Consider the following 72089-nt stretch of genomic DNA (forward strand, 5'->3'; position numbering starts at 1 on the left):
ATAAGGTCACACCTAAGCTTTTGGCCCATATAAGGCATGTCCATTGAGTCTAGAAAGGTGTCCCTGGTTTGCCAATTCTTCATAGGGAATTGACTACCCTAGTCGCGGTTTTTTCCAAAACCATGTGTTTCCCTTCAGAGCATGTGTTTTGTCCAGGATTTGTAATTACGACTCATATTATCAACTTCCTTGGTAAACAATTATGAACCCTAGGGGAGAGTAGAGCTAATCTTATCAACCTACCATTATTGGCTATTATTCAAATTCAAAAGATCTATGGTTGGATTGTGGCCATATGGACGGCTAAGATTGATCATGCACGGATCCTCCTTGGGTTCGTATCATACCACCCCCATTGAAGGAACCCGGTCCTCCAGGTTCATCTTTGAAGTTATCATCATCCCTACCTTCATCTGCCTCATCCGACCAGTTCCCTTTGATGAGAAATAATTGTTGTGCTTTACAACGATGCCTTGGACCAAACTTCTCATCGTAATTGTAGCATAATCCCTTGTCAGAACGTTCTTTAGCCTTGGTTGGTGTTAAGCGTTTGATAGATGGAGGAGGATGATTACTTGATCCCGTTGAAGTTTGCACATCAATTACATTATTCCATGTTGTCGTGGCCTTAGCATGATGGTGCTGTGCAGCCAGCTTCTCTTCTTGAGATCAAGCAAGGGCAATGGCATGCATCAAAGTACTCGGACGTAGTACTTGAACTTCATAACGAATGTCCTCTCTAAGGCCACTGATAAAGCAACTCTTAAAGAAGGATTCTATGAGCCCATAGGTGCGGTTGGCGAGCCTTTCAAACTGAAGTTGATATTCTCGAACGCTGGTCGTTTGACAAAGTCGAATCAATGACACGGTGAAATCTTCAAATTGATTCGGTCCAAAATGAACACATTGAGACTTGACGAATTCAGGCCAGGACCATGTACCTTTCATCTTCTCGTACCATTGGTACCATTGGATGGCCTCCTTCTCTAGATGAATAGATGCAATCTGTACTCGAGCCTTTTCTTCTATTTCATAAAAAGAGAAATAATTCTCAGCCCTATAGATCCATCCAGTTGGATCATCCCCATCGAACTTTGGAAGGCCAACCTTGGGTGGGCGTGGGGCTCCATGTTGGTGAAAAGTGTCTTCGTATTGTTGGGCTGGCGGTGGAGGGCGTGATTGAGGTTGGGGGCTTGACTGTCGTGATCGGTTCTTGATCGACCCAATCTCCTCTTGCATCACTTGCATTGACGATCGTTCATGAATCGTCGCTACTAACTCGGCAAAGCGATCCTTCATGTGATCGATCTCCTTCGCAAGCTCCGCGTTAGTAACCATGGTGGATCGAATTGCTCTGATACCAGATGATAAGATCCCAAATATAATAAGATGAAAATAAGATAAGCGTTCTCTTCGAGGGGAACGGTTCCTCCAAATAACCTTTCGGTCTTTACAAATTTTTCATGATGGCTCTCTTCTCTCAAACATCATTATTTATAATCTCCTATTCTAATTCTAATTCAAATTCAAATTTAAATTCAAATTAACTAACAAAAGGATTCTTCAAATTAACTACTAGAGCTAATCTTATCAACCTACCATTATTGGCTATTATTCAAATTCAAAAGATCTACGGTTGGATTGTGGCCATATGGATAGCTAAGATTCATCATGCACGGATCCTCCTTGGGTTTGTATCAAAACATGCTGTGATCCGGCAATTTGTTAACCTCGTCAGAAAACCCAACTCATATCTGCAACTTCGGAGCTTCATGTTCGTCTCCACCCCACAGTTGCACCCGTTCAGATGCTTGATCAGCCTGCAATATCAATTTTTTAATAAATTTGTTCTAAAATAGTTTTAGGGACCTAATAACCTCATCACTTATTTTGATATTTAAACAACATTTTGCACGTTTTCTTATTGGCTGGAAGAATTTCTAGTAAGCTATCAATAGCCAATCAAAGAAGTTTATAATAGAGAGTGCTAATATCAAAACAAGGAAGTGCCAATATAATCTCCCTCTTTCTATTAAGAATTTCCCTTTACAAACACCCAAAGATCTTGCTTCGGATATTTTTGGGACAGTCTTTAAGAGATGACAATATATTCAATCAACTTGAGTGCAAGTAGCTCCATTCAACATTAAATTATTTTCCAAATGATCTGGTTAAGGAGCTAATACCCGCACTCACTTGTTTTGATAGTGGCACTCCCCTCTTCATTTTATAAATTTTCATTGGTTGGTACAATTCTCAACAAGTTCAATAGCTAATCAGAGAAGTTTAAAATGAAGAGATCATTCCAGAAAGAATACTTTGGTTTCTTCAAAAGTGGTTAATAAACATCATTACATTTTACCTCTTTAGACCAGTTGGTTCTCCATATGATTACCAAAAGGATCAATGTTTGCAGTGCAGTTCCACAAATCATTCCAGCCCAAATCCCCTGATAGCATAATAGCCAGCTAGTGTAAAAAGCTTGTGAAAGGGAAACAGAAGAAAAGGAATTTATGCGTAAGAAATAATCAAAGTGCAACTCGATCATTTTACTGTTGATGATCTGATCATCAATCTGGACCGTTCATTTAATACCCATATCGAGTGCTTCCTGCAGCATTGGGATCGCTTTAATTGGGTTATAGTAATCCTAACGGGCCAACTAGGTTTGTCAACTGACCCAATTTGATCAGATCCACCTATGTTTGTGTCATAATCCATTTAAATTCTGACTCGTTTGGATCCGTGGATCCTACTTCTGTATGTGTCAAGGTCCCTTCAGAATCAAAGTGTATGTCGGAGTGTCCTAGGTCCTACTACTGTTTTTCACAGTCAATTTCAATCTCCTATAAAGAGAATATATTGTGCATTTTTATTATTAGTCTTTATTATTCAATCCCCTACAAAAAGACCATAGCAAGAGAAGCCAATACATAACAAGATGACTTAATCATAAAATAAACATCAGTAGAATATGATAATAGATAGTATAAAAAAAGGTTGATTCACCACCTAATTTCAGTACAACTACCAATCCCATTGGAGACATATCGACCAATACTTTCAAATGGTTGTAACATAACATGTAAAAAAATTTGATCTGAAATAACACATGGTCAGACTATCAATTGACATGATTTCGAACAATTCAAGTGCTATATCTTTCAAAGAGAATATAGTGTGCGCTTTTACTATCAGTCTGTATTATTCAATCCCCTACAAAAAGACCACAGTAGGAGAAGCTAATACATAACAAGATGACTTAATCATAAGTTAGATAGCATTAGTATATTATAATAGATACTACCAAAAAAAAAAGTTTATTCACCACCAAATTTTCAGTAAAACTACCAATCCCAATTGGAGACATTGTACTGTTGAGAAAATCCGCAGGACAAATCCGATCCGATCGTGCAAAAATTAATAGAAAAGTAAAATAAGAAACAAGCCACAAGATGAACGCCAAGATTTTACTTTGTTCGGCCAAGCCTACATCCATGGAAACATTATCTTCCACTATGAGACAAACAATATACACGAATTACAATGGATTAAGCCCAAAACCCTCAAACTCGCAACCCTTTCATTGCCTCTCTCACACAAGATCGTACACTGAGAGAAAACCCGAGAGAAAACCCAAAGAGAAACCCAAGAGCAAACCCAAGAAGAACCCAAATCTCTCTCTCTCTCTCTCTCTCTCTCTCTCTCTCTCTCTCTCTCTCTCTCTCTCTCTCTCTCTCTCCCTTGAGGCAGCCGACACACCCCAAGCATCTCACGCCAAAGAGAGAAATGCCTCCCACTTTCTTTTATACATAGGTTTTGCTAAAACCCAAAAATAGCTTTCTATTTTTTTCCCTTCCTTCCCACCACACAATGGGAAATAAGCCAACGTTCCCAACAATGTCCACCTTGGCTTATTTCCCAACCACATGAAGATTTTTTGTTTAATATCACCACCGGCCCTTGTCACCGCAAACCACCATTGGCCTTCCGAAGTACCAGCTATACACCATCGAATCATCCTGGTTCTGACTCCTCCTGATTCGATTAACACGGCCAATACAAATATGTAGCTACCAACTCGTTGACTGATCTAGTCAACACTGGAGAGGGGTCTCGATCCATCCTCTCCAATGTAGGCATTATCACCTTCACACCATTGTCTGTAACTTGGAAACCTGTCTCCGTACCAACTGCGAAAGAGATCCTACGTGAGCGCACACCATTACCCTGTTTCCTACTAGCCATCTAGATCATAGGAATACTAGACACTGTGTCCTCGACCAGACAATATAATCCGCCACACTTCTCTCCTTTCATCAAAACCATACAATTGTGTCTGATTTTCTTGGCCCCACTTGCAACTAAATATCTACAACCCTTGGAGTCCAACCGGCCAAGTGATACTAAATTCTTTCGCATCTTTGGGGCATACGCCACACCGCCCAAAGTACAAACCACTCCATCGAACATCTTTATCTTCACCGTCCCAACTCCTGTGACATGACAAGTAGACATGTCACCCAATGACACTACACCTACCCTTGTCTCCTGAAATGTATCAAAATATTCCATCTGCATGGACATAACATCCTGAATCTAAAATTCACTCATCATGAGGAGAGGTGTGACTACCTGTGGAGACTGTGAGAATATCTCCAACCTCTTCGCTCTGCTCATTCTTTATCACCACTACAGTATTAATAGCACCATTGTCCAATTGGTCAGCTCGCTTCGGACAATCTTGCTTTATGTGACTATATTCGTAATGGTAACATTGCACGTCCTTTCTGCCGACCTTGGATCATGACCTACCTTTTCATTATCTCCTATCAGACAACCTTCCTCTTTGGTTCCCACCATGAACAACCAACCCATGCTCTTGACTCTCACCAAGAACATGTTTCTGCCGCATCTCATCCAATAAGAGTGACATCATGACTTCCTCTAACTTTATTGTGTCATTACCATAGAATAAAGTCGTCACCGGGTTGTCAGACAGATCAGAAAGTGAAGTAAGAAATAATAGGGCCTTGTCTTCTCCCTTCAACTTTTTATCAACTTGTGGAGATGACCCACAAGCCCGTGAACACTCAAATGTGCTCCAGAAGATTCCCGACGTCCTGTATCTTCAGCCCGTACAACTGCCACTTCAGATACAATTGGTTCCCCAAGCTTTTTGACATGTACAACTTTTTCAATTTCTCCCATAACTTAGGCTCATCTTCTTCTTCCATAACATTAAAGATAACGTTATCTGACAGACAGAGCCGAATCGTGCTGGCCGCCTTCGACTCAATGTCTACCAACTAGGCATCTGTCATCTTCTCTAGCTTCCCATCATTTCCCTTCAACTCCTTAGCCAATCCCTATTGAACTAGGATGTCCTTCACCCTCATCTGCCATAGGGTGAAACTGTCATTTCCGTTAAACTTGTCGATGTTGAATTGGGTAGAAGTCAATTTTACCGCCATCTCATATTGCTCCGCACTTCTCGGTTTAGCGCTCCACCTCGAACGAGAATATTTTTTAGACAATCTTTTTACTCCCAAAGATCACTCTAGCCGCGATCCTGATCACTCCACCCGACCTTGACGATCGCTCCAACCACAGCTCTGATACCACTTGTTGAGACAATCTTCCAGGCAAGTCCGATCCGATCATGCACAAATTAACAGAAAAGTAAAATAAGAAAGAAGCCTCAAGATGAACACCAAGATTTTACGTGGTTCGGCCAAGCCTATATTCACGGGCGAGAAACACGATCTTCCACTATGAGGAAAACAATATACAAGGATTACAATGGATTAAACCCAAAACCCACAATCTCGCAACCCTTTCCTTGCCTCTCTCACCCATGATCGTACACTGAGAGAGAACCTCGAGAAACCCGACAGCTAACCCAAGAAGAACCCTAGAGAAAAGCACTCAAATCTCTCTCTCTCTCTCTCTCTCTCTCTCTCTCTCTCTCTCCTTGAGGCAGCCGACACACCCCAAGCATCTCGCGCCGAAGAGAGAATGCCTCCCTCTTTCTTTTATACATAGGTTTTGCTAAAACAAAAAGGAGCTTTCTATTTTTTTTCCTTCCTTCCCACTGCACAATGGGAAATAAGGCAACTTTCCCAACATGTACCAATACTTTCCAATGTTAGTTATCTTTTTCAAACATGTAAAAAAAATTGTTCTAAAGTAATCCATGGTGAGACTATATCAATTGTCATGATTTTGAACAATTCAAGCGCTAAATCTTTCTCATATAATTAGGGATCAATAAACATATAAACAAAATAACATTTGATGATGCAGAAAATCAACTTGGGACCGGCAACAAGTATCGGTGATTGAGAAAACACAATCACAAGTAGAGATGATGACTGGCGATTTGGACAAAGACTAGCGAAAAGTTGAAGGAGCAGCAATTGAAGATCAGCGACGAACTGGCAAATGTAGTAGCGGCTAGCGAATGCGTTTTGGGGTTCAATGAGACAAGAGAGATAGGGAGAGGAGATAGATTCGTTCATTCGATATTTTTTCATTTGAATGTGATTTTTCCCTTTTGTTATGTAAATGTTTTTAGGCCGAAAATATCCCTAATGTTTAGCCTTTAAGTTAAAAAAAATGAAGTATTTTCATAAACAGTGAAATATAATCAGATATGGGACACTCCAATGGCCATTTTCAGAAATGTTTCGGTCCGATCCGATTAAAATATAGTTGTCACAATCCATCAAACCCACATCGTATGTCTATGTCCCACTCTAGCAGATACAAATCATCGAGATTCTAGATTCATCAGACTGTCCAGGCCCGTCAACCGCCAATTGTACAGTTAAGATTATCTCAGCTATTTGATCAGATTAGAGTAGTGGCCCTTTCATAGTTGGGCACTAGATAGACCGACGGTCTATATAGATGATCAAACCTTTCTAGTCTGTTAAATGGGCATTACACCATAACATGGTGAAAGTGCATTGCACCAGAAGAGTTTGTAGTTACATTATGCGAAATGAAACCAATTTGAGTAAAAAACAAACTTTTGCTCAGTAGGTCCATAAGAAGATTTGAAAGTGAAAACTCGCCCTGTTTTGGTAGGTAATCTGAGATTGAACCCAAAAAATAGTCTGTGCGTGGGTGGTCAGGGTGCACTTTGGAAGTGTTTATTTGTTACAAAAAGTGAAAAAACGCCACCAAACTCTAGAACCGCTTCTCTTTGTCAATGGGATAGACTAGTGACAGCCACCATATCCAATCATACATGTGTCATGTGTATGGTGGTTGACTTGTATCTTCATTGACAAAGATACAATTGCGTCTTCTTAGTATAAAACAGTTTTACAAATTTGTGAAACTCGAGGGACGCTATCTTTTCTTTCTATCTTCTTCTCTGTTTAGAGAAAATAACACATGGAATTATTTTACAGAGCTTGAAAGCATTTTATTTCCATGCTTACTAGTTTAGATTGTACATATGGGACCAATGATTGATCTAACTCATTCACGTGGTAGACGGTAGACCTCCTCTTTGATGGCTCGAAGCCTAAAAATTGTCATGATTGTTAAAAAACAGTACAAGATATAATCATACAAATGATCCAAATTCAACAGAACAAAGTCAGTGAGGACATGGTTAAAATTGTTGAATTGGGGACTACCATCCATCTGATGTGATACGCACCATGAGAATAATTCATATCAGAGTGTGCGCGAGTGGTGGTGGTGTGTGTGTGTGGGGTGGGGGTGTAAAATAAAGAGAAGAATGCTGGTGGGGAACAAGGGAGTGTGGATATTCTGGGAAAAAAATCCCCCACCTACATGTGTACTGATTGGTGATCTTAATGGAGCAACTACTCATCAATCCCACAAATGGGAAGTTGACAGGCACAAAACTGTTCAAAAGCTCTCCAAGTTTATCTTCAACACACACGAGTAGAGTTGGGTTTACTTGGATGGAGTTCTTGTCCAAAATTGAGTCTTGCCAAGTAAATCAAAAACTCCTTTGACCCACCCCAGACAATGAAATATAGATCGCATCGATCATTTGCTTGCCAGAGTCGACTCACATGGACCTTGGCCGAGTTCTTGTCCGCAGCCAAGCTTTAAAAGACTGTTGTACAATACATACATAGAACAATTTGTGTATGTGCACCACCTAACCAAGTGCTACCTAAAACAAGTGATGGTGATGAGAGCATTTACTGATTATTTGGTGTATGTGTATTCCCAGAATCATTTCCATAGTAGAAGTATTACCAATGAGAAAATAAAATTTACCTCCACTCCAAGGTTAAGCGTGTAGCCCATAAGGAACCCAAAAGGAAGGCCAAAAATGTAATAGCAACCCAAGTTAATATAAGCCACTACACTTTGCCAACCACCTCCAATAGCAACACCTGCAGCAACGATTCATATAATAAAAATTCCAATTACTACTCCAAGCATACTAAACAAAGGTTTGAGTCCGAATAAATAAATCCAAAAGGTGAATGATACTCTCAGTTCTAACTGTATGAGATGTTTTCTGAGACACCTTGAGATGAGGCCCACTAATGTGAGGTCACCATAATCCAAACCATTGATCCAATGGGCTCCAACATGGAGAAGTCATAGCCTAAAATCACATTCAAGGAACAACACCTACTACCTGAACCAGACAGCTGCTTGTTTTTATTTAAGCATCCATTTGTATGCAACAGATAGAATGAATGGGATCAAATGAGTCCTTAAAACAAGGGACTGTGGATATGATCTCCCTTTTGGAAGTACAGTTTAATTTGATCATTACAAATTCAGAAGTATCATAAGATACAGAGGACAGCATTTTAGTTGAGGATGAGATTATGTTGAGTTGATTGTATTGAATCAAACCCGGTTGGCCCGGATTCGGCACATTTATTGGGGTCCGGAGGAGAAGCCCTGGCCGTTTGGCCCAGCCCGTTTTTAGTGTTATTCGGCCCAATAAGAATAAGTCATGGCCTGCTTTATATAAAGGGATTTCAGGGCTTGTTTTTACAGTCTTGTCTTTGAAGACGGTTGAGAGCTCAAAGAGGGGGAAAAAGGGTGTGCTAGGGTTTCATGTGGATTTGGTGAGAGATTCTGATCTTCTCTGGTAATTGTTGGGAAAAAAACCCTTTCCCGCTTTGATCGAACCTATGAGGAAACGATTGAACACAAACAATGGAAATATACGAACCACAAATAAAGTAACAACAAACAACCACAATCAACGCAAGAGAATTTTTACGTGGAAAACTCCTTCAACGTGAAGGATAAAAACCACGAAACCTTTCTCGGAGTCTACCCAAATCTTCACTATAATACTTTAGGTACAAAACCTAATTCCCAACATCATCAATGGGATAAACATCCCCCATTCCAACAACAATGGAATCCACAAATATGAGTGAAGATAGAGCAACAAAATCAACTCCAACAAAGAAGAAAAATGAAGAAAATGGTGAAGATCTCACCCAAAATCTGCACTCCGTAAAAGACCCAGAAACCTGACTTAGGGAATTCCAAATCACAATCTAACCGTTCAGAATGTAGATCAGGAAGTCACGAACCACGGATTGTTTAGAATGTTTCTAAAACTCAGCTCAATCGAACCACGGATCGACCTCCGATCGTCGGTTTGGTCACTGCTGTGCAGAAACTCCTATTTCCTGCTAATTTCTCCTCTTTTTTCCTTTATTTTGTGTTGTTCTTCTGTTACCAAAGATTAGGGCTACACTTGGAGATATCCTTTAAGTATAGAAAGACCATAGTGCCCCTCTAGTTCAAATAAAATCCAAGTACGCCCTTATTGGGCTGGACTTAAACCCAACAAATCTCCCCCTCCAAACCAATGAGGGAGATTCCAACACTGACTCCTCAAGTGGAATCCATGCCGACCAGATGCCGGCAAAACTCAAACTTCTCTCTCGGAAGTGCCTTTGTCATCATGTCTGAACCATTGTCTTCGGTATATACTTTCTGTAGTTCCAACTCTTTGGACTCTAAGATGTCTCGTATCCAATGATACCTCACGTCGATATGTTTCGACCTTGCATGAAAAGTGGAATTCTTCACAAGGTGGATAGCACTTTGACTATCACAAAGTAGCACATACCTTTCTTGAGTGAGAGCAAGTTTCAGCGTAAGCCCCTTCATCCAAAGCAACTCCTTGCAAGCTTCAGTTGCTGCGATGAATTCTGCCTCTATTGTGGACAAGGCAACACATTTCTGCAATCTTGACTGCCAAGCCACAGCCGCCCTGTAAAATTGACCAAATAGCCTGAAGTAGATTTCCTAGTATCAACATCCCCTGCCATGTCTGAATCAGTATACCCAACAACAATCGGCTTCTCACTTCCAAATGAAAATTTCAAACTAGAAGTGCCTCAGAGATATCATAGGATCCACTTCACTGCATTCCAATGCTCTCTTCCTGGATTTGAAGTAAACCGACTAACTACTCCAACCGCATGAGCTATGTCTAGCTTTGTGCAAACCATTGCATACATCAAACTTGCCACGACGAATGTATAAGGAACTCTTTCCATGTCTTTCACCTCTTTCTCACTCGATGGACATTGTTTCCTACTAAGCTTGAAGTGTGTAGCAAGAGGCGTGCTCACCATTTTAGCTTTATCCATTTTGAACCTTTGAAGCACTTTCTCTATGTACTTCTCTTGAGACAACCATAACCCCTTGGCCTTTCTGTCACAACTGATCCTCATACCAAGAATTTGCTTAGCCGGTCCCAAATCTTTCATTGAAAATGACTTGCTGAAATCTCACTTCAACTTTTCAATCCTCGAAGCATTATGTTCAACTATAAGCATGTCATCCACATAGAGCAATAAAATAATGAAGTCCTTTTCTAAGAACTTCTTCACAAAGACACAATGATCGAAAGTGGTCTTCTTATAGGCTTGCTCACCCATAAAAGACTCAAACTTTTTGTACCATTGTCTTGGGGCTTGCTTCAACCCATATAATCACTTCTTTAGCTTGGAAACATAGTTCTCTTCGCTTTTCACTTTGAAACCTTCAGGCTGCTCCATTGTATATATCTTTCTCCAAATCACCATGAAGGAAAGCGGTCTTCTGTAGACACCCCCATCTTGACCTGACCCAAATTTTCCAAAAATTGAATAAATCCCGAATTTCGAGTCCCGAAACCGAATTCAAAGTCCCCAGAATCAAGCTTCAAATTCTTGAAACCGGTTCCAACATGTCCTGAATCAATTTTTAAATTCTCAAAACTGAGCATAGAATGCGAAAGAACCTGAGAGACCCAAGAGTGCACATTTGCAGTCCATTTCCGAAATACTCTGAAAGCCCCAGTATCCATAAACCCCATTGATATCATCCATTCCCTCGCCCCGACCTTCCCTTTTATTTTTTCCGGAATTTACAAAAATTGTAAAATACCCTGAGTTCTGGTATTGGCACCCCTCTATACAAACCTTGGTATTGGCACCCCTCTACACGAACCTCCCAAGTGCGGATGATGCTGACATAATCTCGCTTTGATATTTTCACTAACTTACCTTGTCTTTTAGTGTTTAAATCACGATTAAATGATCATTACATTTTCATGAGTTTAAATAAGAAAAGACGGGCGAGTTGGTGTCGTTATCAAAATACGAATGTGTCAATATCATTTCCCTAAGAAAAGATACAAGAAAAAAAAGTAATTCACTCTTCCCCTTTTCTTGCTTAGACCACCCCCTATAGCTAGAAAATATGCTAAAGAGGGTTGTCCAAGGAAGAAAGATGTGGCAAATATATCATTCTCTTTCATTCGCCTCCCTGTCTTTTACTTGGACTCCCCTTCTAGATTAAAAGAGTAGTCACAAATAGGGGTGTAAATGAGCCGAGCCGAGCCTGGCCAAGCTCGGCTCGGCTCATTAAGCTCAAAAGCTCGGCTCGGCTCGGTCAGACTTGGCCAGGCTCGCGAGCGACTCGCGAGCCTTACCGAGCTCGGGTTATATTATGTTCACACCCCTCATCTTCCGTGGACAGCCCTACTAGTGTAATTTGACTACTCTTTTTACACTATGGGGGCTGGTCCTAGTAACAAATGGGGTTCCAAAAATGAAGTGACATATTTTGCCCCCCCCTCCCCCCTTCACTCCCTGGACAACCCTTTTAATGTATAAATTAATATATAATATATATATTTAAATATATTAAATTCTTAACGAGCCGAGCCTGGCCTAAATTGGGCTCGGCTCGTTAAGGATTCGAGCCGAGCTCGAGCGAGCCTCCGAGCCTGAGCCAAAATTGACACCCTTAGTCACAAATGCACTATAGAGGCTGCCCATGGAATAGGAGGGGCGAAATATTTCATTTCCCATGTAAAAGGAGGGTGGTTTATCAAATCATGGGTGTGGTTATACCAATTACCATGCCCATTGAACCCAATAGAGAAAAGACAGGTTGAGAGGGTGCTTTACCAAAGCTTGGGGGTGCTAATATGAGCACACACACACCCTTTAAAAGAGCAATCGGCTAGGGTTTCAAGAGGATTTTTCTTCTTGATTTTTTGGGAAAATGACCAAATGAAAGGGCTTTCTACTGACTATGACATTTGAAGATGGGAGACTTGGAAATAACAAATCTAGAGTGATGGTGACTGGTTTGCAAGGGTTTAGGACAAAAATACCCTCATTTTTAAAATACCGTCACCTCTCTCTCTCTCTCTCATGGGATGATCCCAACCATCAATTAGAGGGCCACAATTCCTCTCTCTTTCTCTCTCATGGGATGATCCCAACAGTCCATTAGAGGGCCACAATGCCCCCCCTCTCACTCTCTCTCGTGGGATGATCCCAACCGTCCATTAGAGGGCCCCAATGCCACCCTCTCTCTCTCATTGGATGATCCCAACCGTCCATTAAAGGGCCACAATGCCCCCTCTCTCTCTCATGGGATGATCCCAACCTTCCATTAGAGGGCCACAATGCCCCTCTCTCTCTCATGGGATGATCCCAACCGTCCATTAGAGGGCCCCAATGCCCCCCTCTCTCTCTCATGGGATGATCCCAACTGTCCATTAAAGGGCCACAATGCCCCCTCTCTCTCATGGGATGATCCCAACCTTCCATTAGAGGGCCACAATGCCCCTCTCTCTCTCATGGGATGATCCCAACCGTCCATTAGAGGGCCCCAAAGGCCCCCTCTCTCTCTCATGGGATGATCCCAACCGTCCATTAAAGGGCCACAATGCCCCCTCTCTCTCATGGGATGATCCCAACCTTCCATTAGAGGGCCACAATGCCCCTCTCTCTCTCATGGGATGATCCCAACCGTCCATTAGAGGGCCACAATGCCCTCTTTCTCTCATGGGATGATCACAACCGTCCATTAGAGGGCCACAATGCCCTCTTTCTCTCATGGGATGACCCCAACCGTCCATTAGAGGGTCACAATGCCCTGCAGGTTCGTGCACCTCTCTCCAGTATCCTCTGATTCTGAGTGAACCTCCTCTCACAGGTTAGTAGTCTCTCCCTCTCAGTTGTTTAAACCATTGGTAATCGTAAATAAACAACTTATAGACACTCTAAAACCACTGCTAAGTCTATATAAACCACTTATAAACACTCTAAACCACTGATAGGCTTATATAAACCACTTATAAACACTTTAAGCCACTGATTACCCTATATTAAACGCTTGTAAACACACTAAACCACTCCTAGGCTTATATAAAACACTTATAAACACTCTAAACCACTGTTTACCCTACATAAACTACTTGTAAATACTCCAAACCACTGCTTACCCTCTATACACCACTTATAAACACTCTAATCTGCTGTTAGGCTTACATGAACCACTTATAAACACTCTAAACCACTGCTTACACTGTATAAACAACTTATAAACACTCTAAACAACTGTTTACCCTATATAAACCACTTGTAAATACTCTAAACCACTGCTTACCCCTATATAAACCAGTGCTTACACTGTATTGTGGACCCCGATCCGAGATAGGCGATGAGGGAACGAGTCCCTAACACCCTCTGGATCATCCACGTGTGAAGGAGAGCTCTACCAAGGAACTCTCAAAACGGATGCCACCCTCATAGCATAGCACGAGTGGCGTTATAAAAAGAAAGAGATATGTCTCGATCCGGAGCCAAGGCTCGAAACCAAGACATATCTGAAATAAACTCAGAGTCGCCATCCATGGATATGCCATGGAACCCTAAAATCAAATCCTCTGTGCAATGGATAACCAGAAATATATATGTGTTCGTGCCTGGTTACGAATGGGGAAGGTCTGAGAGCACCCCCAATTCGTCCGAGTGCAAGCACTTGCTCTCTTATGCCATTTTTATTAACTCCAAAGAAGTTTGGGTAAAAATCATGTGAAATGGGAACAATCCTCAGGAGTCGTCTACCTAAGCATGCATTTCCTGAGGATAAAGATAATAAGCACACATAAAATAAAATGAAAGATGTGTCACCTAAGCATAGCTAGGTTATGAGTGACATGCCTAATGGGTGTCTAAGTTCTGATGTGCAAACACATGCAAGCTATAGCTAAAGGTATAGTATCAGTACAAGAAAGTACGAAAACACATCAAAACATAAAACACAAATCAATCCTATATATATGACAGGACAGAACAAATCCTAACTCTAATGCGACCTGACTCGGACCAAGATGACCGTCCATCCCAGCTGCTCTACGTATCCCGGTCTCGGAAAGAATCGGAGTCAACGTAGTTCGATGACCTATTCTAACTACGATGCCTAACCATCTAGAACCACTAACCTAGACTCGACTGATTTTTAAAGCTTTTTGTATAATTGCTTAAATTCATGTGAATTGTAATTTTTAGGACTCTCTATATGTCCTAACTAATGCAAGTTGATTAGCCTTAAGCTAATGCAGGTGGGTCCTATAACCTATGTGTATCTAGGCTGTGCAACCTAATGAAAACCATGGGCTGACTATATGCTTCCTAGTCTAGTCATCGGTTCGACTAAATGTCTAACCTATCGACTCGGGGCCTCCTAACTCTAGGGACACTCACACGACAGGACACACCATATCAAACAAATCAGGACAGACTCTTAACTCTAAAACAAACCAAACGGCTAGGACAAACCCTTAACTCTAGGGGAAGATCTCTTTGAAAAAAAATATTTTGAAGAAGTTTTTGCATTTTTGGAAGGTTTGACAAATTTATTTTTAAAGGTTTGGCTGGACTTGGGATAAAGATCCCAAGCTGCACTACGTACCTCGTGAAAGATGATCAAGCCAACGTAGTTCGAAACGAACTCTCCTAATTACTGTTTTTAAAACACTCAACACTTTTGGCTTTTTAAATGTTTTCAAATATTTTTTATGTTTTAAATTTCTAATGTTTTTGTGCTTTATATGTTTTAACATGTTTTTGAATTTTAAGGATATTTCACCCTTTTGGTCAAAGACCTAAGGGAATATACAAAGCAAAACCCCAGAGCTAAACAGGGGAATCCCCTAACTAATAACACTAACAAAAGCAAAAGTAAATGAGTCAAGGACTCTCTAATAACAATCCTAAAAATGACAAATGAGTCAAGGACTCTCCAATAATACCACTAAAAAGGATAAATGAGCCAAAGACTCTCTAATAACTCCACCACAAAGATAAAGGAGTCAAAGACTCTAATAATACCGCTAAAGGGAACAAATGAGTCAAAGACTCTCTAATAAAGACAATTGAGTCAAAGACTCGCTAATAACATCGCTAAAAAAAACAAAATGAGTCAAAGACTCTCTAGCAAGACCAATAAAGACAACTGAGCCAAAGACTCTCTAATAACACTATCTAAAGGACGAATGAGTCAACGACTCTCTAATAAAAAAACACTAAAGAAGACAAATGAGCCAAAGGCTCTCTAATACTACAACTTAAAGGATCAATGAGTCAAGGACTCTCTAAAAGAAGCTGCTCTAATATAAGGCTAGGTAAGCCTTCTAAGAACGGAAATCCTCTAAATGAGACAAGGCTTGTCTCCAAATAAAGGCTCTAAAAATGAGGCAAGGCATGCCTCTTACGGGTATACTCCTTACCAAATTAAAGCGACTTCCCTAATGGTAGGTCCAAAATGAGGCTTGTCTCCAAAAGAGAACTACCTCAATGAGACAGAGTGTGTCTCCTAGCACGGAACTCGCTAATAAGACCACAATGGTCTCCTAAATGAGGAAGAGAAACTACCACTTAAAGGTTTCTAAAAGACTAGAGAAGTCTACTAAATAGAGAGGGGAACACTACCTGGACTAAGCAAGTCCCCTAAGGTTGGGCTTGCTCTATAGAGACACAAATTGTCTCTCTAAAGCGGAAGCTCCGACTATCGCCATCATTGCCTTTTATTTTGAGATATCAATACCTCCACTTCAGGTTTACCAGCTCCAATGGAGCATTAGGCTTTTATCAAGAATTCATCTAAACCACGACTAGCAGATATTGCTTACTCAACAAAAATATGAACATGAATCCACCATCTCAACAATTAACCTGTACATGTAATCTTAAAGCTAAAAGAAATATCCATGGCCTTGAAATCTGCATAGAGTATTTATAACAGGATTTTCACTCTTTGTAAATTGTAAAATTAGAGCAGGGCCAGCAAATGATATATATTCTATTTCATCTTTATGAGAACACCATTATCACAAAAAATGAAAAAAATAACCTTCTAAGACCCATTTCTGCTGGATGCAACAAAGATCCAGTACCCATATCATTGTATTATATATTTATTTATTTTTTTAAGCAATAGCTTATCTCAATTCTGTCTCATTATCAAGACACGGTTCAATAAATTATTATTATTATTTTTTTTTCATGCCATGTCTAGACTAGTTACAAAAGGGAACTAGCTTCTTGTACAACAGTTAGTGTTTTAAACCAAGCAAAATCATAACTGCGAGTGCATACACCTGTGAGACAAAACTATGCAGCGATGAGCATCAGCTATGTGATCCTTAACTCATCCAAAATCACAATTTCAAAGCATACCAGCTGTAGGACAGCAACTATACTATGCCAGAAAACAAACATATACTTCTATCTCAGCCCAAAAATCATAACCATAGAACATTTAAATTGCTGGGACAGTCCTTAAACAATACCAAACAGCCATATGTGCTTTCATCCAGGTCCGAAATCTTAGCAGGTAAGTGTAAAAGCTAGTGAAGTAGCAGTCATATGCTTGAATCAATCTAAAAAAAAAAACTCAAAATGAAGTGCAATGTTTAACTAGTTAGGAATGGCAGCACAATCTTTACTTCTATGAAAGCAAGAATCAAGGAAGTCAAAGCTTATAGTGACTTTTCATATTGTACTCGTCTAAAATAAAGAATTCTTGCCTGTTCAGCTACACCATAAAAAGAAAGAAGACATATTGACATGAACATCATAGCCATTACAAACTTTTGCAACTATGGAAACCTCCAGATCATAGAGCAATGAATTAAACCTTGATTTAAAGTTAAATTTTCAAGATAATTTTTCTATTGAAGCAACTTCTCATGGATTCCAAAGCTTATGCTAACAGATTTACATATATTCACATGAGATTAACGAGAGATATGAAGACATCCCTATGTACAATTACAGCATGCTCAATCTAAAGATCCAATTTAAACAACATTAAGCACACCTAAACAAGCATAGACACACACGCTCCCTGCTGCTGCCCTGTTACATGAGAGAATAGCCATATACTAGAGTGATGAATTAGGGTATAACATGGCTGACTTAGGGGGTTAAAACAGGGGCTGAATTTGTGCCAACAAGGGACTGAACCATAGGCTAAAAAATGTACACCAAACTGGGGTTAAATCATGGACAGAATTGTGCTGCCAGTGACTGAACCATGGGCTCACATTGTGCCAAAACAGGGAGCTAACCATGGGCTGAATCATGGTGCAGAAAATAGGCTAAACTTGTGCCCAAAACAGGGTAGAACTGGTGTTCTATGCAAACCATATAAAAACTATATAATGCATACCTTGAATCATTATGGCATTGTTACCATTTTCAAATGTACAGATGTACCTTTAAAATATGCATTTCCGAAATAGGACACATCAATATTTGAAATTTAAGAATTCCACCTGAATAGCAGGATTTCAAATAATCCAAATTCTGAAGCTAATCATGAAGAATAGAATATTCTGACATTTATCATTCTATTCAAATAGTTTGAATACCATCAAAAATGTATATATTAAATGTATTATTATATGAACATGTAAAATTTAGCCTCAACAAATCTAACATAAAATACACAAAGATGGCACCAAACTATCCAAAAAAAAAAAAAAAAAATTATAATTCAAACAGAATTATCATCCAAAGGTTCGAAGAGAATTAGGATCAAAACCTGAACATGCCATTTCCCAAAATAAATAACAATCATTCAAATGCATGCAGGTTTAGGTTCTAAGCAATCTTTAGAAAAAACAGATTCATGAAGAAAGCAAGATAGGGGAATCATTCCAAACCATTTTATTCAACAGACATTGGTGAACAGAGAACGAGTCCTCTTTAAACCCAAGGAGATTAGATTAGTAATAGCGAGACCCAACATAACAATGAAAAGTAAAGTCCCTGTTTAAACCATGATTTGTTAGGGAAACAATGAAGAAATTAACGCAAGAATTTATTATAAATCTCAAACTAAAACATGATCTCATGCTGTTGAATGCATGTTCAAGAGAATTACAATAACTTCACAACTGAGCCACAATCATACACCTGAAATATACATCAGTGACAGATTGCCAAAATATGAGTGACTTTTCACAGCTTTTTTCAAATGGAGCTGCAGCCTACTACTATTAAGTGAATCTCACATATCACAAAATCCTATCCACATATCCAACAGTGAATGACTACCACATGAATTCAGAACATGAATTATCATTAGAAATAAAAGTCTATCTTGAAGTCCAAGGGAGATGCAGTCCTATGATATCTAATCTAGCCTAAAAGAGAAAATTATTGATACACTTGAAAAGAGCTTCCAGAATCTCTAACAGGTACTACCGATTAACTATTAGAGAATCAAATTAAAGCTAAAACCAAACCTTCACAACACAGATCATTGAATACACAACAAGCAGACAATCCAATCAAAAGCTTAAGTCACAGCATATACACAAATTTGTCAACCAAAACGAATCAGTGAATCCATCCCTTTAAACAACTATAGTATTCAATGATCTAAAGAAATATAAAGAAAGCCATATTTACCTCTTCTTCTGCCTTTTACCAATTTTGACAAAATTCCTCTTCTCTATTCTCAGATCCGAAGTTTACAAGGTAAGAGAAAACCCGATCTTAGGTTTCTACTGCTGGATCTAGAGTTTTAGATCGTAGAAAAGATGAGGATGAACTTTCCAAACGAGTTTGCGTTGAAGATCAAAATTGCAAGAGCAACAACCGCACAAGATCTAACCGAAATTCCAACCGGAATCCGGCAAAAAAATCTGCCGGAGATGAAAAAGGAAAAAGGAATTAAGGTTTGGAGTAAGATTTATGGAGTTAGGGTTCCATGAAGCAAAAGAAGAAGATGATCAAGAAAAACAAGAACCAGAACAAAAAAAATCCGACCCAGAACTAGCCGGAATATGACCGGAATCTAACCGGAGGTAGTCGGGGAAGACGAAGCAAGATGAGATCTCCTTTCTTTCTCTCTCTCTGTTGAGAAAATGAAAATCTCCCTCTCCTCTCAGATTTGAGATCTCAGATCTGAGATCTCTCTTTCACGGCTGGAGCTTGGAGGTGGGGAAACAGTGGTGGACGTGGAGGAAATTGTAAGAAGAAGAAGAAGGAAATCGAAGCTCGGCCGGAGGCTTGCCGGAGCTAGGTCGGAGGAAAAAAAAAAAAAAAAAACCCAAATATCTCTCTCTCTCTCTCTCTCTCTCTCTAATTTTCACAAGAAAATGAACAGTTCTCCCCATTTTCTCGATTTTTTTTTATATATCAAATGAAGGTTGATAACGGCACCCCCCCATTGATGAGCGCACAATTATTGATGAGCGCACGAATTGGCTTCGTCTCAGACGAGCTAATTCACCCCCCTTTACATATAAATGATATATATTCCTCCTTTTTTCCCATGGACAGCCCCCTTTTCAGATGAATCACCCTCCTTTTGGTCTGTATTGCACCTACTATCTTGACCTGTTCACTGAGCAGACGCGCTCGGATTTCAACAAAATTTTATGGGGATCTACGGGGGACCTTAAGCTATGCCAGGGTTAAATTTGGGGCACCAGCTCACTTATTTGACGAGGCTTCGCCCAAGTAACGGGAACTTGGGTCCAGTCAAAATGGGGTGTCTACATGTATAAACAACTTATAAACACTCTAAACCACTGTTTACCCTATATGAACCACTTGTAAAAACTCTAAACCACTGCTTACCCCTATATAAACCACTTACAAACACTATAAACCATTGTTTACACTGTTTAAACAACTTATAAACACTATAAACCACTGTTAAGCCTATATAAACCACTTATTAACACTATAAACCACTGTTAGGCTTATATAAACAACTTATAAACACTCTAAACCGCTCCTAGGCTTACATGAACCACTTATAAATACTCTAACCCAATGCTTACACTGTATAAACAACTTATAAACACTTTAAACAACTGTTTACCCTATATAAACCACTTGTAAATACTCTAAACTACTGCTTACTCCTATATAAACCACTGCTTATACTGTATAAACAACTTATAAACACTCTAAACCACTGTCAAGCCTATATAAACCAGTTATAAACAATCTAAACCACTGTTAGGCTTATATAAACAACTTATAAACACTCTAAACCATTGTTTACCATATATTATACACTTATAAATCCTCTAAACCACTGCCAGGCTTATATAAAATACTTTTGAACACTCTAAACCACTGTTTACCCTGTATAAACACTATAAACCACTGATAAGCCTATATAAACCACTTATAAACACTCTAAACCACTTATAGGTTTAGATAAACCACTGTTTACCCTATATAAACCACTTGTAAACACTCTAAACCACTGATAAGCCTATATAAACCACTTATAAACACTATAAACTACTTCTTACCCTGTATAAACCCTGTATAAACACTCTAAACCACTGATAAACCTATATAAACCACTTATAAACACTCTAAACCACTGATACGCTTATATAAACCACTGTTTACCCTATATAAACCAGTTGTAAACACTCTAAATCACTGATACGCTTATATAAACCACTGTTTACCCTATATAAACCAGTTGCAAACACTCTAAACCACTGATAAGCCTATATAAACCACTTATAAACACTATAAACTACTTCTTACCCTGTATAAACCATGTATAAACACTCTAAACCACTAATAAGCCAATATAAACTACTTATAAACACTCTAAAAAACTGATAGTCTGAGATAAACCACTGTTTACCCTATATAAACGAGTTGTAAACACTCTAAACCACTGATAAGCCTATATAAACCACTTATAAACACTATAAACTACTTCTTACCCTGTATAAACCATGTATAAACACTCTAAACCACGATAAGCCTATATAAACCACTTATAAACACTCTAAATCACTGATAGGCTTATATAAACTACTGTTTACCCTATATAAACCAGTTGTAAACACTCTAAACCACTGATAAGCATGTATAAACCACTTATAAACACTATAAACTACTACTCACCCTCTATAAATCACTTATAAACACTTTAAACCATTGTTAATCCGTATAAACAAATTATAAATACTCTAAACCACTAGTAAGCCTTAATAAACCACTACTTAGGATTATAAACCACTACTGAGGATTCTTAACCAAAGAAGCTATATAAACCACTTATAAACACCCACTTCAGTAGTGGTTTATCGTAGTGAAATAGTAGTTTAACTTAAGAAATTAGTGGTTTACAGTAAAATAACAATGATTATAAAGTGGAAAACAGTAGTTTAACATGGAAAACTTTCATTCAAGTTTATAAACATGCCTTATAATTGAAAGAGAAGGGAGAGGGCTAGAAATACACACTTTTCCATTGAATGGAGGCTTTGTGCAATGGAATGATAGTTTCTAGTGAAGATTTTTGCGATTTTGGAATCTAATAACTTTTTTTGCAATAGTTGTTGTAAATGGAGGCGTTTTCCAATGCAATGAAGGGTTAGGGAGGCTTTGACATCTAAAAATAAGGTTTTCAGCAATAGAATGGAGCTTTTGGCATCTAACAATGGAGGTTTTTGGGTTTCAAAAATGGAGGTTTTTGGGTTTTTCATAACGTAGGTGGGAGGAAGAAGAAGAAGAGAGAAAAAGGTGGGTTTTGAGATTTGTATTCTAAATGTAATCATTTCAAAAAGGTGATTCGATAGGGAGAGAGAGAGAGAGAGAGAATCAAGGGCATTTTAGTCATATGCACTCTTGATTGGTGATTTACAAAACACCCCTCTTCAAATGTCATAGTCAGTAGAAACCCCTTCTATTTGGTCATTTTCCCTTATTTTTTTAAAGGGGCAGCCACACACAGCAGAGAGAGAGGTTGGTCCATTTTCTTGTCCCCAACAGGGGGCCTCACCTTGCAGCCACCAAGAGGAGAAACAGAGAGGGAGAGAGGCAGAGAGAAGAGAAAAAAATTGAAAGGAGAGGAAGAAGGAAGTTGCAGCCACCCCTCCACCTACCACCACCACCATCTGTTCATCTTCCGGCGAGAACCTTGCCGGAATCCGACCACCCTCATCATCTTCTCCTTCATAAACCCGTAAAACCCATCTCGATTCTACCAAATCTCAGATCAACACCAACCTATCATCAAACCCACCTCATTTCTAAATCCCAATTCCTCTCCTCCGGTAACCTTGCCGGAATCCGGCAAGCCTCCTCCCTTTACAGCCACCATCCATCTTCACCTCCAACCCAAAACCCCTTTCGAACGCCTACCCAAAACCCATTTCCATCTAATACCCAAACCCACTTCTACAAACCCTCTTCTCAAACCACCATCCACAAACCCCCACCGGAATCCTAGCCACCATCTCTGCAACTTTCCATCACCGGAGCTCCGGCCAACGACCCAACCGCCATCATTTTCTCCGGCCATCCAAGCCAGAATCCGGCAAAAATCCGGCCCTAGCTACTCTCTCTACCTCCGCCATCACCTTCCCCATCTCTTCACCACCAAACCCACTTCCAGTTTCCATCACAATACGGCCCTTTCTCAGCCATCATTGAACCCTTCATTTGCAATCCCCTTTTCACCATTCTCAACCTCATAAATCCAATCCGACCTTCTTCAATTCCGACAAACCTCCATGGAATCCGCCATCATCTCCGATCAACAGAGCCGCGCTCCGATCATCCGACATCGCTTGTAAGAAGGGGTCGAAGCAAGTCTTCTTCATCCGAGGGTTCTAGCGAAGGATTCCGAGATCCGAATCTGATCCATTGCTAATTGAGGAATTCGGGTAATAATTTTTTCTTTCATTTAATTCGGGGTTAGTAGATGAATCATGTCAATGAGAGAGTACTGTGGGTTCTCTCATCTTGCTTTTTTCCATTGCTAGGTGTTGAATCTGTTTTCCTTCATCTGGTCATTTGTTGTTTAATCATAGAGATTTAAGAAGTTAGATCCTGCACTTTATCCACGTTCTTAAATCTCAATTGTAAGTAATGGCAGAGATCTCCTTCTCTAATCCTTGTTTTTACTGATATCAGTCCAACCATGTCTAATGGCTGTACCTCAATTAGTTTCTTGAGAGTCTTTTGAGGTATCGTAGTTAAACTCGGTGATAAGCTCTGACAGTTTTGTAAACTAGGAGATGAGGCTAGTTTTTGTGTAGCTATTAGCAGGGTTGTGTTCATATCAGTAGCCATTCAAAAGGAAAAGACAAAGTGAATCAGTGTGATTGCCGAAGCAGGGCGATGTCAATGCCCTCGATTAAATTGTTTTCATTCTTTGCTGCTAGTGGAAATGTTATTGGCCTAACTATGTTTGCTATTTGCACCATGTTGTGATGATAGCTTTATGTTGTCTTCTTCTTTGCTGTTGATGTTTTAAGGAAAGTCTCGAGTTAAATTTCTAAAAGGAAAAGACATGATTAAATTGATCTTACCATTGTTAAAGCATAATAGTGTCTAAGAATCTTCTTCATGTCTTGATAATTGTCTCGCTATAATTTGTTAAATCGCCTAGACCCAATTCATATCTCTATGTGTATGTGGTTCATGAATAGGTTTGGGTCATTTCATAGTTCGGTTTTATGGTTATCTTGGTGTGTCTGATCCTTGAAAAAGAGCACAAGTCTTCACTTTTAGATTCTGTTTTATGTGCATTTTTATAGCTTTAACTTTCTAATGTGGGGTCCTAGAAGGACGAGAGCAAGGAGTTTTGAATTCGGCAGTGATCTCTGAGCTTGAACATTCGAGAGCCTGATCTTTCACTCTTATAAGAAGTTTTTGCCCTCGACTTGTTTTGCTTCTACTGGTCACACTAGAAAGACTAGAGAGAGGGGTTGTCACTTGTCATTTTCGCAGTAGCAGCAGGTACAAGATTAACTTTCCCTCTTATCCCGGCCAAATTGGTTTCAACAAACCGATAGACATGACCAATCTTTCATCTTTGGCCTAGTTGACTCCACTTCATATTGAACAAGTCAATCCAAATGATAAATTTCTCACCATTTATTCTTCGATTCTCTTTCCAACTCTGCCTCAATGTTTAGGATCTTCATAGGGTTCTTGTGTTCATCATATTCGCGATCTCTTGGGATTTTCAGGACCACCTTAGCTTTCTCTTTCCTTCCCTTTCGAGGCTTCTCTTAGTCTTAGGATTTTCCTTAGATCTCAGGGTTCCTATATCATCCAGTGATTTCAGAAGTTTTCTGTCGGGTCTAAGTGGCGATGACGGAATGTTTCTTGAGCCAACCCTTTGCCCTTCACATCCTCTTCCCTTCTTGGGATTCTTACAGGGAGTAGGGGTTTCCCTTCTTTCTGAGGTCATCATTTCTTATAGGATCTAGGGACTCTACCTTGATTTCTTTCGAGACTATTCTCTCCAAGTTCCTCGGGATTCTTTTCGTATTTCGGGATCCTATCGATTTTGGGAACACTTCTCTCGGGTCAAGGCGACGACGGACATAATCCTCTTGAGCCAAAACCCCCATTTCAATCAAAGGGATAAACAAAAACACATAAAAATCAAATAGTAAAAATCCAAAAACAACAAAAATCATCAAAAACATCAAAAGTATTTTTCGAAAAAGCTGTTTCGAACTACGTTGGCTTGATCCCTTTCCACAGGGTACATAGGTAGCTTGGGTCCACCCAAGTCCAGTCAAACCTTTTTAATAAATATTTTCAAACATTTTCAAACCTTTCAAAACAAAAATGGGCAAGGATGATGATCGCCAGGTCACTCGGAACCCCCTTTTCATTCCATTTCCGATTTCAATCGTGGTTTTTCGGTTTTCATCGGTTTTTCGACGTTTTATCAGGTTTTGGGACGAGCGATGACATAGCGTGGTCCCTTCACAGGGATTGTCCTCGCTGAGCCCAACGATAGGTCATGACGATCGCGAGACTAGTCCGATCTCAGCAGATTACGATCGCTGGGCTTGATTCCTTTTGAATCGCCCTCTGAGCCAATCGTGTGTTCCACTTTCTTTTTCCTGGCAGTTTTTGGTTCTCGCATACCGTTGATTTTCTGATTTCTTTCTTTTCTTGCACCTTTTAGCTTGCTGTGTGCTTATCTTAGATTCCTTATGCATTCTAGTTTGTTTGCTCTTCTAGCGTGCGATCGATTGCCATTTTCTTGGTCTTATCTCTTGCATAGGCTCGCATGCTAGTGTGTTTACTTTACTACTTTGATTGCTTAGCTATAGCGTTTATCCATTCGTCTTATCTTGATTATCTGTCTAAATTTAGATATTTGCTTTCCTTATCTCATTATATCTATCGTTATCTGCTTAGCTGTAGCTATGCATGCGATTGTTTATTGCTTTCTTAGATGTGATGAGTTAGGATTTGGATGTTCATTTTCTTTGCCCATTCCCGGGTCATGCATGCTTATATAGACGTTTTCTCGGGGATGATTGTTTCCATTTCACATGATTTTTGCCCAAGACTCTTCAAAGTTAATTAAAAATGGCATAAGAGACCATGTGCTTGCACTTGGGCGAATTGGGGGTGCTCTTCGGATCTTCCTCATTCGTCGCCAGAATGGACCTTTGCATCTCTGGTTATCCGTTGCAACAGAGTATTTCATGGAATCTAGGGCCCATTTCCTTGGATGGCGACTCTGAGTTATTTTAAGTGCGTCTTGGTTTCGAGGCTTTTGTCTCCGGATCAGGAGGTATCTCATACATATACATTCGCCACCCATGCTGTGAGTGGCATCATTTCGAGAGCTCCTTGGTAGAGCTCTCATTCACATTGTGGAGGTCTCAGAGGATTGACGGGGAATTTCTCATCCCTCGCTCACTGTCGTCTCGGGATCGGGGTCCACATCTTCACATCCATTTGCTCAACCTTAAGATCAAGACTAGCTGCCAAACCCAAGACAACCCGGATTGAAGACATTTCCACAACGGGCGAGAAGATCTCATCATAGTCAATTCTTTTTTTCTGATTGAAACCCTTAACGACCAGCATAGCTTTCTATCGAGGATGTGAAGAATTTCTATCATTCTTCAACCTATAAATCCATCGATTTTTCAAAGCTCTCTTGCCCTTAGGCAATGTCACCAACTCAAAGGTGTGATTTTCATGCAACGATTTCAACTCATCTTGCATCACATCAACCCATTCTTTCTTGTTCGCATCCTCCATTGCTTCTTCAAACCTTTCAGGCTCACCTGCATCTGTCAGTAGCACATACTCCTCTAGAGAGTATCTAATGGATGGATGGCGGTCTCTGGTAAACCTCCTCAAAGCGGTAGCTGGTGGAACTGTAGGTGCATGCTGCTGAACATCCACAACATCATTTGCCCGAGCATTACTGTCATATGTACTGTGTTGGTCATTCTGAGTCTGATCCTGAATCTGATATGGAATCTGATCCTCAACATCATACTGAGTAATGTCTTCAACCTGATCTTACAATCTCTGGATACTGTCTTCTCTTCTCTGTCTTCTCAATATCCATTATGGTGTGATTCTCAACAAAAACATCTCGACTCCTCAAAATTTTCTTCTCAACTAGATCGTAAAATCTGTAGCCGAACTCATCACAACCATAACCAAGAAAGATGCATTCTCATGTCTTGACGTCCAACTTGGACCTCTCATCCCTCGGAACATGGACAAATGCTTTGCAGCCAAATACTCTTAGATGGTTATAGGAGACATCCTTGCCAAACCAAACTCTGTTAGGGACATCACCATCAAAAGCAACAGTGGGGGATAAATTAATAACATGTGCCACTGTACTTAAAGCCTCACCCCAAAAGGTTTTTGGCAATTTGGCATCTGAAATCAGGCATCTGACTCTCTCAACCAATGTTCTGTTCATTCTTTCTGCTATACAGTTCAACTGAGGTGTTTTAGGAGGTGTCTTCTGATGTCGAATACCATGTTGTCTGTAGTACTCATCAAATGCTCCGATGTACTCACCACCATTGTCTGACCAGATGCAATTTCAACTTCTTTCCTTTCTGTCTCTCTACTGAAGTCTGAAACTACTTGAATACATCCAACACTTAGTCCTTCGTCTTTAAGGCATAAACCCAAAATTTCCTGGAATGGTCATCAACGAAGGTAACAAAGTAAGAAGCACCACCAAGTGTTACAAGTTTTATTGGATTACAAACATCTGAATGTACCCATTCTAATAAATCTATTTTTCTCGAAGGAGGGTGACTTTGACTAAATTCTTCTACGCCAATAAGCCCATACCATTCTCACTCATGTGACTCAGTCGCTTGTGCCACAACTCAGTTGCATTCCTATCTTCCACGACATTACAGCTACCCTTGGAAATCTTTGGCCTGCAACAAATATAAAGAAGACTCCTTCTTTTCTCTAGCCACAACAAATGAGCATTTGGTGAGTTTCCACTGTCCATTATCAAAGGAATTGCAAAATCCCTCATCATCGAGTTTCCCAGTTGAAATCAAATTCAAACGAATATCTTGTACATGTCTCACATCTCTGAGAACCAGCTTTGTTCCATTATTTGCCTCCTAACACACATCTCCCACACCTACAACGTTGGCCAAGCCATCATTGCCCATCTTCAATGTGCCAAAGTTTCCTGACGTGTAGGAACTAAAGAACTCCTTTGATGTGATATGAAGCGAAGCTCCACTATCAATGACCCAACTCGTCTCATTGCATGCAAAATTCACATTATTATCATAACACAATGACAAGTTCCTCAATGGCGGTGGCGACCCGATCATCATCATTATGATCCTTCTTCTCATTGTTGTCATTACCATTTTTCTTCTCTCTTTTCAGCTAGAAGCAATTTTTCTTAATATGGCCCTTCTTGCCACTCATAGCACTCTACATTCTTTTTCCATGACCGTGACTTACTTCGGCTCTTGTGTTTACCTTTTAGACCTTTACTTTGACTTCTCCTCCCACTTTCGGCAACCAAAGCTTCAGAGTGGGACGAAGAACCTTGAGTTTTTCTTCTCATTTCCTCATTCAAAATGCCACTCTTAACAAAGTCCATGGTGACAATACCATCAGGAGTAGAATTACTCAATGACATACGAAATGTCTCCCACGAGTCCGATAGAGTACCAAGCAACCAAAGCCCTTGTACCTCATCTTCAAATATAATATTCATGGCTGAGAGTTGGTCTATCAGTTCTTGAAACTCATTCAAGTGATCGGCTATAGATTGGCCATCTCTATATTTCAACCCCATAAATTGTTTTATCAAGTACCTTTTGTTGTTGCCGGTCTTTCGCACATACAACGATTCAAACTTGTTCCATAGAGTCCTGGCATGTGATTCTTTATAGATTTGATTCAAAACATTATCATCCACAAATTGTCGAATGAACCCGCACACAATTTTATGCTCAAGAGTCCAATCGGCATCGGTCATGTTGCCAGGTTTTGTATCGCCGAACACTGGCAGATGCCAACGCTTCACATATAAAAGGTCTTCTATTTTACCCCTCCAAACATGATAATTCCTTCCATTCAAGCTGATCATTCTATTCAAATTCGGTTTCATCGTTCAATCAAAGTCAATAACAACCTTGCTGTTAGAAATGGGATTAGGGTTAGAGATAGAGAGCAAGAAGAAGAGGAGTGAAGGTTGGAGAGTCTCCACTAGGGAGCTCCTCATGAATATGATGTATATATAGGCCCATCTAGGGCAACAATGGTACAATGACAATACTACCCCTAATACTCTAAGTAATGACTAAACTATCCTACAACATTATTTAACACTCCCCCTCAAACTGGAGTGTATATGCTATGGAACTCCAGCTTGGTACAAAGAAAACTACAATAAACAAATAAAAATAACAAAAAGTACAAAATCTCTTACACACGTCCAACTTAGTATAACACTCCTCAAGCTGGTGTGATGAATACATAAGGAAAACATAACAAGAGATAACGGCCACCATGAGAGTACGGTTGTCGAGATCAGCGGCCACCAAAATGGAACTCCCCTTGAAGTAGCACTACGGCGAGAGCAATCGCAACCGGGTCTCCCCCTGAATGAGAACCCGGCAATAAGTCTGGAACCACGAAGGATCGAACTGAGGCACCTCGGTAGGCGAATAACAATGATCCATCGAGCAAAAAGGGGGCACACCAAAGGTGCGCACACGAACAATGACGAAGCACCACGAGCGAGAACATCAGCTAAGTAGTCAACACCAAGAGAAGAAGATAACTTCTGATGGGAAACCATCGAAGACAAGGTCGACGGGAAAACCATCGCTTGGAGAGAAAAAGAGATAGAGAAGATAACCAAACAACGATGGGGAAACCACCGTCTGGTGACAAGGTCAACGGCATGAACGTCACCAAAAGATAAGAAGAACATATGAAGAGGATAACCAACCAACGATGGGGAAACTATCGTCTGGTGACAAGGTCGACGGCATGAACATCGTCGCCTAAAGACAAGAAGAAATGAGGGAAAAGATAAACGAACCAATGATGGGGATACCATCGTCTGGAGACTAGACCGACGACATGAACATCGTCGCCTGAAAAGAGCCGACCAACGATGGGAAACCATCGTCCGGAAAAGAGAGGTCGACAGGAAAAGACCGTCGCCTGTAAGAGAGCCGACCGACGATGGATATGTAAGCCATCGCCCGAAAAAGGGGGGGATAAGGCATAAGCCAGAAAGAAAGATGAATGCGTAAAACTATGCCAAGAGAAGACATGAAGGAGAAGACAACATGGAGGGATAAGGCATAAAGCCGGACAACACGAAGAGACATGAAAAACAAGACATGAAAATAAGACAACACTCTCAAGAAGACATGAAAACAAGAGAACACTCTCTCAAGAAGACAAGAGTAAGATAACACTAACAACCACAAAAGAAGATTTCTAAGGCACCATACCTCTCTCAAATATTTCAGCGAACACGTAGTGTGCGCCTTGGAGAAGATAAAGAAACGAAGACAACAAGGCACTACATCTCTCTTAGACATTTGAGTAAACACTTGGTGTGCGCCTTGAGGAACTACATAAAAGACATAGAAAACAATACATAGTAGACATTGTAAAGAAAGAGATGACATCAATACAACAACAAAAAATAAGAGAACCACACAAGAAACAATACAAGACAACACTCCCCCTCAAGTTGAGGCCAAAGGCCTTCAACTTGAAACAAAAAGAATACTTTCAAGGCACAAAAACCCCTTTGAGACATTTCATCAAACACTTGGGGTGCACCTTGAAGATGAGATGAGAAAGCCAAAGGCCATAGGCCAAAAAAGTAATAGAGAAGAGAAAATAAAGAGAGTTTTGGAGTGGAGGAGAACCCAAAATGGGTTTACACAAGTAACAGACATTTTTTTTATTTTGAGATAATACGATAGAGAGAAAATGGGTTAAACACGAAATGGGTTTGATGAAATGAGAGAAAGAGTGAGATTTTTGGGAGATTTAGGAAAGAGAGAGACTACGAGAGAGATATTTAAGGGATTTGAGATTTGAGGGAGAAAAACAAGGGATTTGGTTTGCACAACACACTAACTTAGAGATAGAGAGATACAAGATAGAGAGAAAACAAAAAAAATGTCGTGAAGGCGTGAATGGCGTGGAGGGAGATAGACTCTTCTTCTTTCCTTCTTGAGGATCAACCCATTGGCTCTGTTACCATGTTAGAAATGGGATTAGGGTTAGAGATAGAGAGGAAGAAGAAGATGAGTGAAGGTTGGAGAGTCTCCACTAGGGAGCTCCTCATGAATATGATGTATATATAGGCCCATCTAGGGCAACAATGGTACAATGACAATACTACCCCTAATACTCTAAGTAATCACTAAACTACCCTACAACATTATTCAACACTTGCTTTTCTCAAACAATATTACAAACACCTTGTGTGCAATAAACCTGAATGCTCTGATACCACTATGTTGGGAAAAAAACCCTTTCCCGCTCTGATTTAACCTGTGAGGAAACGATTGAACACAAACAATGGAAATATACGAACCACAAATAAAGTATCAAAAAACAACCAAAAGCAACTCAAGAGATTTTTCACTTGGAAAACTCCTTCAACATGAAGGATAAAAACCACAGGACCTTTCTCGGAGTCCACCCAAATCTTCACTATAATACTTTAGGTACAAAACCTAATTCTCAACATCATCAATGGGATAAACATCCCCCATTCCAACAGCAATGGAATCCACAAATATGAGTGAAGATAGAGCAACAAAATCAACTCCAACAAAGAAGAAAAATGAAGAAAATAGTGAAGCTCTCACCCAAAATCTGTACTCCATAAAAGACCCAGAAATCTGACTTAGAGAACTCCAAATCACAATCCAACCGTTCAGAATGTAGATTAGGAAGTCAGGAACCTGCTGTCCAAAAAGCAACTCAATCGGACCACGGATCAACCTCCGATCATCGGTTTGATCACTGCTGTGTAGAAACTCCTATTTCTGGCGAATTTCTCCTCTTTTTTCCTCTATTTTGTGTTGTTCTTCGGTTACCAAAGATTAGGGATACACTTGGAGATATGCTTTAATTATAGAAAGACCACAGTGCCTCTCTAGTTCAAACAAATTCCAAGTACGCCCTTATTAGGCTGGACTTAAACCCAACAATAATCTCATGTTTATATAGTGGATTTTCTCGTTGCCTCTGCCGTGGGCATAGGCTTTGTCGAACCACGTTAATCTTTGTGCCATTGTGCGTTGCTTGTGTTTTGGTTTCTTCGTTCTGCTTTGCCACTGAAATCGCATATTGATATTTGGGGGTTTTTCACAATAGATACCATAGCAATTCTTCCTAGAGAGCCTGTTATTATGTTTTTACCCCAAAAGACAATTTCCTTTCTATTTATCATTTACAGAAAAAGCTTAGAATTTGCAGAAATTGGTAACAACAATAATCAGCTTATGAATTAGCGCCCTCTTCATGTGGAAAGCCATATGAACAGCTTCAATGTTTCTAAATGTTCTCTTTATTGGCACACTGAATTTAATAAGTACCTGATATAACTGGCTGTATGCTATTGAGCACCATGGTAATACCAAGAAGAAATGCAAGATGAGAGACAGCTTCTTGCAGATCTTTACTGCTGGTGAAGATCACGGCAAACTTGGTTCTGAATATCAGTATCAGGGCCATGAAAAAGAGCCCAATAAAGAGTGATTGTAGGACTACAACGATGATGGCATACTTGGTGGCTCTGGGGTGCCCTGAACCAAGCTCGTTCGAGACACGAACGCTGAAAAATGAAAAGAAAAGGAAAGAAAAACAAATGAGGAAATAGAGAATATAAAGAAAAAGATAACAAAAAAATCAATCCCTACATCCATTTCTCATCATCATGACACCACTGCCTCACATAAAGCAAAACCATCACACCAAAGCCATTCACTAACTACCAACATCCCAATGCAGCCACAAACATGCAGCACACCTAGTGTTCTGAAACTCATTGACCAGCAATGAAGTCTGCTGGGTCAATCTGGCTGGTTTGGCTACGGTGACTGAATAAACTCTTTACTCACCAAGTTGAATGAATGAATGAAGAAAACTTTATAAAATCAGAAAGTTTTCTACTGCTTATCAAGTCAAATTTTAGAAAGCAGAACTGTTTCTGAGCTTGGTGCAGGTTTCTTGAAAAATCACTTACCATGCCACTACCTACTAAACCTTCCACAACAACCCCTGCCATCCTCCATCACTTTCACCACCATGAAAACACTACCACCACCATCACACCCAGATATAAACACTAGTGTGTGAAACAACCAATTACTCCAAAGGCTCAAGCTGTTAGATGTTATTTAATCATTTATACTTCAACATTCCCCCTCCCCACCCCCCCCCCCCCCCCCTCCGTTTTTTTTGGGTTGACCATACATGTGGCATGTGGCCCTCTTTTGAGTTGGCCGTACTAGTGGGTTTTTAATATCAAGGAGTTGTTGCGTTTAGAACCCAGGACCTGTCGTGAAGCAATAGCTCGTATACCATGTGAAACAACCAATTATTCCAAAAGCTTAAGTTGTTAGAGTTTGTGTTATTAAATCATTTATACTTCAACATAGTGCACCATGGGAACCGTGACTTCAGCCCTGCATAGATGGCAAGGCTATAGACAGATGCACTATGGGCATGTCTCTCCCACCGATGCTAAATATTATGACCAATTTCCTAAAGCATAGGTTGTAGTTTATAGTTTGGCAACATTACCTTATAGCAGCATTGAGCCCAATGAATACCATCACTTCCCACCCATTGATATTCATGCTGAAACAAGAATTACCAAGAAACACAAGCATCTTAGTCATGGTGAAAGCATAAACTGAAACATCTATTTTAGGGAAAGGAGATGAACTCTGAGCTTAAATCCTAATCCTTTATATTTTGGACAAAAAATGGCTCTAAAAAAAAAGGAAAAGACTGGTACTCATTGAGTTTTGAGGTGCAATAATGCCCACTAACATGGTTCTTGGAGCTTTACCAAAAAGACTAATTACCTCCTACATCTTCACATGTTGCAAATACCTGAAATTTTAAGCTATATTTTTCTGATCTCCCTTGATCACTAAGCATGGATCAAGAGTGCAAATCAGGTGAGTATCCTAAACTTATACTGATTCAAATCATGGGTGTTCTATTATACATTTGCTTGCCCAAATTTGGAAATTATAGGTTTGATCAATGGGCTTCCGATTACAAAGAGGATGCGGAAGGAGAATAAATAATTTTGAGGCAATTAACATCATCATCATGTGCCGGAGAAGTATCATACACCAACATGGTTTACAGGCAGTGAGACCCATATATACTTGACACCCACCAACAACTCTAACATGTCAGGTAAAGGTCCCGCAGCTTGATCCAATCTGATGTATGGATCCATTTGCTTGTACCAACTAATGGGGCAGAGAATGCTCCTCATCCGGAGTGAAAACTACTAGTATTGATCAATGGAAGGAAAGAAATTCGCGCATCCTTGAATGTAAAAGATCCACACTTAATAGGACGCTTTGAACATCTTGGGCTCTTCAACAACAATATTGAGAGGGTTAAAATAAAGAGGTAGTGAAATGGAAACCTCTTTCTAGAAACTTCATCAAGCATACTGTAGATGGTTGCTCTCTTGGCAACCCCGACAAGGTAGGCATTTGAGGTGTTTTAGGGATTGCTCGGATAACATCTTTTCCTTTGCGGGCCCTATCCGCGTTACAGACTGCAGAAGAAGAGGTTCGCACACTTCATCAAGGATTGATAATTTTCTACAGATGGATGGAAGGCAGATTGGAAGTGGAAAGTGACTCCTCTAACACAGTCTTGTGGGCGAAAGGAACTAGCGACGGTCCGTGGAGGCTCTCTAATCTTATGGATGAAATAAAAGATATGTGTTTGTTTGGGTTTCGCTCTTTTTCTCTTATTCCTAAAAGTGCCAATGAATTGGCTGATCGCTTAGCCAAATTAGGAGCTTCTACCGAATCATTTTATATGGGGCAATCCTTAGCCCTTGAAGCGCACATGTAATCCATTATTATTTAATAAAATTGTTATCTTCATTTTAAAAAAAACTACTAGTGTTGATCTTATGGAGGAGTAGGAGAAGGACTATGAGCTTACCAGATCGAAATTGAACCGACGGAGATCTCAGCATTACCTAAGTGGCCTGTGAGGACGACCAGAGTCATCATATACCAAATCTCCAAGCAGAGCATGACAGCAGAGGCAAGAGAGAGCCTAACAAAGGCCCATATTTCTTGGAAGGCCAACCAAGAAAATCCCTTCCACCCATCTTTACACCAACCCATGACGTAAATTACTTGAGCCAGTGCCAGCACCCAGCCACTGATGTCGAACGCAGCAGCAGCACCAACCAAACCCCACCCAAAGACATAGATGAAGATCCAAAGCAAGAATGCCTGGATTAGTAGAGAAGCGAACCCAATACATGATAATACCCAGACCTTGCTTTGGGCCTGTAGGAACTTTTGGGTGGTGAAGACAAAGGGGAGAGAAAACAACTGGGGGAGGATGTACAAAGAAAATTTCCCTGCAAGATTAGCGATCGCAGTCTCTTGCCCTATAAGCTCTAGGATAGGGGTGGCAAAGATGTAGATTGGGCTAATGATAATGCAAGAGACGAAAAGGATTATCCACGAACGCTGCATGTAGATACCGAGCATGTGGACCTGCCCGGCACCAAAAGCCTGTCCACACAGTGTCTCAAGTGCACTCCCCATGCCAAGCTACAATCAATTTGAAATGGAAAAAATATAATCAAATTTGTGAAACAACTTCAAATAATATTCTAGAAATGCATTCGTCAATTGCCCATTGCAAGCAGATGAAGATACGAACTGATATTAAAGAACTGATCAATTAATGTATCCAAGTTGCAAAATAATACTGCAATAACGAATTTAAATGAGATAAACCTTTATGGTGATTGATATCCTTACAAATAGAGTTCAACTACAGACTATCCATACATGCATACACACAAGAAAATAGCATGCTCTATTGCATCTGATTCATACCAAAAAAAATTTGCTTTCATTACTGATGTTTCATGAGGTAAATATAGAGAGGGTATGAATAGAGAGATAAACTGATTGGATCACCACCCAAACGATCATTGTTAATATATGATCTTAATGATCAACCTTGAGTCCCATATAGCATACATGGGGTGATCAAGACAATTGCTTTGGTGGATCCCAATGAGGCACCTACATGATCCTGATCTCACCCATATGTACACTCATCTGTAAGGTTAAAACCAACAAAAATCAACGGGTGTAGCTTGTTTAGTTGGTCTACTAAAGAGGCCTTATTTGATCAAGGTTCTACTAGGAGAATCTGATAATGATGGGACCAGCTGCACTGAGTTAGAATGTGGTTTACCAACCAGTCCAATGGATTTGATCATGTGCTTTTCATTTTTCCCTTTTATATAGCTAAGTTTTCTTCTTTTTAGGGGGATTATGTTGGGTACAATATTTTCATATATTTATACCATATTATAATATTCTCTATTGAGAATACTGTTTCTGAGCTCGAGCTCAGATAAGCTTATCTGAGCTTGTGCTCAGAAATAGGTGTGGACCCACATTGTTGGGCGGATCCAAAGCTTTCATTTGGAAGCTACTATCATTGATAGGGTGTCCACAAAAAATCAGCTCCATTGGATCATCCTAACCCTTCCATTTGTGGAGGGAAAAAATGGGCAGATTTGTAGAGAAACAGTATCTGTCCATTTTTCCTCCACAAATTGAAGGGTTAGGATAATCCTCTGAACCTGATTTTTGGTACACACCCTATCCATGATAGGGCCTTTCAAATGAATACTTTGGATCACCCTCAAAAAATGGGCCCACAGGAGTTTTTGATGCTCGAGCTCAGAAACACAATTCTCTATTGTATATAGGTTCCTTAAAATAGTTGTTTGTTAAATAAGGAATCTCATAGCTTAAAAAATTATATTTATAATTTATTTAATGGGAATTATCATTTATTACACAAATTTTATTTATAATTTATTTAAGGAAATGATATCAGCACAACCAAGCTTTAATAAGTACACAAGAGCAGCTTGTCTTTTCCTTTTTAATTGGTTTGTAAGAGCCTGTTGGGAGCTGTAACCACCCTTGACAACACTTTAAATAATAAAAGACAAGATAAGTTAGTGCAATTATCAAAACATGGTTGTGCTGATATCATTTCCCTTTATTTAATAGCTACAGAGTAATTTACATTCAGAAGATATTTAATCTATGTCATTTATTATATATAATGAAAAACTATAGATTCCCATGCACACGCCCCCGCGTTATTCAAAACATTACAAAAATATATTCATATATAGTTTATCTGTATCAATTAATTGCTATTAATAACTACACACAGCTACAAGTAACTATCCAATTTGTTAAAATTTGCATAATAAATGTAAATTCATTGAAACCTAGCTATTAATAAATCTTCTAAAATGCTTAATTAATTATTAGAGGAATGATAGAATGAAGGGCGCCCTTGAAAAAATCAGTTCCAAGGGCACCCTTATTGGTTGATTTTCGCAAAGTCAACATGTTTTCCACCTTTTTAGGTGCATTTCCACTTTTTTAGGCTCATTCTAATTTTTTCGGGGCTTCAATTTGCAAAAATCCACCAATAGGGGTGCCCTTGGAGCTGATATTTGCAAGGTCGCCCTTCATTCTATCATTACTAACATCGACTGGGATCAACAAAATCTAAAATAGTCAAGCAAATCAAACATGAGCCCCATCATAATTTTTTATGCATTTCCTCTTCTGCCTTGTCATGGAAATGTTGTCTATCCTCCTGGATGATGCTCATCGAGAAGGAAAGGTAACAACTCCATTCTCCAAAGGTAATTTATACATCACTCGTTTCCTTTTTGCTGATGACCTTATGCTCTTTGACTCGGCTGCCCTTAATTCTAATAACGGCCTTCTAGATTGTTTGAAAAAAAATCTCAGATTGTGTAGGTTTGGCCCCAAATATTCAAAAAAGTGAAATATTTTTCTCGGCAACCAGCACAAGGAAGAGAAGGGAGATCATCGACAAATTTGGTATGAAGGAGGGGAACCTTCCAGTCACATACGTAGGGCTACCCTTGTACAACCCAAGACTCACCAAGAAAGACTGCCTACCTCATATTGCTAAAGTCTAGAGAAGAATAGAGGGATGGAGTAACTTATACCTGTTAAAAGCAGGGAGAGTGGAGCTGGTAAGATTGGTCCTTAGTTCATACCAGATTTACTGATCACACGCATTCAATATGGCCAAAGGGGTAATTGCAAGCCTTGAAAAGGTGATTAGGCGGGGTCAACAGGCAAGAAAAAGCTCCACATAATTGCATGGAAAGATGTTGAGAAAATCCGTTGGGAAAATCAATCCGTTCGTGCACAAATTAAACGGAAAAGCTAAAACAACAAACAAGCCAAAACATGAACACCAAGATTTTACATGGTTCAGTCAAGCCTACATCCAAGGGTGAGAAACACGATCTTTCACTATGAGAAACACAACATACAGGATTACAATGGATTTAACCCAAACCCACAACCCTCTCCTTGCTTCTCAAACCCAAGACGGTACACGAGATAACCTGAGAAAAAACCAAGAGAAAACCCAAGAAGAACCACTTTCTCATCTCTCTTTCTCTCTCCTCCTCTCTCTTTTTTCTCTCCCTTCTCGCCTTGAGGTAGCCGAGCACACCCCAAGCCTCTCGCTGCCCACACAAGAAACCCATGCCCAAGCTCTCTTATTTATACCGGATAGGTTTTCCTAAAACCCAAGTTTTGCCTACTTGCTTTACCACATGTCTTGGGAAATAAGGAAACTTTCCCAACAATCTCGACCTTGGCTTATTTCACAGCCGCCTAAAGATTTTATATTGATGTCTCCACCGGTCGGCTATCACCGCAAACCACCATTAGCCTTCCGAAGTACCAGTTACACACCCTCGAATCATCCTAGTCCTGATTCCTCCCGATTTGATTAACACGGCCAATAGTTGCCAACCCGTTGACTCACTTAGTCAACCCTGAAGAGAGATCTCGATCCATCCTCCCCAACACAGGTACTGTCACCTTCTCACTATCGTCTGCAATCTGAAAACCTGTCTCTGCACCAAATGTGAAAGAGACCCTATGCGCACACGCCATTACCTTGTTTCTACCTAGCCATCGAAATCTTGGGAACATTAGTCACCGTGTCCTCAACTAGACGATATAATCCACCATACTTCTCTCCTTTCATTAGAACCGTACAACCATATGTGATTATCATGGCTTTACCTTCAGCTGAATACCTGCAACCTTGGAATCCAACCGGCCAAGAGACACTAGATTCTTTGGCATCTTTGGGACATATGCCACACACCCAAAGTACGAACCACTCCATCGAACATAGTGATCTTCACTATTCCAACTCCAATGAAGCATACATAAACAGAGCACCCTAAATCTAGAATCCACTCATCATGACAAGTGTGATTTGCTAATGAGATTGTAAGAATGTCTCCAACCTCTTCACCATGCTCATCCGTTACCGCCGGCACAGTATCTGTAGCACCATTGTCCCCCTGGTCAGCTCGCTTCAGACAATGTCGCTTGATGTGACCATATTCCTTACAACGATAGCATTGCACGCCCTTTCCGCTGACCCTGGATTGACTTGCATTTTCCTGATCCCCTGTCAGAAGAGCTTCCTCTTTAATTCCTTCCATGGACAACCAACTCATGCTCTTCACTTCCATCAATAACAGGTTTCTTCCACATCTCATTCGATAAGAGCGATGCCCTGACTTCCTCCAACTTTATCGTATCATTACCATACAATAAAGCCATCACTAGGTTGTCATATGAATCAAGAAGTGAAGTAAGAAGTAATAGGGCCTTGTCTTCTTCCTTCAACTTTTCATCAACCTTGTGGAGCTGATTCACAAGCCCATTTAACACCGTCATGTGTTCCAGAAGATTCCCGCCTTCCGGCATCTTTAGCCCGTACAATTGTCGTTCCATATACAACTGGTTGGCCAAGCTTTTAAACATGTAAAGCTTTTCCAACTTGTCGCACAATTTAGGCGCATTTTCTTCTTCCATAACATTAAACATAGTGTTATCTGCCAGACATAGTCGAATCGTGTTGACTACCCCTCGACTCCATGTCTTCCCGCTCGGTATCCCTCATCTTCTCCATCTTCCCACCATTTTCCTTCAACGCCTTAGTAAATCCTTGTTGAACTAGGATGTCCTTCACCCACATCTGCCATAAGGTGAAACTGCCCTTTCCGTCAAACTTGTCGATGTTGAAGTGGGCAAAACTCGATTTTACCGCAATCTCATATTACTTTGCACTTACTGGTGTAGTGCTCTACCTCAAAGAAGAATCTTTCCCAAAGATTGCTCTAATCGAGATCCAACCCCAACACCCACGATCACTCCACCCTGCCTCGATGATCACTCTAACCACAGGTCTAAAATCACTTGTTGAGAAAATCCGTCAGGTTAATCAATTTGATCGTGCACAAGTTAAACGGAAAAGATAAAACAATAAACAAGCCAAAAGTTGAAGACCAAGATTTTACGTGGTTCGGTGATGCAGGTGCATCTCGCAAGATTAAGAAGATCAACAGTCATATTGAAAGATATTAGATAGCGCCCAAATCTATGGTCCACGTTGATTACTACGTTTGAAGAGTCCTTTTTGGGTTGTTTTGTTTTATTTTATTTCTATTTAGAGTTGGCCATCCATATCTAGAGATTTTAGGAGATTGATTTTGTTTAGGACTTTGATAGATTTTTAGGATTTTAAAAGATATAGCTAGACGTTTTTTTTTTAGATCTTTTAGGATTGGGTTAGAGAATTTTTAGGAGTTAATTGAGTTTTAGTAGCAGTAGACGTTTTTATCATTATTTTGGTTGATTTAGGATTTCTATACCAAAAGTCTATAAATAGACTTCCTTGTAAAAGAATTTTTCATCTTTTGGAATAAAATTTTAGTCGTTGCCTTTGTTGTTGCCTTATTGCCGTTGTTGCTTTCGGAAGCCACACACAGAAGAGCCATCTGCTGCTCTTGTTTTATCTCTTGATTCAAGCCATTTGCTGCTTGAATTTACCCCATGAATCCCCAACAGCCACCTCTATATGCATCTTGAACTATCAACCCCAAGCTTCATTAATTTGCAGCCCACCGGTCCTTGTTTTTGTTGATCGTATCACCTTCCTTCAGCATATATATATCAGCCAAAGAACTATTATCCCAAACCTTTCTAAAGCCAGCCATACTATTAGTTTTAATCTCTTGTGTTGGTATTTTAATACACAAATAGCTCTTGTTGGTATTTTACAAAGTTCTTTTGTTTACAAAAAGAAGCCACTTTAGTTTGTAAAATGAGTTTGCTCACTTCTTTCACTAAAGCGAATAGTCCCGTATTGGAAAGTGGAGAAAAGCTTCATGTGGTTATAGAGCTTTTCACATCCTTAGCTTTGTGAATGAGAAGAGGAGAAAGGGGGCCTTTGCGCATGAACCACCAAATGGACCCGGTGGGCTTTTGGCTATACCACACACGCGCCGCCTAAATGGATCGAATTCGGAGCGGATATGGCTATATCCGAATTCGATTACAGTATACACTATCCGAATTCGGATTCGGATTCGGATTCGACGGATATTTAATATCTATTACCGAATTCGTATCCGTCGGATATTGTTCGAATTCGGATATTATCCGTATCCGTTTATCCGATAAATTCGAACATTTTATTGCAGCACTTTATCTTTTTTCTCCTACTTACTCGAATGAATTTTCCAAACCCTAAAACTAGACCTCTACATTCTCTTCACAAAATTAACTCTCAAACCCTAAAATATATGAGATCCTCTTCTTCCTTTTAAAACAAAGGCAGAGAGAGAGAGAGAGAGAGAGAGAGAGAGAGGGAGGGGATGGGGATGGATGATAGTGTTGGTAGTGGTCTTTGGGTTTTTCTTTTTTTTTTTGTATATGATGGAATGGGCTTGGGCTATTTTTGTTTTTATTTTATTTTTCCTAAAAAGAATATTCACTTTTCTTATAGAAACAAAAGATAGTGTGTCATTACTAAAAATAAATATTAATGATATTATTAATAATAAATAAAAAGGATTTACTTCTCGGATTCGGATGTTAAACGGATCGGATATACCATTTACCAGATTCGCATCCGCTAAGAGCCGGATATCTCATAAACGGATTCGGATAATATCCGCTTGAAACGGATTCGGATAATATTCGCTTTAAACGGATTCGGATGCGGACGGTAATCGAATTTCCGAATATCCATTTACACCCCTAGCCCGGCCCGACTCTCTGTCCGTTTAACTTCTCTTTACCTTCGGCGTTATTGATCAGGTAAGCCGGCTTATTGGAACGTTATTAACTGGGTAAATAACAGGGCAGTTCTTGAGTAACCCGGCGTATCTTAATAACGCTGGCGTACATGAATAGCGCCGGCGTTCCTGAACGTTGTGACTATTGGGATGCGACCTTTGGCATCTGTAACGTCTTTTGAACGGCTCTTTTCTTAAAGAGCATCTTTACTCCATTAAATGGTGTATTGAACGGACATGTTTTGGTTTATAAAAGAGGATGTTCTCTGTGGTTTTGATACACAACAACAGAACGAAAAAAACTACTGTTTTCTTCTAGTTTTTACTGTCTTCTGTAAACAGAGATTTCTTCCTTCTTTTATTTGACGTATTTTGTTAGGCTACTGGAGTGTTTAGGTGGTTCGAATCTCCTTGATCGTGCAGTTCTCGGAGATTGACGGTGCGTCGGGCTGTTGTATCCTGGAGGTGATTGCGGCTAGTAATCTGCTGCATCGGAATTAGTTTCCGCAGAGGCACAAATTCACCTTAAAGAGAGCGACATAGTCCGTGCCTCATCTCGCCGCATCGAAAAAGGTTTTACTAACGCTGTTTGTTTGTTGTTTCTGTTCCTCAACAGAAATCTGGTAAGCCGTATTATTCCCTAAATCCACAACAATTTTAAGGTGAATTTGATTGTCTCTTTATAATATGGCATCACACGATGAAGTTTTATTGGATTCCTCCAATCCGAATAAACCTTTTCGTTTTAACGGGGCAAACTTTAAGAGATGGAAGAAGAAGATGTTCTTTTATCTGTCCACGAAAAAGGTAGCCCATGTATTAACTGAAGCAAAGACATGGAGATCAGAACTTGAACCGACTTGTTCTGTATTGAAAAAATAGTGGAAAGAATCTGATTTCTTGTGTCAAAATTTTATTTTGAATAGCCTTTCCGATAAACTGTATGATTTCTATAGTGACTCTCAAGATTCTAAGTCACTTTGGGAAGCATTACAGAAAAAGTATGATATGGAAGAAGCGGGTTCAAAGAAGTATGATGTTAGCATATACTTTAGATTTTACATGGTTGATGAGAGGACTGTTATATCACAGACCCATGAACTAAAGAAATTGGTCCATGACATTCTTGCAGAAGGAATGATTATAAGTGAACAATTCAAGTGGCTGCTGTGATTGACAAGTTGCCTCCTTCGTGGAAAGATTTTAGAAACTCTCTTTTACATAAATCTAAAGAACTTTCAATGGAAAGTCTTCTTGTCCGTCTTCGGATTGAAGAAGAGAATTGTAACCAGGATAAGAAAGAGGAAAATGTTAGTAATGTAAACGCTATTTCTGTTTTCCAAAGCCGAAGCCAAAAACCGCAAGTGAATCTGAAGCTTAAGAAGAAGTCGATGAAGAGAAAACAAAACCAAAACCAAGGTACCAATAAAAGTCAGAACCAGAACCCCAAAAAGAATAGTGATTATTCTAAGGTTGTTTGCTACAACTGTGGGTTGAAAGGGCATATTTCCCGAATGTGTTGGCAAAAGAAAGGTACACAAGTCCCTCAGGCCAATGTGACTGAAGAGCCACTTGTGGCTATGATCACTGAGGTAAATGCCGTTGGCGGATCTGATGGGTGGTGGGTTGACACAGGGGCTTCTCGTCATGTGTGTTATGACAGAAGTTGGTTCAAGACTTACGTACCTGTTGAAAGTGATAAGAAGGTGTTGTTGGGAGATTCTCATACCACTAAGGTACTCGGAACTGGGGATGTTGAACTCCGATTCACTTATGGGCAGAAAGTGCTGCGAAGGATGTTCTTCACACTCCTGAAATGAGGAAGAACTTAGTTTCTGATTTTTTGTTAAATAAGGCTGGATTTAAACAAACCAATGAATCTGATCAGGACATTGTAACTAAACATGGATCCTTTGTTGGGAAAGGATATGCTTGTGATGGGATGTTTAAACCCAATATTGAAATGAATGAAATTTCTTCTTCTGCTTATATGCTTGATTGTGTGAACTCTTCGCATGCTAGATTATGTCACATAAATAAAAAGTATGTGCATGGTATGAGTATACTTGGTTTAATCCTAAAAATGAATTTAGAAGATTTTCAAAGTGTGAAACATGTAGTATGGCAAAAATAGCTAGAAAACCTTTCAAAAGTATTAAAAGGAATTCAGAGTTAATAGAATTAGTCCATACTGACATCTGTGAGTTAGATAGTATCCTAACCCGTAGTGGTAAAAGATACTTCATAACTTTGATAGATGATTTTTCTAAATATTCAATCATTTATTTGATAAGACAAAAGAGTGAAGCCTTAAAAATGTTTAAAGAATATTTGTTAGAAGTTAAAAACCGGTTTCACATGAAAATCAAGAGACTTAGAAGTGATAGAGGTGGTGAGTATGAATCACTAGAGTTTACTGATTTTGTGAAATCTCTAGGGATAATACATGAAACCACTGCTCCTTACTCCCCTGCGTCAAGTGGGGTTGCAGAAAGGAAGAATAGAACATTAGTTGAACTTACAAATGCTTTGCTCCTAAGTTCAGGTGCTCCTATTAACTTATGGGGTGAAGCAATTCTAACTTCAAACTATGTTTTTTATAGAATCCCAAACAATAAAACGAAAGTGTCACCACTTGAGTTATGGAAAAATAGGAAACCTAAAGTAATTTACTTTAGAGTATGGGGCTGTTTAGCCTATGTGAGACTTCCTGATCTTAAAAGACCAAAACTAAGAAGTAGAGCCATAGAATGTGTTTTTATAGGTTACTCTTTAAAAAGTAAAACATATAGGTTTCTTGACCTCAAAAATATTGTAATTGTTGAATCAGTAGATGCTGAATTTTTTGAGGACAGAGTGGAGGTACCAGAACTATTGTAAATAGTGGGGGTACTAAACATGGCTTAGATGAACACACTGAAACTGAAATTGAATCAAGACGAAGTAAGAGGGCTAGAATAGCCAACGATTTTGGCCCTGACTTCTATGCCTTTACCTTAGAGGGAGATCCATCTTCCTTAGAGGAAGCTTTATCCTCTTCGGATGCTGATTTTTAGAGAGAAGCCATCAATGATGAGATGGAATCTTTGATGTCTAACTAAACTTGGAAATTGGTAGATTTGCCTCCAGGATGTAAAACTATTGGTTGTAAATGGGTTCTTAGAAGAAAACTAAAACCAGATGGAACCATAGATAAGTTTAAAGCAAAGCTTGTGGCCAAAGGCTTTAAACAGAAAGAGAACATAGATTTCTTTGACACTTACTCTCCAGTTACTAGAATCACATCTATCAGAGTCTTAATTGCAGTGGCAGCCATCTATAACCTTGTTATCCATCAAATGGTTGTAAAGACTGCATTTCTGAATGGTAGTTTAGAAGAGGAGATATATATGGATCAACCTGATGGTTTTGTTACCTTTGGTCAAGAAAATAAAGTGTGTAAATTGTTGAGATCGCTTTATGGTCTTAAACAAGCACCTAAACAATGGCATGAGAAATTTGATAATGTTATTATATCAAATGGGTTTAAGATAAATGAAAGTGATAAATGCATTTACTATAAGTATTTTGATTCATGTTGTATTATCATTTTCTTGTATGTTAATGATCTTTCGATTTATTGTTCTAACTTAGAAGTAGTTAATAAGACCAAAAGCTTGCTTATACAAAACTTTGATATGAAAGATCTTGATGAAGCAAATGTAATTTTGGGCATCAAAATAACTAGATCTGGAAATGGTATTTCACTTGGTCAATCCAATTATATTGAGAAAATACTTAAAAAGTATAAGTATTTTGATTGTAAACCTGTTTGTACTCCTTTTGATCCAAGTATTAGATTGTATTCTAATGATGGTGACAGTGTGAATCAAAAAGAGTATGCTAGTATCATTGGTAGTTTAAGATATGCTACAGATTGCACTAAACCTGATATTGCATATGATGTTGGTTTGCTATGTAGATATACTAGTTGTCCTAGTATAGAACATTGGAATGCTATATCACGTGTCATGAGATATCTTAAACGTACTATTACTAATGGGATTCATTTTCAGAGATTTCCTGCTGTCTTGGAAGGATTCAGCGATGCGGATTGGAATACTTTGTCAGAAGATTCCAAAGCTACCATAGGTTATGTATTTACTATTGGTGGTGGTGTTGTCTCTTGGAGATCTAAGAAACAAACTATAATTGCTCAATCTACTATGGAATCAGAACTAATTGCACTAACCTCTGCTTGTGAAGAGCTACTTGGTTAAATAATTTTTTATCTGACATACTTGTGTGGTATAGACCTGTGTCTGCAGTTTTGATTCATTGTGACAGCATGACAGTAATTGGAAGAGTACAGAACAAGTACTATAATGGAAAGTCGCGACAGACCCGAAGAAAGCACAATACTGTGAGAGAGTTGATATCCAATGGCGCAGTCAACGTTGATTTTGTGAGATCAGGTGATAACTTAGCAGATCCCTTAACTAAGGCCTTATCAAGGGAGAAAATCTGCATTACATCGAGGGGGGATGGGACTTAAGCCCATTAATGAGTAATTACCTATGATGGATACCCAATCTAGGGACTGGAGATCCCAAGAACCAAATTTTCAATGGGAAAAACGACTCATAGTGTAATTGGTGGATGATGCCACGATCATGCTAAATATGAGTTTATCTCGAAGTCCATCCCTATGTGTAACCCAGCATGATATCCTGAAGCTTTGTGAGGTTGAGTATTTTACTCTTAATGAGATCTATAACTCATATAAGTGGGATGTCTAGGCTACAGGAGCATCCTTGATAGACTCACCTAAGTGTTTGCTAGGAAGTGGGCCGCTTCCAAAGAGAATGTGGGCTTAATTCTCTTCTGCTTGCATGGACACTAGGATGTGCACAGGGCCATAATGTGCAAGCTTGGAAGAACCAATAGAACACTTTAGCTTTATACGTGTGGTGTATTTCTTTCTAGCCCCCAAGGATTGTAGTTCAAGACATAGTCACTTCAACTCCTGGCAGTTGGAATACACTTACACTAAGTAAAGGTTCAAGGCATAGTCACCTTTATTATGCGTGTTGCTTCGCCGGTTGCCCAATACAAGTTATATTTTGTTTTAAAATGTTTTCTATTAAAACAAGTAGGGGATTGTTGGTATTTTAATACAAAATAGCCCTTGTTGGTATTTTATAAAGTTCTTTTGTTTACAAAAAGAAGCCACTTTGGTTTGTAAAATGAGTTTGCTCACTTCCTTCACTAAAGCGAATAGTCCCGTATTGGAAAGTGAAGAAAAGCTTCATGTGGTTATATAGCTTTTCACTTCCTTAGCTTTGTGAATGAGAAGAGGAGAAAGGGGGCCTTTGCGCATGAACCACCAAATGGACATGGTGGGCTTTTGGCTATACCACACGCGCGCTGCCCGGCCGCGTGTGTGAGTCAAGGTGTTTTCCTTCCCCTACAGTTTAATTTTTGTTTTTGTCTGTCTAAGCGTTATTGATCAGGTAAGCAGGCGTACCTGAGTAAGCCGGCTTACTGGAACGTCATTAACTGGGTAAATAACAGCGCAGTTCTTGAGTAAGCCGGCGTACCTTAATAACGGGGGTGTATCTGAATAACGCCGGCGTTCTTGAACGTTGTGACTGTTGGGATGCGACCTTTGGCACCTGTAATGTCTTTTGAACGGCTCTTTTCTTAAAGGGCGTCTTTACTCCATTAAAGGGTGTGTTGAACGGACATGTTTTGGTTTATAAAAGAGGATGTTCTCTGTGGTTTTGATACACAACAACAGAACGAAAAAAGCTACTGTTTTCTTCTAGCTTTTACTGTCTTCTGTAAACAGAGATTTCTTCCTTCTTTTATTTTTCGTATTTTGTTGGGCTATTGGAGTGTTTGGGTGGTTCGAATCTCCTTGATCGTGCAGTTCTCGGAGATCGACGGTGTGTCGAGCTGTTGTATCCTGGGGGTGATTGCGGCCAGTAATCTGCTGCATCGGAATTAGTTTCTGCAGAGGCGCAAATTCACCTTAAAGAGAGCAACATAGTCCGTGCCTCATCTCGCCACATAGGAAAAGGTTTTACTAACACTGTTTGTTTGTTGTTTCTATTTCTCAACAGAAATCTGGTATGCCGTATTATTCCCTAAATCTACAACATCTTGAACCAACTACCCAACCACCCTTTCATTAATAGATTGCCATCCTTTTTCCAATCTTTGAACCCCAAAGTACTAATTTTATTCTTGAATAGACCTATCGCCTTGAACCCACATACATTAGAGTACCTTTAGGCTTTCCTTTAGAACCATCTTCTGCATCGCTATGCATTCCTCATCAGAGTTTTGCTTCCGCAATCCGCCCGTGTCATTTGGTATCAGAGCGTCAATCCGTTATCCGGCCCCCGCATCATTCGGCCAAGCCTACATCCAAGGGCAACAAACACGATGTTCCACTATGAGAAAAACAATATACAAGGATTACAATGGATTTAACCCAAACCCACAAACCCGCAACCCTATCCTTGCTTCTCAAACCCAAGACCGTACGAGAGATAACCCGAGAGAAAACCCAAGAGAACAACCCCAAGAGAAAACCCAAGAAGAACCAATGAAGAAACCCACTTTCTCCTCTCTCTTTCTCTCTCCTCCTCTCTTTTTTCTCTCCCTTCTCCCCTTGAGGTAACCAAACACACCCCAAGCCTCTCGCTGCCCACATAAGAAACCTAAGTTGTTTTCCTAAAACCCAAGTTTCTTTTTTGCTAACTTGCCTTCCCACATGTCTTGGGAAATAAGGCAACTTTCCCAACAAAAGACATGCAAACCAAGATCAGAGGGAGGACTGGGCATGGGCATCAAGAGCAAGAAGATATAAATAAAACTGCCAATTAAAGCAATTCTGTCAAATTATCAGCAATTGAAGAACCCTCTGGACAGATTGGATGAAAGAAAAATTCATAAAAAGAGTAACGTCTGGACAATCACTTGATGAACTATACTCCGAGGGAGAATGGGATCCAATGCTCCTGAAGGATTCACTTAAAGAAGAATGGAAAACTATCCAAAAATTTATAATCTATAGAGTGTCACTAGCTAAGGTATGAATTCCGTTTCATTTTGCCGTAAAAGAAATGACATCTATAGATAAATTAGGAAGTCATAGCTTAGCTAGTGACACTCTATAGATAGATTTACCGTTGGAGGGTAGGCCAAGTCACGCTCGGTATGGGTCTGAAATGGACGGAGCAATTCGTTCTGGATCGAAAGCCGAAACATAATCGGTATATTTACCGTTTCGTTCCGGATTTCGTCCCGTTTCGTCCGTTTCATACGAAATCCGCACAAAACATGGTGTTTCAACCGAAACCGGGAGAAATACCCTATTTCGTACTAAACACCCCATTTTAGGCTTTTTTTCTTCTCTTCTTCTTGCCTCTTCATAGTTCTTTTCTCTTCTTCTTTCCTCTTCTCAATATTTACATGTAAAGTCATTTAAGTAAATGTCCATTTGCTTAAGATTTTCATATAAATAAGGGAATACTTCTCCATTTTGATTTATTAAAAATAGTTTCAAGCATGGTTTTAAATTTCGGTTTCGTTCAGCCTTGGGCGGGATCGAAATTTCGACTGATATCTTGAAATTTTAGTTGAAACCCAAAAAAAGAAAAAAGTAATATTTTATTCTATCATAAATTTCAGTCAAAATTTGCTAAATCCGGAATTTAGACTGAAATTTTCACCCGAAATTTCGGATTTTGTGAAATTTCGGTTTCAGTTTCAACCAAAATCCAAAATTTCGACTGAAATTTAAAACCGTCGTTTCAAGACCCAATTCTATAAGGATAAAAGGTAAATTTTCCAGTTCTGGTACAAAATTCAAAAATATCGAGCAGGTCAAAAGCTTAACTTCTAAAAGATGTGGTATTCTTCCAATTTTAAAAATTCACAAATTCTATCATGTCCAAACATTATTAAATCCTAAAACTCCAGTAAAAAATCTCATAATTTAGTCTCTAAATTTTTTTCATTTATAGTGATTTTCCTTTAAGTAAAAGTTAGATCTTTACAACCTTGATGTTATGATGGATTGGATTGCAAAGGATGACCTTGTTGTTCCACTTTTTAAAAATTTCTGATTTTTTTTAATTTTTTAATATTTTAAACTATTAAAATTTTGTGGCCGCTGTAGTGCTAATTTTTAAAATTTTGAACTATTAAAAAATTTTGGCCGCCGTAGTGCACCGAAATGAAACGACCAGAAACACCGAGGCATTCCGTTCCAGTGACCAAAATTAAATGCCGAACGAAACAGAATTCATAACTTAGGTGATCGGGCATGCAATCATGTCAATCTAAGACCACTGATCTCGTAGAGCACCATGTGGCATCATGGGTTGTCTTGAGATAAAAGACTACAAAGATCGATGGACGGTTAGGGATAACGGGCTAGGATCATCTGATCAAGGTATTCCCAATGCTAGGGCCAAAATATGACTACCTGGACAAGCACCATCGAAATTCATTTGAGCACCGCTTCATCGTAAATGTGGAACAACACTAGGGATATATAGTCCCCTCCGTTAGATCTAAGGATGCCTTTGGACGAAGGGCTAGATCATCTAATCATGGCGTGACCAGCTTCAATGGACTAGACTCATGGTACCTCACGAGATCAACGGACACAATTGCTTCCTACAACCGTACACGTGACAATGGATCTTCACGTCGAAATTACTTTGAACAATCACTGTTGCAAAAGTTTCCCATTACATAAGGAAATGGTATCAGCACAACCCTTGTTGAAAGTTCAAACGATGGCTAACGAAACAAGGGAGTGCGGATATCAATATCCAAGTGGGTATCAAAGAAGGCAAAATAAAGAACCAAGAATAAATGGGAATTGAAAACCATTCAGTGAATCTTGTAACAGTGTCATTGACCGACTAGTTTTACAATAATGAACTGGATATTAAAAGTTATTTCAAACTTTATATTCCTAACTAGTTCCTAAGTAGTGCTGCAACTCGAGCCGGGTTTTACCCGACCCGCATCGACCCGACCCGGAAATAGCCTGGGTTGGGTTCAGGTTTCATGGGTTTCGGGTCGAGCAGGGTTGAGCATTCAAAAGCCCGCATGAATCTCGGGTCGAGCCGGGTTTGAAGGGGCCCGACCCGACCCGACCCAAGTTACATAAGTTATAGTATGTACATTTTTTTCTATTGTTAGTTAAAAGTTAAAAGTGAAAACCCACGCACCCACTGTTATTGTATGTGAGTGTAATTTCTACTTCTATGAGTTGAGTTGATTCAAGTGTTTGATTTAGCATTGTTTGATTGTAATTACAACATTGTTTGATTACAGCATTGTTTGATTCAAGTGTAATGTGAGTGTAATTACATCATTGTTTGATTCAAGTACACTGTGAGTGTAATTTCTACTTCTATGAGTTGAGTTGCCTTGCCAAACAAGAATTTTCCTTAAAAAATTGCGACAACGTGAAAAAATCCGATCCGACCCGAGATTTATCATAGGTAGCGCCGGGTTTGGGAATCATGGGTTTTCCAAAAAAAAAACCCGACCCGACTCGAGATATTTCTCGGGTAGGGTTGGGTTCTCCAAAACCCGACCCGCCCGACCCGAGTTGCAGCCCTATTGCTAAGATCCACTAAATGGGTGATTGGTAAAGTTTGAAAGTCTTATTATCAGAACAAGTGGGCATGTCATTTCCTAGGTATCTGAACAAAATAAATGAGGCAGGTAGATATAGAAGTCAAAAAGACAAATTCAGATAAAACAAAAACAAGGTCAGTGATATTTTTCCCCGCATAAAATCCCCCTTACCGGCCTCACTCTCTCTCTCTCTCTCTCTCTCTCCGCAACAATAATAGTTGTTGGGGTCAATTAATTTGTTTAAATGTTTGAGCATGGTAGGCCCCACCCATTCTTTCAAGGAGATATTAACCTTTAGGCCCAGTTGATCCAAACTGTCCATTTAATGGGTCACATCGTAAATAGTTTGCTTCCTAAAAAAATCATTTCCACAGGATGATCATAGGCCTCTACCTCACAAACTTCTTACTGGTGGGCAGTACTATAGGACTTTGCGAGTGTTTGGGTGTAAGACAAAATATTCGTTAGAAAGGACAATCGTGAGGCACTTACTTCTCCAAGACAAGAGATCAAAGTGATTTCCCTCCTTTTTCTCAATAAGTAACTTGTTACACCATTTTATGGGCGGGCCTACAATTGGGCCTTAATATTACTGTACGACTCATACTTTAGGATGATCCAACCCGTCCATTTTATGGGCCACATCGTAAATAAGTTGTGCCCCATAATCATTTCTATAAGATGATTGCAACCCTCCGATATATAGAGGTTTAAATAATATGAAGTTGCTCTTTAGATAGGAGGGCTATGATCAACCAAGGAAATGATATTTTGAGGCGCAACCTATTTATGTTGTGGCCTATCAAAAGGACGGTTTGGATTATCCTATGGTGTGAGCCGTACCGTTCATTGAGTCGAAAACTTTACCAGAGTACGGCCATGAGAAAGAGGAGAGAGAAAAATCCAGTCGAAAAGGTTGCGATTGGAAAGGAACCAGGTTCTGAAGGATTCACACAAACAGAGAAAAGAAATCCAGCAAAAAAGCGAAATGGAGAAAAAGTACTGACGGAGAACTTCACACTGATCGAAAAGTACGAATCAAAGAGGGGATGAGATTTAGGGGAAATAAGAGAGATCTAAAAGATCATTGCTACAAACAAACAACAGGGGAAAATAGTTGATTTACAAAAAATTGACATTGAATGCATCAGAGCGAGAGAGAGAGAGAGAGAGATTTCACGATGAACAAAGTTAGAAAAACATAAAAAACAGTCTTTTAAAAATAAAAAATAAAAAAAGAGGAGGAAAGGAGTCTGACCAGGAATCCGAAGGAGAAGAGGCTGATAACGGAGAGGGCGATGGCGACCGCAGAGAGGTCGAGATTTCCGATATGGCCAACGAAGATTTGAGTCGTGGAATTAATGCCGTAGACGCAGAGCATGTTGAACATGATGGGAGTGGCTATATCCCACAGCTTCCGAGATTCCTTCCTGAACACTCCCATCGCCTCCCAATATCCTGTCACCGCCCGGTAATCTCCGGACGCCTCCACCATGCCACCACTGTCCATCAGCAGCGCCGCCTCCATGTTAGCCACCACCTGCGCAAGTTAGCCCTACATGCGCCTCTCCCCTCTCTCTCTCTCACACACACTTATTTAAGATCTTATATAGGGATTGAGCCTCTAGCTCAATGGTCAACTCTCTCTCTCTCTCTCATGTGAGATTGTCGATAGGGATTGAGCCACTAGCCACTGAATATGGTCAAGCCTTTGTTCTTGGTTATATATAAAGTTTTCGCAGAGAGTGAGAACTTTGTGCAGGAAGGGCCCGTGGTGGCTGCAAGTAGGGGTGTCAGTTTGGGCTCGAGCTCGGCGCAGTAAGGGCTCCGCTCGAATCCTTAATGAGCCGAGCCCGAGCTAGGCCAGGCTCGGCTTGGCTCGTTAAGAATTTAATATATTTAATGAGAGAACATTTCCTACACACTTGTGTAGGTAAGTTACCTACACACTAGCTTAAAATACAGTGGTGGCCCACATTGTTTGGGTGATCCAAACAATTCATTTGAATGATCCTCACATAGATAGGGTGTCCACAAAAAATCAGATCCATAGGATCATCCTAACCATTCAAACTATGGAGGCAAAAAATGGACTAATTTGTGAAGGTTTATACACGTTTATTTTACCTCCACAAATTGTAGGGTTGGTATGATCCTATGGATCTGATTTTTTGTGGACACCCTATCTATGTGAGGACCATTCAAATGAATTGTTTGGATCACCCAAACAATATGGGCCCCCACTGTATTTTAAGCTAGTGTGTAGGTAACTTACCTACACACTTGTGTAGGAAATGTTCTCTCATATATATATATATATAAGGAAAATGATTGTAAGCTCGAGCGTACCATCCTTATGGTACGCTCGAGTGCCCAATCACATGGGTCCCACATTTTTTTGTGGTGATCCAAAGCATTCATTTGCAAGGCCTTATCATAGATAGGGTGTGTACAAAAAATCAGCTCAATTGAATCATCCTAACCCCTCCAAAGTGGAGGGAAAAAATGGGCAGATTTATGGACAAACAGTGTCTGTCCATTTTGACCTCCCCAGATGGATGGGTTAGGATGATCCTATGTAGCTGATTTTTTGTACACACCCCATCTATATAAGGGCCTTTCAAATGAATACTTTGGATCATCCTAAAATTGTGGGCCCACATGTGATTGGGCACTCGAGCGTACAATCCTTATTCTATATATATATATATATATATATATATATATATATATATGAGAAAACATTTCCTACACACTTGTGTAGATAAGTTACCTACACACTAGCTTAAAATACAGTGGGGGCCCACATTGTTTGGGTGATCCAAACCATTCATTTGAATGGTCCTCACAGAGATAGGGTGTCCACAAAAAATCAGATCCATAGGATCATCCCAACCCTACAATTTGTGGAGGTAAAATGGACGTGTATAAACCTTCACAAATTAGTCCATTTTTTGCCTCCATAGTTTGAATGGTTGGGATGATCCTATGGATCTGATTTTTTGTGGACACCCTATCTATGTGAGGACCATTCAAATGAATGGTTTGGATCACCCAAACAATGTGGGGCCCCACTGTATTTTAAGCTAGTGTGTAGGTAACTTACCTACACAAGTGCGTAGGAAATGTTTTCTCATATATATATATATATATATATATATATATATATATATATATATATATATATATTGGGAAAACGTTTTCTAAGCGATACTTCAGATAAGTTATCTGAGCAAGAGCTCAAAAAATCACGTGGGCCCACATTGTTTGGATGATCCAAAGCATTCATTTGATAGGCCCTTACATAGATAGGGTGTGCCCAAAAAATCAGCTCCATAGGATCATCCTAACCCTTCGATTTTTTAGGTTAAAAATAGACAGATTTGTGAAGGTTTATACCAATCCACTTTAACCTCTATAAATCGAAGGGTTAGGATAATCCTGTGGACCAGATTTTTTGTGCACACTCTATCTATCTTTGGACTATACAAATGAATGCTTTGGATCATCCAAACAATGTGGGCCCATATGTTTTTTTGAGCTCTTGCTCAAATAACTTATTTGAGGTATCGTGCAAAAAACATTTCCCCATATATATTATATATAATTTTATAAGTTATAACGCTAAATCCCTTACAGGTTATGTAATTATTTATTTTGAATCATTTGATTCTACAAGACAGGTCCAAAAAGCCCAAAATATGTAGGAGTTCAGGGCCCAATTGGCCAATTAATGAACTCGGTAAGGCTCGTGAGCCGCTCGCGAGCCTGACCGAGCCGAGCCCAAGCTCAGGTGTTGAGCTTAACGAGCCAAGCCGAGCTGGGCCAAGCTCAACTCGGCTCGGCTCGTTTACACCCCTAGTTGCAAGCTACCTAGTTCGTTTTGAAAAATGTAACTATGCACTGTCAGATCGTAGCGTTAAAATATTACTAGAATTCAGTCTACCTTATAAAATATTACTAAGAGGAGACGCCTATGTCTCAGAGTTTCTATATGTCATGCAAAAAAAAAAGAGGATTTTATTTACCAAACCATTTTAGGGGACCGATAAATCGACCCCCATATATCTTAAATTGACTCCCGCTTCGTTTGGTTGCACAAAAGCTCGGCAGCCGTAAGAATTTGGTTTGGATTTGGCATGCCATTCCATGTTTGGTTGCCAAAATGCATTGGACTCCCATTGATTCGCTTGGATTTCTCTCATGTAATAATTGCTTATCTCTTTCTTATCCCCTTCTTCCAAAAGCAAAGAATTATTGTTGAATTTTCTAGGGAATGATGCTCTCTCTCTATCTCTCTCCTCTCTCTTCCTATATTGGTAATGACACCCCCTACTTTTTATCCTACTCTCCGAGTATTTGCCGCACAACCAAACTCTACTTCTCAATTTTCCGAGGTAATTCTAGGCAAATCAAAATGCTTGTCTCCTCCCTTTGACTTCCTATTCCACTACCCACCGAGCCACTCCAAGCAACCAAACGTAGCACATGTGTCTTTCTCTCTCCTTTGGGTTAGAGAGAGAAAGAGGAGAGAGAAAGACACATGGGGGGTCGATTTAAGATATTTGGGAGTCGATTTATCACTGCCCCATTTTATTGGGAAATGATAAATGCACCCTTTTTTCATTACTTCGGACACCAAGCTACAATGTATCTGTGACTGAAACGGGCTAATGTACTTCACATTTGAAAGAATGAAGTGACATGATTGCCACGTACAATGCAGCTGGGTGTCCCAAGTGATGAAAAGGGGTGCATTTATCATTTCCTGTTTCATAGAAAAGTACTAATAGACAAAACACGCACGATTCTTCAAAAATGAGTGGGAAAAAGACCCCAATTCCCTTCTTGACATAATCAGAGCCCAAGTAGCCTCCTCGTATTTGGTGTAAGGCGGTACACCTCAATCATTCTATTTACAGCCTCCTTTTCATTATTTTAGTATTTCTCAATGAGAAAATGGGGCTGCATTTAATGCATTTCTTGTTCCCTGTTAATGCAAGGGACGCTGACGGAATTGCACAAGTAATCCTTGCTTCTTCTCCACGCTTATCTCTATACACATTAAATAGAGAAGATAGCGCTGGCGTTTTCAAATAGATGATGTCGTTATCACGTATAAATGTTGTTTCCCTTATGTAAAGCGCGCACGAATTTTAAAGATTGTCTGAAACATTGCCGGTATTCAGTTTGTGTATTAACTCCTTCAAGTCAAGCCATCGGGTACGCCACTGGAATCTCGAGTACACCGCCAGAATTTCTGGGTTCAAACACATGTTCAAACATATCAAGTACGCCGTCGAAATCTCGAGTACGCCGTCGGAATCTTGAGTATGCCAGCAGAATATAGAGTACGCCGCCGGAATCTCAAGTATATCAAAATATGTCCACTTGTCAAGGATCCAATAGTCTCTGCTTATGGGTGACAACCAAGATTTAAATGAACCGGATGTTTTCTGGGTTCAAACACATGTTCAAACCAAACCAAAGCTAACAGTAAAGAAAGATGCCACTGTTCCATCAAAATATGTCCATGTGTCAAAGATCCACCCGTCTCTGCTTATTGCTGACGGCCAAGATTAAAACGAACCCAAGGTTTTTTGGTTTCAAACATGTTCAAATGATTCAAAGGATGACAACTAAGGTGGCCTTGTACAACACGCCAGCATCCCCTGCATTAATGGGGGACGTGAAATGCATTAAATGCAACCCTAGTTTCTCTCGAAGACAATACTAAAATAGAAAAAATGTGGCTACAAAGATAATCATGACAAGTACCGATTATGTTAGGAAGGGCATTAGGGTCTTTTGTGGACACTTTTTGAAGAATCGTGCGTGTTTTGTAGATAAGATGAAAGGTATCCGCGATTCGTATTATGTTGCAATCATTATCCGCATTCCGTACTTTTCTCGGTAAAAAAAAGGGCAAGTACATCAACCCCTCCAGGTAATAGATACATGTTGCCCTAAGTAAAAGAAAAGGGTGGATATATCACTTCCCTTATACAGTTGGGGCTCTCACTTCCCTTTATATAGAGGAGAAATGATATGGTGTTGGGGCTCTTACTGACATTGTTCCTACCATGGTAATTTTTAATCTCTTATTTCTAATACTTAGTAAAGAAGAAAAAAGAAAAATCTAGTGATATAAGAAATAAAAGTGTACATTCTCAGAAGATATTTTTCAAAGGAGTTCTAAAATGAAGGACGCTATTGCAAAGGGGGGGGGGATGAAAGAGAGCCCCCATTGGTCCTAAATTCCCAAAGGGTCTGTTCAGTTGCGCGCAGGAAACGAAAAGAAAAAGGAAATGACGTGGCAGAAGAAAATGGAAAGGAAAAGAAACTGCTAAGAAAGCAGTATGAGTGTGCATTCAGTTGTAAGGAAACGAAAAAGAAACAGTAAAGAAACAGTAGGAATGTGCATTTAGTTGCCAGGAAACAGCAAAGAAACGACACAGAATATGTTCTTTACCACATATAAAGCAAGTTACCCCCCTAAGCCCTACCAAATAGTCTACTGACACAAATAAATACTCAAAAAAACTTAAGAAGCATATTTTAAAAGCAATATAATGGAACCAACAACAAAGAGGGAAACCCATGGTAACATCGATGTCACCGCCTGTGGCACCGCCTCTGCCCTTTTCATTTGGCATCTCCTATACCCTTTGTGCTTCCTCAAACCTTTCGCTGCTCCGATATTTGGCTCTCTCCAAATATGTATCTAACTGTGATTGAGCCTCCGCCAACGTCCCATATGAGCGGTAGCATGGTTTGCTAAATTTATCAACTTGCTCATGGCACTCTGGCTAAGTATAGTAAATGTTAGAGGAATTCGATCAAGCAAGAGGTTGCTTGAAGCATTACACCCAAGGTATCTAATTTCGAATACCAAGTTTGTTACCTCTAGCCCCTATATATAGAGATATATTAGGGTTTTAATAGGTTAATGGGCTCTAGCCCAAATTGGCCTACTACACCGGTCCATTATCTTATTGGGCTTATATTAGAGCATAATAGGGTTATATTATATACCCAACAATCTCCTCCTATGTTCTACATATAGCACAATCCAATAGATAGTTAATGTGATGTCCAAACAAAATTAGTGAATCATCCATATCACCATATCAATAAAGATCTGTAATCCAACTGAAAACAAAAATACTTTAAAGAATAACCAAGAGTTTTAGAAATAATCTAAACTCAAACATAAGCAGTTTGACATGTAGGTGAAGTATTTAATCAACTGAAAAGAAAATAATAGTTCCCACTGCTCTATAAGGATTCACTCATCAAATAAGTCATCCTCATCAAGATCCAAATTGAGGCAATCTCCTTCATTTTCTCCAATTCATGTAAATTACAAAATATGAATTTCATTAAAAAATGCATCCAATTATTTGTGTATTTTACTAAAAGTATCTAGCTCTACCAGAAGAACTTAGTACAATTTCATAATGGCTGAAACACAAATATCAATATCAATAAGCATCAATGTCAAGTTTCAATCAAGAACAAGACCTAAACAGTTTCTTTTACAAAGAACCATTCCATGTTTCCATTTGGAATGTTACAGGCATCATATCCAAATTGAGTTAAGTTGTATCATCAAGTTTGGAATGAAACAACATTTTCCAAGAAGGACATGTTATCAAATGTGGAATGACATAAAGACAAATGAATCCAATCCTTTTGTATATCATGGACCCACTATCCATGATCATTCCATTTATTTCCATTACTTATCTTTGTTCCTTTTGGGCTCTTCGTCGCTTATTGCTGCAGACCCCGGATTTAATGCTTGGCTCTTCACGGTTTATTGTCGTGAACCCACGATTCCATTACAGCTGGGCTCTTTGTGGCTGATTACCATGGACCTCAGATTTATTGCTAGGCTCTTCATGGTTTATTACCGTGGACCCTCGATTTCTGTTGATGAACACATTTATGTGTGAATGGTAGTGATAGGAAACACGCATATTTTGTCCTTTAAAGCAGTTCTACTAAGGTATTTTCTTATTTTTGGTGTTTCAGGGTTATTTATAGATTTTCATAGAAAATGGAGCTAGAAAGATGAAATTTCAAAGGGAAATTGAAGTGTGAGAACAACTGTGGATCATCATTTGTACGACTCAGATTCTCTCTCTAATTAGTGTGGCCCATCAATTGGTTGGTTCGAATAAGCCTTGAAAAACCATTTTAGGAGTGCAACCAATTAAATGATGTGCTATAAAGTGGACGGTCGGATCAAGTTATGGAGATGAATTAGAAGGGCAACCCATTTATGTAGATAGCCCATCATTTGAACGGTTTGGATTACCCTATGGAGGAGTACAATTAATTTAATTGTGGCCCATTGAAATGGATGGTTTAGATCAACCCATAAAAGCCGAGTTGTGGGCCCTACCAATAGAAATAATATTTTGGGATGTAACCTTTGTGGACCCATTATTTGGACGGATTGGATCAGCGGATGGAAATTGTATAGACGTCAAGGTTAATTTTCATTGTGGCCCAATGAAGTGAACGGTTCGGATAAGTTTTGGGAATAATTTAAGAAGCGTAGCTCATTTACCCCAAAAGCCACTAAAATGTACGGTTTGGATCATTCCATGGATAGAGAGGGACGACCGCGTATGGATCAATCCAATAAATGGACCGTTTGGATTATTACATGGGAATGGGTTTGAGTGTTCAGTCACTTGGGGATATTAGGAAGGTGCTAACTGTGATACTCTCTTTTCTAATCTGGGTAATACATGAAATAAAGAAAAAGCATGGGATTTATTTTTAAATTCTGTGACGTGGGAAATTTGTTGAGATTTGGAAAGCTATAAGATTCGGTTACTTTTTATTGAACCTTGAGTTTAGTAGACGGTTGGATCATCTTGTGGGGGGGGGGGGGGGGGTTGCCTTTACCAAGTTGGATTTCACAAAAAAAGAAAAAAGAAAAGAAAAGGGGGCATATACTCGGTCATTTGTGGAAAGAAGGATGATGTAATTCAAGCAAGCATCATGTTACACTTTGAAATCAGCCCACCATTTTGGCATCTTGCTAAGTTTATATAATATGTGGGATCCACTTGCTAACAATAACAAATGCAGCCATCTTGAGTGTTGTTAACTTGTTATGAATGGAAACAAGATTACTACTGTTTTGTATGGATCGGTATAAATGCACAAAAAAAGAAGAAGAAGCTTGCCTTTCTTTTCTACAGCAACATAGGTAGGACCCACTTGGTTGGCATATTAGTCAACAATGAGTGAGACTCTTTGTTTTCTTTTGTCCTATTTAGAAAGATACACATATAAAATCAAGAACCGACTTTTGATGGCTCACCTTTGAAATTCTTGCCCAAGCCTGGAAAAGAAAGAAATTTGCCAGTAAAGCCATTTCCACATTAATAGTAGCTATACATATAAATGATGTACAAAAGGCAAGCAGCTCCCTCTTTATCAGGAAAGGATGAACCGAGCAACACTCTCATCATTTAGGCAAGATGCTCATGTATCTCTTTATCTCTCTCTACTTCTCCCCACATTCTCAAGCTTCCTCTCTACAACTCTCTACACTCTTGCTCTCTCTCTATTATTTTTTTTACTTATTCTCTCTTTTCTCTCTACCACTCTCAAGCTCTTTCTCTCTTAGGTTTTCTTGTTCTCTCTTGCTGTTTTTCTTTTCTACTCTCAACCAAGGATCAATCATCTACAGTTCAATCCAAGGTGACACTAAAGCTTGAAGAGGAGAATTTGGCCAAAGTTGGAGGAGAAAAAGACTAAGTTCTATTTAATTTTTGTTATTTATTTTAGGTTTAAATTTGATGTAATGTTGTTTCAATTCAAGTTAGTGAAGAAGTAATTAGCTTTTGTGTAATTTTCTTTCAAGTTCTATATGGCAATTCTTCTCCCATCTATCTCGTTTTTTTTTGTTTTTTTTCCCTTTTTCATGAGTAACTAATTCCAAATTACTTAGGGTTTAGTTGAAGCCATGGAGAAGGAGAAATATTTATAATTAAATCAATCTACTCAATTGAAAAATTATGTAGAATTTTGTGTTTGAAAAATCCCAATCATTTATGCCATTGGCTTTCCTCTTTCGTATGAATAATTGTTGATTAACAAATATAAAGTTCTATATAATGAATATAAATTGGAGACTGGATTTTATTAATTACTTATAAGGAATGATATCCCTTTGATCTTATTCCTTATTAACTAGTTAATCGAATTTTCAACCAAATTCAAGAGTTGTTTTAATTAATCAATTTTATCCAAACTCATAGTGGATTCTAACCCTAAGTAATCTTTTATATTGAATTAAGGTTTTTACACTATTTCAAATTACTTTTGCAATTTTCCAATTAACTTAGGCCCTTAGAATTTTGGTTATTAATTAAATTGGATAAGTAGTTAAAAGAGATCATTAGAACCTTGGTACACTTTGCCTAAATTAGGATTTTAAATCAAAAAGATCTTTATAAAATTTGCTTCTTAGATTGATTAGAATATACGCTTATATATAGTGTTGGCTCCGAGGTCAAGTCCACGGAAATCCTTAGTCCATTCCAGGCAACATTATATCATAGCTAGTATTCGACCCGTATTTACACGATCCGTGCACTTGCGGTTATTTAATATCTCTAACGTCTGTCTTCTTGGCTCTTCGTGGCATAATGCCACGGACCTTTGATTCCCTGCGTGGCTCTCCATGGTTATTATTTTGGACCCTCGATTTCCAGTTTCTTTTAAAAAAAATAAAAAATAAAAAAAATAAAATCCAACCCTCATTGGAATTTGGAATTCAGTTTTACAGTCTTCAAAATATTAGCAGAGTTTTTGGTTTACTTGTTTTTAAATCCGGTATTTAAAGTTTGAGTCTTCTCAAACATTCTCTACCCATTTTGTAATCCGGTATTGATAGTTTGAGTCTTTTCAAACATTCTCTACCCGTTTTGTAATCTGGTATCGAAAGTTTGAGTCTTCTCAAATATTCTTTACCCGTTTTGAATGATCTGGCTCTCGATTCCAGGATAAAAACTCGATGTATCATCATCCTATCCGGTATTGAAAGTTTGAGTCTTCTCAAACGTTCTCTACCCATTTTGTAATCCGGTATTGATAGTTTGAGTCTTCTCAAACATTCTCTACCCATTTTGTAATCCGGTATCGAAAGTTTGAGTCTTCTCAATTATTCTTTACCCGTTTTGAATGATCTGGCTCTCGATTCCAGGATAAAAACTCGATGTATCATCATCCTATCCGGTATTGAAAGTTTGAGTCTTCTCAAACGTTCTCTACCCGTTTTGTAATCCGGTATCGAAAGTTTGAGTCTTCTCAAATATTCTTTACTCGTTTTGAATGATCTGGCTCTCGATTTCAGGATAAAAACTCGATGTATCATCATCCTATTCCGGTATTGATAGTTTGGGTCTTCTTAAACCTTCTCTACCCGTCTTGTATTCCGGTATTGATAGTTTGAGTCTCCTCAAACGTTCTCTAGCCGTCTTATTCCGATATTGATAGTTTGAGTCTCCTCAAACGTTCTTTACCCGTCTTGTATTCCGATATTGATAGTTTGGGTCTCCTCAAACATTCTTTACCCGTCTTGTATTCCGGTATTGATAGTTTGGGTCTTCTCAAACCTTCTCTACTCGTCTTGTATTCCGGTATTGATAGTTTGGGTCTTCTCAAACCTTCTCTACCCGTCTTGTATTCCGGTATTGATAGTTTGGGTCTTCTCAAACCTTCTCTACCCGTCTTGTATTCCGGTATTGATAGTTTGGGTCTTCTCAAACATTCTCTGCCCGTCTTGTATTCCGGTATTGAAAGTTTGGGTCTTTTCAAACACTCTCTACCCATCTTGTATTCCGGTATTGATAGTTTGGGTCTCCTCAAACGTTACCTACCTGTCTTGTATTCCGGTATTGATAGTTTGAGTCTCCTCAAACGTTCTCTACCTGTCTTGTATTCCGGTATTGATAGTTTGAGCTCCTCAAACGTTCTCTACCCTTCTGTAGTCCGGTATTGAAAGTTTGAGTTTTCTCAAATACTTCTTTACCTGTTTTGGAAATTTCATATTCCAGTTTAAGTCTTCTCAAGCATTCTTTACCCGTCTTGGTATTTTTGTGATCCGGTTTTGAAAGTTTGAGTTTTCTCAAATACTTCTTTACCCGTCTTGGTAATTTCGTAATCCGGTTTTGAGTCTTCTCAAATACTCTTTACCCGTTTTAGCACCCGATAATTAGTCAAGTGATTCTTGGTTTAATTTGTCAATCAAAATCTTCAATCTTTGATACAAGCACCGAGTTAAGAGTCGGTGAGAGACTATCTCACAAGTATATTTGCAGAGTTAGAATCCGATGAAAGGCTGTTTCACCATTTTGTTTTTGTGAAAAACCTTTTTCAAAACCAAAAATCTGAATTTTAATCTTTTAAACCCAGGTCGGCCAAAATGCGTTGTCTTATCAGCTTTGCCAATCGTGTGACAAGCACACTCTGACAAAGAGGGGCATCTGTAGACACTCCATTTTGACCGAACCCTTTTACGTTCTGATTTAAAATAATTACCCTAATAAACTAGTGTTCTAAGGTCCCAAATTGTGCCCTAGGTTAGCTTAGGGTCCCACCAAGGTCCCTATAAAATTTCGTCAAGATCCATGGGCATTCGCCTAGCAAACAAGCTAAGACAGTGTCGTGGTGCAAGTTCAGAAGAGTGGCGATTTAACCAGAAAAGGGGTTGTGCTGGAATCTGAAAAACCAGTTCAAATTCGTCATTTTGGGCTGTCCAGGAGGATATGTGGGTGCACAGATTAGTGTACAGCATAATTGAGGGGTGCATTATCCAGGAGCTGGGCAATTATGTAAATAAGAAAGATTCTTTTCTTTCTTTTCAAGTAATGTTTAGAACATAATCTAGCTTAAGGGAGGTTAAGGCCTAGGATTAGTTAGGAGAGCATCTTAGGAAGCTTCTTAAAAAGCCCTCGATCCCAACCCTTCATCCATAAAGGTGATTTGGAGGGTTGACATCATCTTCTAAAGAGATATTTTTCATAATATTTCCCCCCTTGCTATCACCCGGGACCACCTCTGTTTTTTTTTTTTGGAAATGGTAGTGACAAATACCCCATGGGGGCTGCCCATTGAACAAAAGGGGTTTAAATATCTCACTTCTACTTCCTCACCCGAGCCACCCCTTTGCTGTGGAAAAAAAGTAGTGGTAAATACACTGGAGTGGGCTGTCCATAGGATTAAGAGGGGTTTGGAAACATTATTTCCCCTCAAAAACCCATCGAACCGAGGCTTATAAGGGTGGGTTTTTCCCATTTTTGAGGGGAGGCAGCACAGAGCAGAGAGAGAGAGAGAGAGAGGAAACCACCATCTCCGGTCCTTTTCTCCGGCCGGTCATCACCGATCGCCTCCACCATCACTACCAATCAACACCACCATCTTCTTCTTCTTCTTCCTCTTCATTTATTTTTTCCCTACAAACCCACCTCCATTTTTTTTTCATTTCAATCTCCTCTGCAACCACCCCATCCCCACATTCTCCCTCCACCTTCTCCACCCTCACCACCTCATCTTTAAATCCTAACCCGTCTCCTCTGCAACTCTGGCCGGCCATCTCCCTCCACCACTACCACTACCACAGCCACCCCATACCCAATCACCACCACCACTAACTCTAACCCATTCCACCCCAAACCCACTTCGAAAACCCACGTCCAAACCCACCTTAAAATCCACACCATTTTCACATCTCCACCGGTAGATCTGTCCACCCCCTTTATTCCCATCACAAAACTCATTTTTATTCTTATTTTGCCCTGTTTTCCAGCTAGGAAACCCACTTTGAATCACCTCCATTTTCCACAGGCCACCCTTCTTCTACCACCGCATCCACCCTTGCCTCCAAATTCCGGCCATCTCCACAGCCACCATCAATTATCCCATCAAACCCACTTTGATTTTCTCCTATTTGCAGCCACTCTCTCAAACCCACTTCTATCTCCTTCTTCTCCTTCCTCGGTGGGGGTTCTCGCCGGAATCTGACCACCTCTCTTAATCGCAGCAGCCACCTCTTTATCATTTCAAACCCTCTTCTCATTTACCCAAACCCATCGTCTTCTCCCTTTAACCCCTGCAAATCCATTTTCTCTGCTACTATTTTCGACCATCAAATTCTGATTTTTGTTTCTGATCGTCACCATTTCAACAGTTAATCTTATCACCCTCTCTGCAGATCATGTTTAAAAAAAGAATTTTATTCACTATTAAGGCCTATTTGGATGCCGAGAAAATCTTGATTTGGACCTCTCACACCCGTAGCCCATTGGCATGGTGATCTGGATCCAGATCTCTCATATTTGCAGCCCATTTGGCTTTGTGATTTGGATCTAGATCAGATCTTTGATCTTAATTTCTTTGCAGTTTTTTTTTTTTTTTTTGCACTTTGATGTGAATCCGAATCAAATTCTTTGATTTGAATTTATCATATATGCGGCCCATTTTTACACTATGATTTGGATGCTGATTTGATCTTTGAATGCAAGATGAAAATATAAGATTCTGTTGAAAATGGATGGTGGAGTTATGGATGCTTATTTGATGTAGGGAATCAGATGGTTACTCTACTCCATGTCTTGGGTACGAGTACCATTTGATTTCACAGGAGACCCCGTGTCGAGGGTTTGATTGTATGCATTATTTGATCTCGTTTCGTTGCCCCATGTCGAGGGTATAAACAGACGATTCATTTGATTTCAGGTTGGTATTCTATCATATGATAGATGGTTGTTTATCTGTTGAATTAATTGGTTGTCTTCACCTATTGATTGGAAAATGATGTATGCTTGTAGACACCCCATTTTTGACCGTACCCTAAACCTCCCGTGTTTGAACAAAAAAACCAACCAAATCAATCAGCTAGGGCCTCAAACTTCACCCTAGGCTAGCTTTGGGTCCCACCAAGGTCTCTGCTAAATTTTGTAGAAATCCGAGCGCGTTTGCTTAGCGAACAAGCTAGGAGAGTGTGCGCAGTGTAAGCAGAAAAGGGGGGCGAATTATCCTGAACAGGGTCGAGTTTGATCCAAATAGGACACAATTCATCGTGCGCATATCATCTTTTAGCGCAACCGCGCGCCAATCAATAATAGTTGTGCCATTATCATTTTCTCATTTCGCCTATAAATAGGATTTTAACTTCATAAAAAAAGGAAACAAATCGCACAGAGAGAGCGAAGCAGAGGAGTCGAAACCCTAATCTCATTTCTCCTTTTCTCCGGCTATTTCTCCGGTCAAATCTGTCTTGTCCGGCCAGATTTTGATCACTCATGTCGGAGGTGGGAGCCCTATTTCTTTTTTCCGATCAAAGCATCTTCTTCTCCGATCGAAACTCCGTCAAGGCTCCGGCTACATCGTTACATCGATCTTGCAAAGAAAAAGAGGAGGAGAGGATCAGATCTGCAGAGAGAGAGAGAGAGAGAGAGAGAGAGAGAGAGAGAGAGAGAGAGAGAGAGAGAGAAAGAGAGAAAGAGGCTGGGGGTTTTGCTTGTCTTCTCCGGCCGGTCATCATCAACACCTCCATCATCTTCCCTACCTGATCCTCAGATCGCAGATCACAGATCACAGATCCCTTAGATCACAGATTCAAACCCTAACTCTCATCCCCACTTCTTCTTCTCCGGTAAGTCCTTGCCGGATTCCTGTTAAACCTCCGGCCATGGCCTCTCTTCCTTCTATTGTGAGTTTCTGTCTCTTTTATTTCTTCTCCTCAAAATCACAAACCCTAGCACAAGCGAGAGAGAGATAGAGCTGAGAAGAGAAAAGAGGAAAAGAGAGAATTTTCCCCCAATTCCAAACTCTAGCTTTTTCCATTTTTATTTCTTTTTCTTTCGGCGAGATGATCGGAGCTCCGATCGACTTTTTCCATTTTTTCTTTTCCGATCATGTTCCGGTGGATTCGGCCAAATTCCTGCGGATCTCTGGTCATTTAGTGCTGATTTTTATCTTATGGCTTTGTTTTCCTTATGATTACCTTACCTGAACTTAAAAAAAGAAGAGATCATAGACAGTTTTTTTTTAAAACCCTAGATCTACTCTTTCCCTAAATTCAAACCCTAGATAAACTTTTTTTAAGCATAAATGCTATCTTCTATTTCGATTGAGCTCAAATTCATTCCAATTGCTTTGAATGCTATTGATTCTGAAGATCTTGCTGAGATCAAATCATATTATCAGTTTGAATTTTAGATACGGTTTCATTCATTTCATAGATCATTTTCTTTAACATTGAAGGTTGATTTTTCTGCGATCTGCCTTAATTTCTCTGCTAGAATTCAATTGATAGATATTTCAACAAAAAATCAGCAAAGTTTTAAGAGTTAGGGTTCTTGAAAGAAGGTGGTTGATTTGTTAGGGTTTGGACCTAATAAAAGAAAAGAGAATCTGAGCTTTTCCTCATAGCAGAGAGTTCAAAAAAAGGAAGACAAATAGAAGAAGAAGAACAGAGTTGTGAAGGAGGTTCGGATCTGATTTGAAATCTCCAATCAAAGGTGAACATTCGGCAAAGAGAAATTGAAGATCTTAAACTACAAATCTAGAACGAAGAACAGATTGTAGATTGGAACATAAGGATCAGAGATTGTACAGGAAAAGGAGATCAATCATCTTTCATCATCGAAACAGCTCTCAGAAGTTCTATTATTTCAATAGATCTTTGCAACGAATCACAGTGTGGTAGAGGTAAGTCATCATCTCTATTTCCTTTAATTTTTGTGAAATATTAAAAAGCATGTCCTCAGATCTGAGCTTTAGTTTTAAATAGGTGCTTTGATTTGTGAAATTAAGTTAATAATATCGCATTCAGATGAGTAATTCTTCATTTATTTTTATGTATCTGTATTTTATTAGAATTTATTTTGAGTAAGAGCTTCAAGAAAATTTCAAAGAAAGGGAAGGGAAATCGAAAATCATTTACATCTTTTCATTTTCCATGTCATGAATCTGAATTTAATTCTCTTTAGTGACTTTTACAAGTTCACAAAATTCTGTGACTCTGGTGATCATCTCCATGTCTGATCATCTTTTACTCAATCCGTTCATAATTTTTATGTTCTTATTTTACCCCTTTGACACATGCCCATGTACCCTTATGAATAATGGCAGCCCTTACTTTGTTTACTAAGCATGATATAGTCCATAACAGCCTTCATTTTGCTGCTGTACATGATAAAGCTTGTAGTAGCCCCTTTCTATTGTTGAAATATGATAATTCCTATACTCTCTGTAAATCTAAAATATAATATTCCATTGATAAGATTTGTTCCATTAGGAGATTTCATGGATATTAAGATCTTAGTGTGAATGCTTACATTCCTTTATTAATGTGGCTGAATGATTGAAAGAAACAAATTTATCATATTAGATGATGGTGTTGCATAAGTTCTGACATTTCTGTCACGTCACTTCAATTTTTATATTGGTTTTGAGCCAAATTGTTTGGTTTTGTTTTCTTTCTCCTTCTTTAGATAGAAGTTTCTTAGCTTTTTTAGACACCCTTTGAACCCTTGCCCTTGCTCATTATGAAAGGGCGATGAAGGCGCTAGCCCAAGCCCATCCTTAGGGGACTTGCATAGTCTGTGTAGTGTTCCCCTCTCCTGTTTTAAGACTAGCCCAGTCTTTTAGACAAGAGCCTTGATACCTTTGAAACATTAGGAACCTTATCATTGCAAGGGCGATGAAGGCGTTAGCCCAACCCTATCTTTAGAGGAAGTCACTAGATCATAGTAGTACCTCATTCCCTTTTCCTTCTCTTCTTAAAGTAGGGATCTCTTAACCTTTTAGGTATCTATCAACATCAGTAGCCCTTTATTTATTGCAAGGGCGATGAAGGCGCTAGCCCAAGCTCATCCATAGGGGACTCGCTTAGTCCAAGTAGCACTCCCCTCATTTATTTTTAAGACTTGCCCAGTCTTTTGGAAACCCTTAGAATTTGTCCTCTCATTGCAAGGGCAATGAAAGAGTCATCTAGAGCCCCCATTTAAGGAGACAAGCGATTTCTCATGTAGTAAAACTCAAACCCCTTTAGAGACAGACTTTGTCTCATTGGCCTTAGTTATCTTTTTATTTTAGGAGACATGTCATGTCTCATTAGAGCCTTTCTCAGAGTCATTAGCATAGGAGTCTGTCATTTAGTGCTAGGAGTTAGCCCTTTCGTATTTGAGTCAGTCTTTAGCTAGAGAGTCTGTCTTTAGTTAGAGAATCAATCTTTCAGGAGTCTGTCCTATCATCATAGGGGTTAGGATTCTATCCAACCTCTCATCAAATCATGTGATTTTTATCCGCTCCTGCAAGGTATAGGATGCTGTCCAACCCTTGCAGAGTTGTTATTCTGTTCATTTTTTTCCCCGCAAAGCATAGGATGCTGTCCAACCTTTGTGGGATATCAGGAGTCTGTCCTCCCCTCATGATGATGGAATTTTGTCCTCTTGAGTCAAAAACACTTGAAAACAACAAAAATGAAAAACATCTGAAAAACCAAAAATCTCAAAAATCAAGAGTCGTTAAGAGTAGTTAGGAAAATCTGTTTTCGAATTACGTTGGCTTGATCCCTTTTCAATAGGGTACGTAGTGTAACTTGGGATCAACATCCCAGGTCCAGCCAAACCTTTAAAAATAAACATTTCAAATCTTCTAAAAATATAAAAATTCTTCAAAACATTTTCAAAAAGATCTTCCCTTAGAGTTAGGAGTCTGTCTTAGCTGTTCGGGGTGTTTTAGAGTTAGGAGGCTGTCCTAATTTGTATTGATGTGGTGTGTCCTGTCGTGTGAGTGTCCATAGAGTTAGGAGGCCTCGAGTTAATCGGTTAGACACTTAGTCGAACCGATGGCTAGACTAGAAAGCATATAGTCAGCCCATGATTTTCATTAGGCTGTACAGCCTAGTTATACATAGGATATAGGGCCCACCTGCATTAGCTTAAGGCTAATCAACTTGCATTAGTTAGGGCATATAGAGAGTCCTAAAAATTACAATTCACCTGAACTTAAGCAATCGTACAAAAAGCTTTAAAAATCAGTCGAGTCTAGTGGATCGAGTCTAGGATAGCGGTTCTAGATGGTTAGGCATCGTAGTTTAGAATAGGTCATCGAACTACGTTGACTCCGATTCTTCCCGAGGCCGGGATACGTAGAGCAGCTAGGATGGACGGCCATCTTGGTCCGAGTCAAGTCGCATTAGAGTTTTAGGATTCATCTTGTCCAGTCATATATATAGTTGATTTGTGTTGTATGTTTTGCTGTATTTTCTTACTTTCATGTACAGATCCTATACCTTTAGCTGTAACATGCATGTGTTTGCACACCAGAACTCAGACACCAATTAGGTATGACACTCATAACCTAGCTATTATTAGGCGACACTTCTTTCATTTCTTTCATGTGGGCTTATTATTCATCTCCGAGACATGCATGATTAGATAGACGTCTTCTCGGAGATATTCGTTCCCATTTCATATGACTTTTGCCCAAAACTCTTCAAAATCAATAAGTAAATGGCATAAGAGACCAGGTGCTTGCACTTGGGCGGACGAGGTGCTCTTCGGACCTTCCAAATTCGTAACTGTAGACACCCCATTTTGACCGTGCCCTGCACCTTCTTGTTTTGTGCTTAACTTTTCCAAATCAGTATGTTAGGGCCCCAAATTACACCTTAGGCTAGCTTAGGGTCCCACCAGGGTCCCTATGAAATTTCGTCAAGATCCGTGCACATTTACCTAGTGAACGAGCTAAGGCAGTGCCGTTGTGCAAGTTCAGAAGGGCGGAGGTGAAAAATGTCATTTCCCATGTACAAGAGGGCA

General features: G+C 39.4%; 1 protein-coding gene across 2 annotated transcripts; it reads right to left on the reverse strand.

Moving 5' to 3' along the window:
* Nucleotides 1-1358: 1358 nt before the first annotated feature.
* Nucleotides 1359-53886, reverse strand: LOC143882316 (protein DETOXIFICATION 35-like). Of its 2 annotated transcripts, XM_077385847.1 has the most exons (7): nt 53489-53882; nt 35304-35929; nt 33903-33959; nt 32693-32931; nt 8272-8390; nt 2363-2449; nt 1359-1820 (listed from the first exon to the last, which is right to left on the reverse strand). In XM_077385847.1, exons 1-7 carry the CDS (start codon nt 53756-53758, stop codon nt 1749-1751), a joined length of 1470 nt encoding a protein of 489 aa, XP_077241962.1. In that variant the 5' UTR covers nt 53759-53882; the 3' UTR covers nt 1359-1748. The 2 variants fall into 2 exon arrangements, with proteins under 2 accessions (XP_077241962.1, XP_077241963.1); XM_077385848.1 differs by lacking the exons at nt 1359-1820; nt 2363-2449 and adding an exon at nt 7522-8164 and having other exon boundaries at nt 53489-53886.
* Nucleotides 53887-72089: the final 18203 nt, after the last annotated feature.

The sequence above is a fragment of the Tasmannia lanceolata genome, unplaced genomic scaffold (genome assembly GCF_043159265.1).
Source record: "Tasmannia lanceolata isolate RefF3 unplaced genomic scaffold, GAP_Taslan_0.1 ptg000007l, whole genome shotgun sequence".
NCBI lineage: Eukaryota > Viridiplantae > Streptophyta > Magnoliopsida > Canellales > Winteraceae > Tasmannia > Tasmannia lanceolata.

Bases quoted from the DNA above. Each gene is read 5' to 3' on its own strand.
- LOC143882316 (XM_077385847.1), bottom strand. From the start codon at position 53,758: ATGGAGGCGGCGCTGCTGATGGACAGTGGTGGCATGGTGGAGGCGTCC. The intron at 32,932-33,902 runs GTAATGTTGCCA...TTCATTTTTCAG, and splicing joins GGGCTCAATGCTGCTATAAG to CGTTCGTGTCTCGAACGAGC. The intron at 2,450-8,271 runs GTAAATTTTATT...TTATGCTATCAG, and splicing joins CGCTTAACCTTGGAGTGGAG to GGGATTTGGGCTGGAATGAT.